The 72,089-nt window shown below is 42.9% G+C and overlaps 6 long non-coding RNA genes across 12 annotated transcripts; all 6 read right to left on the bottom strand.

Annotated features, from left to right (window-relative positions):
• Nucleotides 1-5,768: 5,768 nt before the first annotated feature.
• LOC134416924 (uncharacterized) lies at nucleotides 5,769-22,773 on the bottom strand. 7 transcript variants are annotated; one of them, XR_010027462.1, is made up of 7 exons: nucleotides 9,840-10,115; nucleotides 9,255-9,319; nucleotides 8,570-8,633; nucleotides 7,804-7,879; nucleotides 7,376-7,685; nucleotides 6,918-7,035; nucleotides 5,769-6,234 (listed from the first exon to the last, which is right to left on the bottom strand). It is a non-coding gene; the product is annotated as an uncharacterized LOC134416924 (long non-coding RNA). The 7 variants fall into 7 exon arrangements; XR_010027461.1 differs by lacking the exons at nucleotides 8,570-8,633; nucleotides 9,255-9,319; nucleotides 9,840-10,115 and adding exons at nucleotides 17,609-18,553; nucleotides 19,165-19,229; nucleotides 22,642-22,773 and having other exon boundaries at nucleotides 5,797-6,323; XR_010027465.1 differs by lacking the exons at nucleotides 8,570-8,633; nucleotides 9,255-9,319; nucleotides 9,840-10,115 and adding exons at nucleotides 17,609-18,553; nucleotides 19,165-19,229; nucleotides 22,642-22,773 and having other exon boundaries at nucleotides 5,799-6,234; nucleotides 7,426-7,685.
• On the bottom strand, nucleotides 15,096-17,327 carry LOC134416925 (uncharacterized). Its single transcript, XR_010027467.1, has 3 exons — nucleotides 16,941-17,327; nucleotides 16,483-16,600; nucleotides 15,096-15,329 (listed from the first exon to the last, which is right to left on the bottom strand). It is a non-coding gene; the product is annotated as an uncharacterized LOC134416925 (long non-coding RNA).
• Nucleotides 22,774-29,772: 6,999 nt separating the features above from the next.
• LOC134416927 (uncharacterized) lies at nucleotides 29,773-32,047 on the bottom strand. Its single transcript, XR_010027469.1, has 3 exons — nucleotides 31,667-32,047; nucleotides 31,209-31,326; nucleotides 29,773-30,055 (listed from the first exon to the last, which is right to left on the bottom strand). It is a non-coding gene; the product is annotated as an uncharacterized LOC134416927 (long non-coding RNA).
• A 63-nt stretch (nucleotides 32,048-32,110) lies between these two features.
• On the bottom strand, nucleotides 32,111-37,508 carry LOC134416926 (uncharacterized). Its single transcript, XR_010027468.1, has 3 exons — nucleotides 37,373-37,508; nucleotides 33,892-33,956; nucleotides 32,111-33,280 (listed from the first exon to the last, which is right to left on the bottom strand). It is a non-coding gene; the product is annotated as an uncharacterized LOC134416926 (long non-coding RNA).
• Nucleotides 37,509-44,715: 7,207 nt separating this feature from the next.
• LOC134416929 (uncharacterized) lies at nucleotides 44,716-46,943 on the bottom strand. Its single transcript, XR_010027471.1, has 3 exons — nucleotides 46,563-46,943; nucleotides 46,105-46,222; nucleotides 44,716-44,951 (listed from the first exon to the last, which is right to left on the bottom strand). It is a non-coding gene; the product is annotated as an uncharacterized LOC134416929 (long non-coding RNA).
• A 62-nt stretch (nucleotides 46,944-47,005) lies between these two features.
• LOC134416928 (uncharacterized) lies at nucleotides 47,006-52,394 on the bottom strand. The gene is made up of 3 exons (XR_010027470.1): nucleotides 52,263-52,394; nucleotides 48,788-48,852; nucleotides 47,006-48,176 (listed from the first exon to the last, which is right to left on the bottom strand). It is a non-coding gene; the product is annotated as an uncharacterized LOC134416928 (long non-coding RNA).
• Between the last annotated feature and the right edge of the window lie 19,695 nt (nucleotides 52,395-72,089).

Consider the following 72,089-nt stretch of genomic DNA (forward strand, 5'->3'; position numbering starts at 1 on the left):
GGACTTCTCCTATTGCACCAGGCTGTGCGGCAGGGCAGAGCAGCCCCGGCACAACTGTGTGCTGACACCCGTGACACACGACAGGCAGGACAGGACAGGACAGACAACGGGGACACAACAGGAACAGAAATCTCTTGGCAAGGAAAATGGCTGCAAGGACTGAGAGAATGCAAAAGGAGATGACCGAGCTGAGACCTATGGTGAGCTGATGAGGCTCAGAGAACCCTGGAGGAAGAAGATGCTAACTGAAGGATTTATTCCAAGAACAGCAAAGATCGATGCCTAGGAATCCTATGGTCAGAATCCTCTGCCTGCCCTCACATTTTTACAAGTCCTAATCCACCATAATGGATCCAGGTGGGGCATAGCTGTCCCTACAGCTCAGAACAAGACCTGACCAGACACCTGACTGGATGCTTCCAAAGACAGAAGAGAGTTGGATGCCTGTCTGAGCTCCCCAGGCAAAAGTTCTGTGGCCAGGCTGCCAGGCCAAGGAATGCAGAGATCACAGATGCTAACTAGGATGCCAAGGTTTCTGACAGGCCCCCCTAAGGTAAAAGACATGGGATACACAAACAACACATAATGGACAACAGACAAAGGACACGAGACACACCGGGACTGCTCTGCCCTGCACACCTCAGCACTGGGATCAAAAGTGAGACTTTGTCTTTATGAGGCCAAAGGGGCCACTTCATGAACACCCCCCACCTCCAAATTGGACTCAAAAACCCCTCCCAGTAATTCCCAAACAAGCACCATGCCTTCACCCCCACTGTGGGTCACAGCCCTCTACTTATCTCTCAGACATCTGGGGATGCTGGTCCCTGTCAGGTGCAAAGAAAGGCCACCTCGTCACCTGGGAAGGTCCTGCTGGCACCGGGCTGGGGTCTCTCAGACAGCTAGATTAAAGAGAACCAAACATCAGTGCCTGACCTTGGCACCGCATCGGCCAAAACCCCACCACTCTGCTACGCACCGCGCTCCTAAGAAGGCCCGGCACCTCCTAACCCTGACCCTCTGCCACACAGGGAATGCATCTGCACCTGAAAGAAAGTTACAACATATGTCAAACACCACCAGGGTAACTCACAAGCTGCAAACACCTTATGCCAACCTAGGAATAGCATCCAGAGCCCAAGTACACCCCACATTACAAATTTCAACGCCCCAAGGCTTGTCCTACTGCAGCAGGCCATGGGCAGGGCAGAACAGCTCCGGCACAAATGTGTCCACACACCCGTGAAACGGAACGTGACAAACAGGGGGGACAAGAAACACGACACATCATGCTTGTGGTGAGGGCCTCGAGGGGAGAAGGCAAAAGGGACCCCAAAGACACACCAGGGAACACGGCACACGAGACAACACCAGACAGACCAGAGCTGTTCTGCACTGCCCGCCTGACATCTGCCATCAAAAGTAGAGCCTCTCCCTTTACCTGTCCTAAGAGGCCCTTGAAGAAGATTGCTTTTCGCATGGCCAATTTTTAAATCTGGCGCAAGAACTCCCAACCTGATACTCTCCCATCTCCAGGCCGTGGCCCCCGACTTATCTTTTGGATGATCGGTGATGGGAATCCACGCTGCACCTGAAATGAGTCTGCCTCGGAGGGCTCTGTGATGGCCTGTGAGCCTCTCGGTCAGCTGCAATAAAGAAAATCAAAACCAAAGTGTGAGTCCAGAGTTATGTGGGCCAAATCCCTGCAAGTCAGCTACTTGCCCTTTCCTGAGCGTGCCTGGCTCCCTCAGGCTCCAGCTTCATCCTGATTCCAAGGCTGTGGCCTTCATTAGGAGTTGAACCTGGGTTAGAGAAAGGCAAAGTTAAATGGCATTCCTGTGAGTGCAGTGGAGGACCTTGTGTGCTGCAAGACATGGGAATGCCTCTGCTAGGCTTCTGAACAGCCTTGTGGGGGGAGCCCTCAAATAAACAAACAAACACCCTTTCTCACCCTTCTGCCTGCAAACCCCCTCCCAAGAACTCCTAACTGGATGCCTGAACACCCTCCCTCTCCCAGTCACCCTCCTCAACTCACCTGAAGCCTCAATCTCAAACATCATCTTGGACACTGGGCAGATCCCTCTTGTGACATGATCAATCTGCTGAAAAAAATGTTGTGCTTGACACAGCTTGGCATTTCAGGGAGTTGCACTCCTCAATTAAAAAACAAAAACAAAAAAAAGAAACAAACAAAACCCCACAAAAACAATAAAACCCAAAACACCTAACTCCCCACAGAAACAAAAAAAAACACAGAAAACATCAAAAAACCCAAAAAACCCACGAAAACCAACCAAAACTCACCCCAAAAAAAACCCCAAAAAAACAAACATTCCACCAAAAGTAATCTAACCAAAAAAAAAACCAGAGCAAACCTAAAAATTATAAAACCACCTTACCACCCCTAAACACAAAACCCAAAATCACAAATCTAAATACTCCCTGTATTCCATGCTATTTTCTTCACAGAATCTTCCAAGCCTCTGTGCTTTAGATGCCCAGAAACACCTGCTGAAAACAAGCTGAGACGAGCTGAAAGAGCCTCTTCCCTGAAATGAGAGGAGAGCTCTTACCCCAGCACATCCCCGAGAGGGAATGAAGCCCCTCAGCCACGGCTGGGGTTAATATACCCCTGATGGTGCCCGCCTCTCGTTCCCATGGCACCCAGGAAAAGGGAGGGGGCGAATCCCACCAAGCCCTCAGAGCAGCTGCAGCTGTTTAGCTCTGACTCAGATTCAAGGGCAGTAAAGGGCTTGTTATAGAAGAAAACTCTTCAGAAAAATAGCAGTACTTTCTTTTTTGCAACAACTACTTGGAGCAGAAGAACAGAAAACTGGCAAGATATAAAACTTTGTGGTAAGGTTACATAGCTGGATAAATTGGGTGATTGGGTAATTTGCTGTTACCTTACATAATTATTCTGTGTTTAACAAAAGCCATCTAATAAATTCACACCCAAAACTCCAGCAGCCCAGCTGGCCCTACCAAATCTCTATGTTTATGCATACAGTAAACAAAACCAAAATCCCAGTAATACCTATGAGAACTCTGTGAAAGAAACCTATTGAAATTGATCCTACCTCAAATACAAAACAACCCATCCAAAGTTAGCTTCACTCAAAAAACAATTTACACAGAGTTAATAATACCAAGAAATAAAACAACACACCATATATCACCAATGAATATAACAGTGAAGAAAAAAAAACACTTTTTTTTTGTTTTGTTTTTTAAACTAACTTCTTTTATTAGCTAGAACAAAAGATTTTGCCAGGACTGTAACAACAACAACTTCTCCTTCTGAAATGTCCCTTCTTCTTCCCAAATTCCTTACAACTTCTGAATTTACATCCAAGCAAAAAGCAAAATTCGTGCACTTGTGCATTCGATGCTCCTGTCAGATTCTCTGTTTCCCTCCACATCTTCTTACACTTTCAGTCTTCACGCTGTCCTGCCGTGATGAGTTTGACGGAAGAATTGGTAAACGTTAAGAGAGGATTTCCCTGCCTCCCTCCCCAAAGCTGGTTTCCTTAGCGCATTTCACTCAATCCCAAGCCGGCAATGATGCACGCTCACCTCAAGGCTCACAGCTGCTCGGCTAAACTCGGCTGTAGTCGGCTAAACTCGGCCATTGTCATCTGCATTCGGCTGGACTCGACCCTTCGGCACGGCTCGGCTCCCTTCGGCCGAACTCGGAGCTGTTCTGTGCGCTCGGGGCGCCTCGGCTCGCTTCGGCCGAACTCGGAGCCGATCAGTGCGCTCAGCGCGGCTCGGCTCGCTTCGGCCGAACTCGGAGCCGATCAGTGCGCTCGGGGCGCCTCGGCTCGCTTCGGCCGAACTCGGAGCCGCTCTGTGCGCTCGGTGCGGCGCGGCTCGCCTCGCTTCGGCCGAACTCGGAGCCGCTCTCTGCGCTCGGGGCGGCTCGGCTCACTTCGGCAGAACTCGGAGCCGCTCTGTGCGCTCGGCGCGGCTCGCCTCGCTTCGGCCAAACTCGGAGCCGCTCTGTACGATCGGCGCGGCTCGGCTCGCCTCGCTTCGGCCGAACTCGGAGCCGCTCTCTGCGCTCGGTGCGGCTCGGCTCGCCTCGCTTCGGCAGAACTCGGAGCCGCTCTGTGCGCTCGGCTCGGCTCGGCTCGCTTCGGCCGAACTCGGAGCCGCTCTGTGCGCTCGGTGCGGCTCGGCTCGCCTCGCTTCGGCCGAACTCGGAGCCGCTCAGTGCGCGCGGCTCGGCTCGCCTCGCTTCGGCCGAACTCGGAGCCGCTCTGTACGTTCGGCGCGGCTCGGCTCGCCTCGCTTCGGCCGAACTCGGAGCCGCTCAGTGCGCTCGACGCGACTCCGCTCGGCTCCCTGAGGGCGGGCAAGCGGCGGCGCCTCACGTTAAACTCGCCCGGCTCGGGGCTCTCCTGCTGCCGCGTCCCGCGGGCGGCCCGGCCATCGCACGGACACGATCGGGAGCGCGGCGTGGCACAGGAGCTCATTGGGCTGTGACCGCACTCGCGCTAATTAGCGCGCACGAGAGCAGCGGGCTCGGTTCGGCTGAGCTCGGCTCGGTTCAGGCAGCCTCGCAAGCCTGGCCTCGGTTCGCTCGAGGCCGTCAGGTTCGGCCGGTCTCGCCTTGGTTCGGCTGAGCTCGTTCCATTCGGCCGAAGGAGGCGTCGTTCGCTCGTGTTTTTACAAATATCTTTCTATATTGACTGTATATTTCTATCTTTAGTTTTGTACTTCTATAATACTTCCATTATTCCAAATAAAAACCCCGTCCCTAACCAAATAAATAAAAAAAGCCCCTTCTTTTAAAGGAAATTGAAATATTTTTTATTTAGACTTTGTATAATTATACATTCATATTTTAATTTATCGTTTCTTTGGATGTATTACATTAATAATGATATATATTATATATATAAAATTTTAAAATAGATTTAAATTATTATTTAAATTATGTATAATATCTACTGCTACAATTAATTTTTTCTTATATTTTTAATTTTTATATTTATCTGTATGTATTTATTATATATTTCTAAACTTAGATTTCTACCTTTATATTATTTGTATTTATAATTCTTACAATCAAAACCCTGCCTATGGACCAATAAAGAAAACCCGCTTTATTTAAGTATTTTAAAAATATTTTCATGCTTATAATTGTCATATTTATATTTATAATTTGTTCAATATTAGATGAGAACACACCTGCTCCTGCACCCCAGTGGGGCTCCTTCTCCTGGGGACCTTGGGGCGCCCCAACGGCATCAGTGCCCCGAGTCTTCACCCCCTTCTCCTCTATTTAGAAACTACACTGGAACTTTTTTCTGGAAACAAAGACATTACCTAAATCCTCTCCCCGTGTCCCAGACAGATAGATATTCAGTTATTAGTTGGCTGGGCAGCAGTTTCTTAAATAGAATGATAAACAAGATGTGAACATTTCAGCTACAAGCAAATAGGCAAATCTGAACAAGGTACTGATGGCCAGCCACTGAAGTTATTTTGAAGCAATTTTTTAAACAACAAAATACTGATACCACAAAAATAAAGCAAAAAGCTAACTACTGGCTAAGAAAAAATTAACTTTTGACAGCAACAACATTCCAACCACACAGGCTTTTTCCCGATGTCATACCTTATAACTACCTCTCTTGGGAATTCTCATCATGTATCCCAAAAGGAAGAAATACCTCAGAGCGTCCTAAAGCAAAAAGTAGCACACATGAGCTCCTCACACTCCCGGGAGGCCGGCACAGCGTGCACTGAGTCTGCAATGAATTCTGCTCAGTGAGGGTCTGCAAACAAAGGTTCAACTCATGAACTGAACTGATTTTAAAGGGAGGTTTTCTAAGCACTGAAGCACAACAAAGAACAAGCAACAACAATTCTTAAAAAAATCTGCAAGTTTTATTTAGCATATATGCGACTGATTTCCACGCTGTGGCTTCTCACTTTGATTCGTCTGTAGGTTCAGGAAGATGACAATACACACTCTGCCTTCCCTGAGCCCCCCACAGCAACTGAGCGCTGCTCCGTGTGCTCAGATCATCAGGAACTGCATTACACGTGCCCGGATGGACTGGAACTGCTCTGCTGCAGATTCAGGAGACGATGGCAGAGAGGGGCTGGCCGAGGCGTCGTCCCAATTCCATTGCTGTGTGACGAGAAGCGGTTTGTTCCCAACAGCTGCAACAATCCCCAGCTCCCTTCCACGGTGAGTACCGATGGCACACAAATGGCAGCCTGAGGAAATCGTGTTCTGGGCTCTAAGTGCTTGGGACAGGGTCTGATTTTTTGTTTTGCACTTGTATGATGATTAATACAACAGGGCTCTGATGGATGACATGGCAACACAGAATTAAAAACTCCTCAATAGGATTACATCGACTTCTAGGAAAAGACAAAAGCTTAGGACCCTTCTGAAATCTACTTTTAATCCAAAGCACGGGGCTTGTCAGCATGCTGCACCTTCCAGCTTTTCAAAGCAGCTTACCTCTGAAGACCAGGAAACATTGATTTCTACAGAAACAATGGGCAACCCCCAGGCTAATCTCAGCACTACTGTTTAATAGGGGACCTGCCAGCGTGCCAGTCCAGCTTCAAGTGTGCTTTACTTCAGTCTAACATCCCCACACAATTCTTCTCACATCTCCCAACCCTGACATCTTATTTTCCCCTAAAGCTTCTCTTCATTAGCAATTTCCAAGTAACATGGTATTTTTACAACATTCAAAAATGTCATGCTGGACTGTGCTAGAGAGTAATCTGCAAATATAAGCTTAGCAAAGTTTGAATTGACTTGAACAGAGAAAAAAACTACAAGTGAACACCTACACGTGCCTACAAAGAGCCAACAAGCCCCTGGCAGCTGCCAGCATCAAAGCATAGCGGATGTTTCTAATACAGGGTAAGGATAACAATATCACCTTCTGTTCTCTCCAGCTTCTTTTCCCTGCAGTCATATTTTGCTTCTTATGATTTTTTTAGTCTCTGTATCTTCTTGGACAGCACCGAGCCCGACGACAAGGATACGAGAGTCTTTCCCTGCCGTGAGGAGAGAACCAGGAAAACAGTTAAAATAAGAACAGGGCAGTTTGAAATTCATACTTGCAACGAGAAGCAGCGCCTAACCAACAGAACAAAAGCAAACAAAGCGTGACACCTCCCTGGGGACAGAAGACTCACAAACTCTCCAGGATTTACAATTCTAGCCACCAACCCCTTCAGGACAGCAGCCAAGTGTCCCATGGGGTGGTGCTGCACCAAAGAACCATCTGAGAGGTTCCAAAGAGTGAAATGCACAATATTTTGCAAAGACAAAAAATCCTGCAAAATAACAAAAATACAATAGATGTAAACTACAGGGCAAGAGTACAAGTGTTACCTTTGGGAGCTGGAACCATCCAGGTGAGCACCTGATAACTGGATCCTCACCAGAGTTTGAACCCTTCAGGACACAGAAGGGTTTTCCCCAGGAATTTCACAGACTGAGTTTTGATAGAAGCACGCTCGCCGGATCCTCAGAAACGTCGCCCATTCTCCAGGTGTCTGGAGAGAACTGCAAATGGCTCTCACGTAGTTGGAGCTGGTTCTGTAAGGTCTCAGGGTGAATTTCACCAGATGCAACCAAACTGGGCAACTCCCCGTGGGACAGAAGGAACCCAAAGCTTGGGTAAGCAGAGCTGCAGCAAATACTGAGGAAACAAACATAACAGCGTAAAAAATAATAAACCATCCTTTTTTTTCTCTTGCTTTTGTTTTTTTTTCTTATTCAGATCAGCATAGCAATTAAAGAGAAGGTGAGAAACTCACCATTACTGAACATTTCATCACCTGTAAGCTGAGCATCCTTAGCATAGGGGACTCCAAAGTTAAAATTCACCGATCCCTGGGAAATGAAACCAAATATCGTATGGTAAACAATCAAACAGCAGACATAAAAATTTGTTTCCTCTAAGGACTTTCAGGTACGTATGTATCTTTGCATTACACATTAGAACATACACTTTATACCATCACCTAATACATAATAATTTACCTTTAAATTTTGATAGTATAGCATGAATTTTTAACTTAAACTGGTGATCTATTATTATTCAGTTGGTGCCTAAAGTTATTTCTGCTGTCACGTTCAGAAAAACATGATTTTTTTTTACTGGAATGAGCAATTGATTTCAAAGTCATCACAAGCCCACCAAAACACAAAGCTGGGTTCACTGGACGGGTCTGTGAGCTAGAAGTAGTTAGGCTTGTACTTCCCTCTTGTTCTTCCAGAACCAATAAATGCTGTCAACAAAACCAGGATCTTTAGCCCGCTGCTGTGAAAGATTCTACAAGGATGATGGTTTGATTTGTGTTTAGAAGTTTTGATTTGAAATGGCCAGTCCAATGGATAAAGACAGTTTAAGTAGTATTTCATTACTATTGTTATTATTTCTATTATGATTTTTACTAGTACTACTACTATTATTATCACCTGCTACTGGAAGAAACAAACCAGTAGTACCTATACTTAATTACTTTTATTTCCAGAAAATAATAAAGAAAAAGAACCAAACCAAAAAAAGTCACTTCCTACCTTTTATATCAAGGGATGAAAAATTTCTCTTGGGCTCTTCTCCAACTGATCAAGACTCATAGCACTGAAAGGCAAACAAAACAGTGCTTTACAGAAGGCCAAGTGCACGTTTCAAGGCTGAACCACCAACTGACTGCAGTGACAGCACTTACAACATGAATCGTTCCCAGAGCCTCTGTTCAATGGAATGTTCTGTGGAACTGCCATTTCTTTCCCAAAACACTAACTTCCAACACTTCCTAAACTTATCTTGTATTTTAAAACCACAGAAGTTAGTGAGACTCTGTGCGGAGGTCAGCTTTAAATTTATTTCCTTCTAAAGCACAGAGCTCTGTTCCATCACTCTTCCCTTCGGCTCTACACTGGATCATGGTGAGCATTTGAGGAGTGCTCAAGAACCAATTCGATTTCTCTCTTTTTCTAGTTCTCTCTATTCTTAAATAATGCAAGACAAGTCAAATGAAAAATGACAAGTTCAGCATCAAAGTCACACTTTTTCCCTTTGTCTGCTCAAGAACAGGCTCTAAATCCACTTATTGCTGCCTTCAACGATTAAGACTTGCAAAACCATTTTGACATGTTTTACAGCTTTATCATAAAACCCACAGAACGCAAGCTCTGAATTACAGGAAAAGGTCATTCACAGGCAAATATCTAAAGAGACCACTTACTTGTAAATACATACCTTGATGGAGATCGCACTGAGAACGTTTCTGTGGGACACTAAGGGAGACATATTTTCTGAGTATCCTGTAAACAAGAAAAGCTACGATATATTACAAGACATCCCCACTTTTTCTACATATTCAAATAGGATTTTTAATAAAAACAATTCAGTTAAAAAAGAAGGAAGAAAATCAAGGTAATTTTACTCAGCTATATTTACTCCCGATTTAGAGGGAAAAAAAAGTCACGGGTGCTGCAAAGAAAAAAAAAGTGAACCATAAACACTTACAGTAGAATTTTAAAACAAGTGCTTGCATAAAAGAATCTTATGGAATGTGAAGTAGAAAAAAAAAGTGAAACCACTATCAGACCTGCCTGTTTTCTCACCATTGTACAAGAAAATCCTAAAAGCATTATAAAGTCGCTGCCTGAAACCGGTCATGGGATGTAACCAAGAACAATTTAGGCATTTAGGCTAATCTAGACAGAAACCTTTTCTGGATGCAAGTGTCAAATCACAAGTTTTGTCTCTCAGAAGCTCGACAATGCTGGAAAACATTTTCCCTGGGGCTCGGGAGGGCGGGGGTGATATTGCAGCTCGCACCTGTGCCATCCGAAGCATACAGCCCGCCCGCTCCCTGCGCTGGGCATTCTCCCGGCCATCTCTGGCTTTACCGCCCAGCGCCGCTCCATCCGCTGTCACGGCACAAAGAGCCACGAGCACTAACGCAGGCAGCAGCCCCGTCATGCCGGCGATACCGCAGCGCTCCCTGCTCGCAGCGCCCAACACGCGGCGGAGCCGCCTCCGCCCGCAGCACCGGCAGCAGCCCGAGGGAGACGGCTGCAGCTCGGGGGCTCCTCCGGCGCCTCCGCCAGCCCGAGGGCAGCCGCCCCACTGGGACCGCGGCAGCGCCCGGCGCCGCTCGCCCGGGGCGGCTCCCGCAGCTCCCGGCCCGCGGCAGCAAAGCACCGCCTCGCTCTCCGCCATCGGCGGGCGGCAGCACCCCCGCCCCCGGCACCGCTGAGGGAGGCCGAGGAACCGAGCGGACGCTCCTTCCGCGCTGCTCAGCTCCGTGCGGGCGGCCAGACGGAGGCTGCGCCCCTCCAGCGTCGCTGTCCCGCGCGGGAGAGGCGCCGGCAGCTGCCCGCGCACAGCCCCGCGCGGCCGCCTGGCACGCCAGCCACTCATGTGCCGCGTCAGCCGTTGCGTCACACCCCGCGCCGGCAGCACGGCCTGCCGGGAGTTGTAGTCTCGGGCTGACAGCCACGGCTCCGTCCCCCGCCACCGGGAGCGGCAGTCCCTCCTGGGCATCAAACGGGTCCTTCGCCCCAGGGCGGAGAAGGACCTGAGGCAGCACCGCTCCTCCCCAATGCCCTCTCTTTTTCCCTCCAACTCTTTTTACTTTTTTCACTCTGTTTTTCACCACTTCCCTTCCCTTTTCCTTTTCCCTTTCCTTTCCTTTCCTTTCCCTTCCTTTCCTTTCCCTTCCCTTCCCCTTTCTTGTATTTCTGATCTTGGTTTACCTTTCCACCTTTAGATTAAAAAAGCAGCAGTAGAAACTTTCAGGCTACCCGAGAGTAAAAAAAAAAACTCCAAAACGAAAATGATTTAAATAAAACTATTTATGGGAGCCTGAAATTTTCTACTGCTGCACGTGACATAGAGCTTTTATTCCTTCTTATAGATAGTTGATATTTTATATATATTTATCGTTTATATTGATGTACAATATTAATAACTATATATAATATGCACCTTATTCAAAAAATATACGGGAAATATTTTTTAAATTATTTACCACATCTACTGCTACAACTTATTTTTCCTTATATTTCTAATTTTTATATAAATCTTTAATGTGTTTATGATATATTTCTATACTTATATTTCTACCTTTATATTATTTGTATTTGTAATTTTTACACGAAAACCCCTGCTTTGGCAAAGAAGAAACAAAACCATCCATTATTTTAAACTACCTAAATTTTTTTTATATTTATATTTATCATAATATACAACAAATGATAGATATAAATAGATAGGTAAATCACATCCGTATTTATATCTATTTTATATCCATTTCCTCTAATATTTTTCATAAAATATATGCAGTATTACGAGTATTATATATTGTATCAATTTATGTTATTTTACATTTACAATTTATTATTAATTTTTTATAGATCTCCATATAGTTGCAATACATTTATAAATTTGTATTTCTTTGGGTTGTATTTACATTTATATTCTCTATTCATATATCTATAAACATACACAATACTCTATTAAAATTAGAGTAACTTATCGTAACATATAATGACTTATGTTACATGTTAAATTTTAAAAATTGACCGAATATATAAAAATAAAATTGGCCCATTCCCATTGCTACACATCTATTTCTTTCGTTTCAATATAGTTAGAGTCATAATTGCATACTTAAAATCCAATTCCTAAATGAAATGACAGAACAAACAGCATCAAATTCCCACCAATATCTTCCAAAAACATCAAGAGACCTCCAACAGCCAAACAAGTGTCAGCGAAAAAACAAAGAACACTCTTTTCAATAACAATTCTCATCACGACAGAAAAATGGAACCAAAATAAAAGAAAATCCTATAGAAACACACACAACAAATTACAAAAAGTACTAAAAAAATGTCAAACCAATCTACTCAACTTAAGCCAGTGCCACTCACCCTCAACAACGTTACTAAAAAAAAAAAAAAAACAAAATTCTACCTCTACACTAACTCAAAGAATAAACAATCCTCTGTAAAAATAACTTTAAAACCAGAACTAATTAACAAAATGGAAAAACATCTCAACCAGAAAAAACTAAGAAATTAACTACCCAAATAAATAAATACTTTAAAAACCCACCATATAAATACCCATGTTCCCAAAAAAAACCCCTGATAAATAATATTCAAATACATTAAAAGACAACAACAACAATAACAAAAAAAACTTCTGCCTCTAGCCTAATAGGATAAAAGACAAAACAAAACAAAACACAACACAAAAAAAAAAAAAAAAAAAACCAAAGAAAAAAAACCCAACAATTTCTTTAAAAAAATATTTAAATATTTTTAAAATATTTTTTCATATTGATATTCACATTTCTATTTACAATGTATATTGATGTACACTGTCCATTTACACATTTCTTTTTATAAATACATTTCTATTCCATATTGCATATATCCCTACAACTTAAATTTATTTGTATATTTTTATAAATATTTTTACATAGTAAGTATATATTTCTGTTACGATTTTTACTTCTGTAACACTTGGATTATTTAAAATAAAACCTTTGCCTCCATCCACATTAAAGCCAAAAAGAACCCCTTTCTTCAAAACTGTATTTAAATATTTTTTTAAATTCTATTTATCAGGTTCATATTCACATTTACATTTAAAATGTATACTTATGTATACTGTTATTTGTATTCTTCATTACATCTCTTCCTATTATTTGTATTTATTTATATTTTGTGTTTATATATATATTTATATCTTGATTGTATACATCAATATTTAGAAATATATAACAATAATATCTACATTCATATTATTTAAAATAAAAACCCTGCCTCTAACACAAGAAGAATAAAAAAAAACCCAACCCTTTGTTTTAAACAATATTTAAATAGATTTTATCCTCATGTTCAATTTTTATATTCATATTTGTATTTATAATGTATATTAATGTCGAATGCTTACTTATACATTTATCTTTACCAATGTCAATTTATTAATAAATTTATATTCTATATTACATCCGATGCGAGTAGGTATTTATATTTTTTATATATTTTTATTCATATTTTTTATATTGATTAAATATTTCTGCGTCAAGATTTTTACTTCTGGAACACTTATAATATTCAAAATAAAAACCCTGCCTCTACTTAAATAAAAGCCAAAACATTCCCTTTCTCTTAAACTATATTTACATATTTTTATATTTATATTCCCATTTATAATTTATATTGCCATATAATGTTATTTATATTCTATACTACAACTCTTCATATTACTTACATATATTTATATTTAAATTTATAGTCATAGTTTAGCAATTTCTCTTTATATATTTACTATATATTTCTATCTTAAGATCCACATTTCTATATTACTTATATTATTTAAAATAAAACTCCTGCCTCTAACCAAATAAAAACCAAGGATACCCCATTATTTGAACCAGATTTAAAATTTAGGAAGTAAATTTATTTTTCAAAATTATAATGATATTTATATGGATATTTTTATTTATTTTATTCATAGATATTATATATATTAGAGAGAATACCTTCTAATATAATCATAGATATATATTTTCCGTATTATATATATATTTTTACTTATATTTATTTAAATTAAATATGTATAGATATTTGTATTTCTATATATATTTGTATATCTGAATTTATATTTTATTTCTATCATTTATTTAAAATTCCCAGCCTATAACCTAAAAAAAAAACCCAATTTACTTTAACTCTATTTAAATATTTTTATATCTACAATCTATATTTATTTATCTTTGTGTATATATATTTATATAAAATAGACTATCATTTATCTATATGATAATATGTTACAATTATATACTATGTATTTTAGTTTTATGTATGTATCTGTTATCTATATTTATGTTTACCACTCTAATGTTATATTTATTTTTAAATGTATATTTATTTCTGTTTTCATCTCTATATTAAACCATGTCAGTTCATTAACCCGACACACCAGAGCCACAACAATACTGTACCTTTGTCAGCACCGGCACGCAGCACACGCCCATCCCATCGCAGCACAGCAAAACAAAACCTATTTCTATTACTAACGGAACAAACATCCCACAACGTCATTGAACCCTAATAAAAACTCAAATAAACCTAACTGTAAATAAATTTTAAATCCCACTATAAAGTGGCCCAAAACCTCCGCACATGCTCATCATAAACTTCCTCCTAAAATGATATCTCAAAAACCCCAAAAAACTCAAACACACCTTGAAAATGACACAACTGCTAATAAAAACTAACACCCAATAAAAATTAAATCAAACCAACTCACTAGACTCAAAACTGCACAACTGACCCTAAACATTACTAAAAAAAGTCCCCAAAGCTCTACCTTTATGCTAATGCACAAATAATAACCTATGATCTATCAAATTTATTTGAAAAAATTAAAAAAAATAATTAAAACCATGAAAATAAAAAACCTAAACTATTAAAATACTAAAAAATATCACTACCTAAATTAAAAAACATATTGCCTATAAAAACCCACCATATAAATGCTCCTGTCCCAAAAAATAAAAATAAAAAAAACTATCCAACCAGAAAGAAATCAGAACTTAGGAACACCAAAACCATAATGTCCAAAAGGTCACACCACATCCCTTATCATACACCAACTACAAACAAGATAAAACAATACAATGAATTCTTAAAAACCACCTTAAAACCACTACACTGAAAAACATTTCAAAAATTAAAAACTGCATTTAACAAAAGCCATCTAATAAATTCACACCCAAAACTCCAGCAGCCCAGCTGGCCCTACCAAAGCTCTAGGTTTATACATACAGTAAACAAAACCAAAATCCCAGTAATACCCATCAGAAATCTATGAAAGAACCCTACTGAAATTAATCCTGCCTCAAATACAAACCAACCCATCCAGAAAGTCAGCTTCACTCAAAAAACAATTTACACAGAGTTAATAATACCAAGAAATAAAACAACACACCATATACCACCAATGCATATCATAGTGAAGGAAAAAAAAAAACACTACATTTTTTCCTTTTTGTTTTTTAAACTAACTTCTTTTATTAGCTAGAACAAAAGCTTTTTGCCAGGACTGTAGCAACAACAACAACTTCTTTTTCTTCTTCTCCTTCTGAAATGTCCCTTCTCACTCCCAAATTCCTTTCAACTCCTGAGTTTACATCCAAGCAAAAAGCAAAATTCGTGCACTCGTGCGTTCGCTGCTCCTGTCAGATTCTCTGTTTCCCTCCACATCTTCTTACACTTTCAGTCCTCACGCTGTCCCGCCGTGATGAGTCTGACAGAAGAATTGGCACATGTTAACAGAGCATTTCCCTCCCTCCCTCCCTCCCTCTGCTTTCCTCAGCGCATTTCAATCCATCCCAGGCCTGTAGTGATGCACGCTCACCCCAAAGCTCACAGCAAGCATGCAGCAGCTCAGGCTCACTCGGCTCCAGGGCCCAGAGCCTGCAGGCCCTGCAGCTGCCACACGGATGCACCTGGTTCCCTCCCCGGGTGCCCAGAGGGAAACCTGAGGGCAGGCGTCCACCCCGAGGGTGCACCCGCAGCCCGGGGCAGGCATGGAGTCACCGGCTGCTCTCTGGGGACGAGACCCTCCCTGCAGGCCACACTGCCTCGTCCTCTCCCTCCCTGTGGGACAGGCACCTCCAGGGTCTGTGACCAGCCCCCTTCCGTCAGCATCCAGGGGCTCTGTCAGAGCCAGAGGGCTCAATTCGTGGTGAGTACCGATGGCACACAAATGGCAGCCCGAGGAAATCGTGTTCTGGTCTCTAAGTGCTTGGGACAGGGTCTGATTTTTTGTTTTGTACTTGTATGATGATTAGTACAACAGGGCTCTGATGGATGACATGGCAACACAGAACTAAAAACTCCTCGATAGGATTACATCGACTTCTAGGAAAAGACAAAAGCTTAGGACCCTTCTGAAATCTACTTTTAATCCAAAGCACGGGGATTGTCAGCATGCTGCACCTTCCAGCTTTTCAAAGCAGCTTCCCTCTGAAGACCAGGAAACATTGATTTCTACAGAAACAATGGGCAACCCCCAGGCTAATCTCAGCACTACTGTTTAATAGGGGACCTGCCAGCGTGCCAGTCCAGCTTCAAGTGTGCTTTACTTCAGTCTAACATCCCCACACAATTCTTCTCACATCTCCCAACCCTGACATCTTATTTTCCCCTAAAGCTTCTCTTCATTAGCAATTTCCAAGTAACATGGTATTTTTACAACATTCAAAAATGTCATGCTGGACTGTGCTAGAGAGTAATCTGCAAATATAAGCTTAGCAAAGTTTGAATTGACTTGAACAGAGAAAAAAACTACAAGTGAACACCTACACCTGCCTACAAAGAGCTAACAAGCCCCTGGCAGCTGCCAGCATCAAAGCACAGCGGATGTCTCTAATACAGGGTAAGGATAACAATATCACCTTCTGTTCTCTCCAGCTTCTTTTCCCTGCAGTCATATTTTGCTTCTTATGATTTTTTTAGTTTCTGTATCTTCTTGGACAGCACCGAGCCCGACGACAAGGATACGAGAGTCTTTCCCTGCCGGGCGGAGAGAACCAGGAAAACAGTTAAAAAAAGAACAGGGCAGTTTGAAATTCGTACTTGCAACGAGAAGCAGCGCCTAACCAACAGAACAAAAGTAAACCAAGCATGATACCTCCCTGGGGACAGAAGACTTATAAACTCTCCAGGATTCACAATTCTAGCGACCAAACCCTTCAGGACAGCAGCCAAGTGTCCCCTGGGGTGGTGCTGCACCAAAGAACCATCTGAGAGGTTCCAAAGAGTGAAATGCACAATATTTTGCAAAGACAAAAAATCCTGCAAAATAACAAAAATACAATAGATGTAAACTACAGGGCAAGAGTACAAGTGTCACCTTTGGCAGCTGGAACCATCCAGGTGAGCACCTGATAACTGGATCCTCGCCAGAGTTTGAACCCTTCAGGACACAGAAGGGTTTTCCCCAGAAATTTCACAGACTGAGTTTTGATAGAAGCACGCTCGCCGGATCCTCAGAAACGTCGCCCATTCTCCAGGTGTCTGGAGAGAACTGCAAATGGCTCGCATGTAGTTGGAGCTAGTTCTGTAAGGTCTCAGGGTGAATTTCACCAGATGCAACTGAATTGGGCAACTCCCAGTGAGACAGAGGGAACCCAAAGCTTGTTTTACCCAAACCTTGGGTAAGCAGAGCTGCAGCAAATACTGAGGAAACAGACATAACAGGGTAAAAATAATAAAACTATTGCTTTTTCTTTAATCTTGCCTTTTTTTTTTTTATTCAGATGAGCAAAACAATGAAGGAGAAGGTGAAAAACTCACCATTACTGAATATTTCATCATCTGTAAGCTGAGCATCCTTAGCATAGAGGACTCCAGAGTTAAAATTCACTGATCCCTGGGAAATAAAACCAAATATATGACAAACAGTCAAACAGAAGGCGTAAAAATTTGTTTCCTCTACGGACTTTCAAGTACGTATCTTTGTATATATCCTACACATTACAACATACACTTTACACCATCTCCTAATATATAATAATTTACCTTTAAACTTTGATAGTATAGTGTGGAGAAATGGCTCCATGACAGAGGTCACGCAGACATTCGCTCGTTAGCCGACCAGGAGCTGGGAAAGTACCGAACACAGGTATTTTTGAGTTTTGCACCTGCAAGATAGCGTGTGCCTGGGCCTAGCTGGGTAGGATAACAAGTAGACAGAGAGACGTGGGAAATAGGGAATGTAGGCCCAAAGGAATGAGGAAGAGTTGATGGTATAGTTTAACCAATAGATCGCTTGGCTTACAGAATATTCATAAGCTTATTATGTGCTGTATAAGTGTCTGATACTCTCTGCAATAAACATAGCTTGCTGATCTCATATTGAGTGTCCGAGTCTTCCCTCACCCAAGAGTATAGCATAAAATTATTAACTAAAATTGGTGATCTATTATTATTAAGTTGTGCTTAAAGTTATTTTTGCTGTCATGTTCAAAACAATTTTTTTTTTTTTTTACTGTAATGAATGAGCAATTGATCTCAAAGTCATCACAAGCCCATCAAAAAAACAAAGCTCTATTCACCGGGCAGGTCTGTGAGCTAGAGGGTAGTTAGGCTTGTACTTACCTCTTGCTCTTCATGAACCAATAAATCCTGTCAACAAAACCAGGATCTTTAGCCCACTCCTATTAAAGATTCTACAAGGATGATGGTTTGATTTGTGTTTAGAAGTTTAGATTTAAAATGGCCAGTCCAATGGATAAATAAAGACAGTTGAAGTAGTATTACTTTACTCTTATTATTATTATTATTGGTATTAGTATTATCAGCTACTGGAAGAAACAAACCAGTAGTATCTATACTTAATTACTTCTATTTCCAGAAAACAATAAAGAAAAAGAACCAAACCAAAAAAAGTCACTTCCTACCTTTTGTATCTCAGGATGATGAATTTCTCTTGGGCACTTCTCCAATTTATCAAGACTCATAGCACTGAAAGGCAAACAAAACAGTGCTTTATAGAAGGCCAAGTGCACGTTTCAAGGCTGAACCACCAACTGATTGCAGTGACAGCAGTTACAACATGAATCAGTCCAAGGGCCTCTCTTAAATGGAATGGAATGTTTTGTGGAACTGCCATTTCTTTCCCAAAATACTAACTTCCAACACTTCCTAAACTTATTTTGCATTTTAAAAACAGAAATTAGTAAGACTCTGTGTGGACATCAGGTTTATTTCCTTCTAATGCACAGAGCTCTGTTCCATCATCCTTCACTTTGGCTCTACACAGAATCATGGTGAGCTTTTTAGGACTGCTCAATAATCAATTCTATTTCTTTTCCTAGTTCTCTCTCTTCTTCAATAATTAAAGGCAAGTCAAATGAAAAATGACAAGTTCAGCATCAGAGTCACACTTTTCCCCTTTGTCTGCTCAAGAACAGGCTTTAAATCCACTTATTGCTGCCTTCAACGATTCAGACTTGCAAAACCATTCTTACATGTTTTACAGGTTTATCATAAAACCCACAGAACACAAGCTCTGAATTACAGGAAAAGGTACACAGGCAAATATCTAAACTGATTACTTATTTGAAAACACATACCTTAATTCAGATTTCACCCAGAATGTTTCTGTGGGACACTAAGGGAGACATATTTTGTGAGTACCCTGTAAACGAGAAAAGCTAGCATAGATTACAGGACATACCCACTTTTTCTGCATATTCAAATAGAATTATTAATAAAAACAATTAAGTTTAAAAAGAAGGAAGATAACCAAGGTAATTTTACTCAGCTATATTTACTCCCGATTTAGAGAAAAAAAAAAAAGGCCCGGGTGCTGCAAAGAAAAAAAAAGTGAACCACAAACGCTTACAGTAGAATTTTAAAACAATCGCTTGGATAAAAGAATCTTATGGAACGTGAAGTAGAAAAAAAGTGAAACCACTATCAGACCTGCCTATTTTCTCACCAGTGTACAAGAAAATCCTAAAAGCAGTATGAAGTCACTGCCTAAAACCGGTCATGGGATGTAACCAAGAACAATTTAGGCATTTGCTAATCTAGACAGAAACCTTTTCTGGATGCTAGTGTCAAATCACAAGTTTTGTCTCTCAAACTCGACAATGCTGGAAAGCATTTTCCCCGGGGCTCGGGAGGGCAGGGGCGGAAGGGGGGGTGGCTTTGCAGCTCGCACCTGTGCCATCCGAAGCATACAGCCCGCCCGCTCCCTGCGCTGGGCATTCTCCCGGCCATCTCTGGCTTTACCGCCCAGCGCCGCTCCATCCGCTGTCACGGCACAAAGAGCCACGAGCACTAACGCAGGCAGCAGCCCCGTCATGCCGGCGATATCGCAGCGCTGCCTGCTCGCAGCGCCCAACACGCGGCGGAGCCGCCTCCGCCCGCAGCACCGGCAGCAGCCCGAGGGAGACGGCTGCAGCTCGGGGGCTCCTCCGGCGCCTCCGCCAGCCCGAGGGCGGCCGCCCCACCGGGACCGCGGGAGCGCCCGGCGCCGCTCGCCCGGGGCGGCTCCCGCAGCTCCCGGCCCGCGGCAGCAAAGCACCGCCTCGCCCTCCGCCATCGGCGGGCGGCAGCGCCCCCGCCCCCGGCACCGCTGAGGGAGGCCGAGGAACCGGGCGGACGCTCCTTCCTCCTGCTCAGCTCCGTGCGGGCGGCCAGACGGAGGCTGCGCCCCTCCAGCGTCGCCGTCCCGCGCGGGAGAGGCGCCGGCAGCTGCCCGCGCACAGCCCCGCGCGACCGCCTGGCACGCCAGCCACTCATGTGCCGCGTCGGCCGTTGCGTCACACGCCGCGCCAGCAGCACGGCCTGCCGGGAGTTGGAGTCTCGGGCTGACAGCCACGGCTCCGTCCCCCGCCACAGGCAGCTGCAGTCCCTCCTGGGCATCAAACGGGTCCTTCGCCCCAGGGCGGGGAAGGACCTGAGGTAGCACCGCTCCTCCCCAATGCCCTCTCTTTTTCCCTCCAACTCTTTTTACTTTTTTCACTCTGTTTTTCACCACTTCCCTTCCCTCTTCCTCTCCTGCTTCCATTCCTTTCCTTTCCCTTTCCTTCCCTTCGCCTTTCTTGTATTTCTAATCTTGGTTTACCTTTCCACCTTTAGAATAAAAAAGCAGCAGTAGAAACTTTCAGGCTACCCGGGAGTAAAAAAAAAAAATCCAAAACGAAAATGATTTAAAGAAAACGATTTATTCCCTGGGAGCCTGAAATTTTCTACTGCTGCACGTGACAAAGAGCTTTTATTCCTTCTTATAGATTGTTGATATTTTATATATATTTATAGTTTATATTCATACATTATATTAATAACTATATTTAATATGCACCTTATTCAAAAATATACGGAAATTATTTTTTAAATTATTTACCATATCTACTGCTACAACTTATTTTTCCTTATATTTCTAATTTTTATATAAATCTTTAATGTGTTTATGATATATTTCTATACTTATATTTCTACCTTTATATTATTTGTATTTTTAATTTTTACACGAAAACCCCTGCTTTGGCAAAGAAAAAACAAAACCATCCATTATTTTAAACTACCTAAATATTTTTTATATTTATATTTATCATAATATACAACAAATGATAGATATAGATAGATAGATACATATATCACATCCATATTTATATCTATTTTATATCCTTTTCCTATAATATTTTTAATAAAATATATGCAGTATATTACGTGTATTATATACTTTACAATTCATGTTATTTTACATTTACAATTTATTATTAATTTTTTATATATCTGCATATAGTTGCAATACATTTATATATTTGTATTTTTGCTTGGGTTGTATTTACATTTATATTCTCTATTCATATATCTATAAACATACACAATACTCTATTAAAATTAGAGTAACTTATTGTAACATATAATGACTTATGTTACATGCTAAATTTTAAAAATTGACCGAATATATAAAAATAAAATTGGCTCATTCCCATTGCTACACATCTATTTCTTTTGTTTCAATATAGTTAGAGTCATAATTGCATATTTAAAATCCAATTCCTAAATGAAATGACAGAACAAACAGCATCAAATTCCCACCAATATCTTCCAAAAACATCAAGATACCTCCAACACCCAAACAAGTGTCAGCGAAAAAACAAAGAACACTCTTCTCAATAACAATTCTCATCACGACAGAAAAATGGAACCAAAATAAAAGAAAATCCTATAGAAACACACACAGCAAATTACAAAAAGTACTAAAAAAAAGTCAAACCAATCTACTCAACTCAAGCCAGTGCCACTCACCCTGAACGACGTTAACAAAAAAAAAAAAAAAAAACAACAAAATTCTACCTCTACACTAACTCAAAGAATAAACAATCCTCTGTAAAGATAACTTTAAAACCTGAACTAATTAACAAAATGGAAAAACATCTCAACCAGAAAAAACTAAGAAATTAACTACCCAAATAAATAAATACTTTAGAAACCCACCATATAAATACCCATGTTCCCAAAAAAACCCCTGATAAACAATACTCAAATACATTAAAAGACAACAACAACAACAAAAAAAAAAAAAAAAAAAAAGAAAATAAAGAAACCAACAAAAAGAATAATACCAAAAAAACAGATAAACTGAAATCTACAACAAAAAATTATTCCCAACTGAATAAACCCATAGTGCCTCAAGCTATCAAAAATAAAAATACCACCTAGAAACAAACACAAACACTAAAGACAAAGGTAACCATAAACAATGTCCCCAAATTACCCGTAACCATAAAACATACACTACAATCAAACAAACCAAACAAATAAAAGCCCTGGAAGACGATAAACACACATGCAATTATAAAGATTAAAAACCCGCTGCTATGAACGACACGACGCTACCCCAAGCCGCCCAAAACAAACACTACACACTCACGCTAATAAAAGCCACCGCAACAGAATTAAAATGCGAACCGCTGCTTCACGCTACGACCCGTAAAAAACATTGCGCGCCCTTCTAAACATAATACCCCGGCAAAAAAAAAAAAAAAAAAAAAAAAAAAAAATCCGACTACAAAACCCAATCCGAAACGAACCTTTATCATCCCTACCGGCACCGAGAACCGTGCCGCTCAGGAAGAACACCGTATCCCTTAGCGGACAGCCGCTGCAAACCGAACCCAGCGATGCCATCAACGCCTCCAAAGCGCCTCCGAGCCACGGCACCGCCGAACGTGGAGCGGCCGAACCCCGCGCTCGCTGCCGGCCCCGGACGGAGCGCGGCTCCCGGCAGGAAAGCGGCTCCTGCGGCGGCCGCTCCGGCACGCGGGGCCGGCGCCGTCCCGGGGAGCCCCGCCCGCTGCCCCTGCCCGGCGGGGCCGGCACCGGGCCCGGGGCTACCGGCGGCGCCCGAGCCCCGCGCCCGGAGCGGACGGAGCGGCCGGCACCGCCCGGGCCGGCGCAGCAGCGCCCGCGCCGCCTCTGCCGCCCTTGGCCGGCCCGGCCCGGCCCGGCTCCGCTCGGCTCCGCACGGCTCGCACCGGCGCGGCTCCGCCCCTGCCGCGCCGAATCCCCCGTGCGCCCCGGCAGCTGCCCGGGCCGTGCCAGCAGCGCTCCCGAGCGGGAACGTTCCGGGCCGGGCCGCGGGCACGGGGAGCGCCCTCCAATGCAGCGGCACAGCCCCATTGCAGCCCTGCAAACGCTGCCGGAGCTGCGGCTTCCCGCAAGCCAGCCCCGAAACCGCAGACGGGGCGCACCTCACTTCAACAAGGGCAAAGAAATGTGTTCTCCCCTCCAATTTCACCCCCTAGGAGAGCAGAAAAGAAGGGGCGCTCCCCAAATGAAAGCCTTCGACTGATGGGAAAGGGCGATTTCGACCTCCATTCAAACCCTTGAAAAGGAGGGACACCAGGGCTGCCCCCTCCATTTAAACCCGAGGGTGGTGCAAATGGGGTGGCTGCCTTCAAATCAAACCCATAATACCACAAGAATACTTTTCCCATTCCCCTTAGAATAGAACGCAGGGATTCCCTGTCACCCCCGGGATACCCCTAACAGCCTGCAAAAGGCAGCTTTTCCTGCAATCAACACCCTTAAAACCACAAGTCAAGAGGGATCCCCTCAGGTCAAACGCAGACAATAAAAGAAGAGGAGCTGCTTCCTTCTCCTTAATCCCTTTTGTCCTCACAAGCTCCACTTTTGTTCCTGGGGATCCGGGGAGGGACTGGCAAGACGAAATTGCAAAGGGGAAGGAGAAAATTCCCCGCTCCAAACCCACACGGGCTCACCTGTTCGGCTGCTGCTCCCGGGCACAAGGATTCGTCCCTCGGCGCCTCCTTTAAGCGATGCTCCACGTACCCAAGCGCGGATCCAGGTGTTGCCCCCGACCCTGTGGGAAGCTCCCGCAGTCCTTCCATGAGACAGCGCCGGGAGCGCCCCATAAACCCCTCCACTCAGCAGCTCCATGCAAAAGGGAGCTGAGGCAAAGCCTCCCCCTAAAACAGCCTCGCCCCGGCAGGAGCCGGCCCCTCATCATCCTCACACTCACACCTGGGCTGCTCCAAGCCCCCATCATCCTCACACTCACACCTGGGCTGCTCCGAGCCCCCATCATCCTCACACTCACCCCTGGGCTGCTCCGAGCCCCCATCACCGTCACACTCACACCTGGGGTGCTCCGAGCCCCCATCATATATTTTTCATATTTATAGTCGCATGTATATTTAGAATTTATATTACTGTATAATAAAAATTATATTATATATTGCATCTCTTCATGTTACTTACATAGGTTTCTATTTCTATTCATCGTTTGGTATTATATCTTTATATCTCTGTATATTTATTATATATTTCTGTATGTCGATTTACATTTCTATAGTACTTATATTATTTAAAATAAAACCCCTGCCTCTAACGAAATAAAAAGCAAAGACAACCCTTTCTTTAAAACACATTTAAAATTTTAAAAATAATTTTGTTTGTCATAATTTTATTCACATCTATATTTGTAATTTCCATTTGTTATATTTATAGATATTATATATATTGGAGAGAATACCTTTTTATATAATAATAGATATATTCTTTTGACACAATAGATTTCTTTTACTTATATTTATATGTATTAAATATTTATTGATATCGACATATATATATGATATATTTGGATTTCTAGTTTTATATTTTTTATGAAATCTCCAGCCCATACCCCAATAAAAGCCAAACAATCCCCAATTTATTTAAACAATATTTAAACATAAATCCTGTCACAGCTGCATTGCACAGCAGTGCCCCAAGCTAATCTGACACTTGTTCATCTCCTGGACCTGAATCTGAACCCGCTCACCTTGATCGCACCTGGCAGAACCAGTTTCGTACCTTTTTCTGGCATGTCTTGTTTTTGGTTTTTTTTGTCTTGAGTTTTTGTGGCCTTTATTGCCTCTCTTTCTTGCCTTGTTTTTTGGGGCTTTTACTCCCTTTTTCCTTGATTTTTTTCTGGCACTTCTTGGGGTTTTTTCTTCGTTTCTTCTTGCCCATCTTGTTGGGTTTTTTTGGTTTTTCCTTGCCCCCCTTGGGGTTTTTTTTTCAGGTGTTTTGTTTTTTTTTTTTTTTTTCCTTGGATTTTCTTGGCCTTCTTTTTTTTTCCTTTTCTGGATTTTTTCTTCCCCATCTTGGTTTTTAGTTCTGATTTTATTTCTTGCCCATTTTGGGGTTTTTCTCTGGTCTGTTTTCAGGGATTTTTCTTGCCCATCTTGGGTACTTTTCTGTTTTGTGTTTTTTTTTTTTTTTTTTTTTTTCTCTGCCTTTCTTACGGTTTTTTCTGGTTTATTTTTTTTTCTGGGATTTTTCTCGCCCATCTTGGGGGTTTATTCTGGGCTTTTTCATGCCCATCTTGGGGTTTTCTTCTGCGTTTTTTTCTTGCCCATCTTGTTCTTGTTTTTCGGGGTTTTTTTTCTTTTTTTTTTTTTTTTTTTTTTTTTTTTTGTCTTTATTTTGTTTTATTCCTGTTTTTATTTCTGTGGTATTTCTGGGATTTTTCTTGCTCATCTTGGATTTTTCGGGGAGGGGGGTTTCTCACCCATCCCGAGGTTTTTTTTTTATGTGGGTTTGTTTGTTTTGTTTTTTTTGTTTGTTTGTTTGTTTTTTTTTCCGTAGGTTTCTCCTTGCCCTCCTGGTTTTTGGGTTTTTTTGTCTGTCTTCCTTCCTTCCTTCCTGTCCTTCCTTCTTTCTTCCTTTCATTTCCTTTCCTTATTTTCTTTTTTTCTTTTTCTTTCTTTCTTTCCCTGCATTTCTAATCTTGGTTTTCCTTTCTAGCTTTAGAATAAAAAAGCAGCAGTAGTAACTTTCAGGCTACCTGGGAGTAAAAAAAACTCCAAAACGAAAATGATTTAAAGAAAACGATTTATTCCCTGGGAGCCTGAAATTTTCTACTGCTGCACATGACATAGAGCTTTTATTCCCTCTTATAGATAGTTGATATTTTATACTTTATACAGCGCCCCCTGCCGTCTGCACAGGCGCACTGCATAAAGAGCGCTGCGGCGTCGTTCTGTTCTGTTTAATGAAACTCGGCTGAATTCGGCTTGCTTCGGCTCTTGGTCTAAACTCGTTTCAGTTCGGCTCTTCGGCTAAACTCGGTCGTATTCGGCACGTTGTCTAAATGCGGCTCAAGTCGGCTACACTCGGCTATCGGTTGCAGTCGGCTATCATCGGCTCTTGGTGTAAACTCGGCTGTTTTCGGCCGCACTGGGCTCTTCGGGGAAACTCGTCTGTTTTCGGCCGCAGTCGGCTCTCCGGGGAAACTCGGCTCTTTCCGGCCACACTCGGCTCTTCGGGGAAACTCGGCTGTTTTCGCCCACACTCGGCTCTTCGGAACTATTCGGCCCGGCTCGGCTCCCTCAGGGCGGGAAAGCCGACGTGACAGGACCCCGGCACAGCGAGGCGTTTACCCAGATGCCTCTCACAAACCCGCCGAAATACGCCCGCCCACGGCGCCCCTGAGCCCACAGCATGTCTCGAGTACACATGAAACGCCACAGAAAAATCCCTCGGGGCCGCCATGACGTCGGTATTCCGTGCAGGCAGTGCAGTTAAACACCCACACGGTCCTCCACTTCCCCGCCCTTTTCGCCGCCATGCTGAGAAGGTCAACCAAAACTCCGCGACATCGGCCACGCGCCACTCCCAAGGTGGCGGCCTCTCGCTGCACGGCTGCAGTACCGCGCTCTGCCCACAAGGCGGCAGCACTGCCGCCCGCCCCAGCCGGGGGCGCAGCGCGCCTCGGGGCTGCGGGCAGCGAAGGCGGCAAAAAAGAACAGGGGCGATCCCCGCCGAAAACTGCTCTGAAATAAATGCCCCAAAACCGGGAAGAGGGGAAAAAAACTTCTGCCTCTAATCTAATAGGATAAAAGACAAAACAAAACCAAACAAAACACAACACAAAAAAAAAAAAAAAAAAAAAAAAAAAAACCAAAGAAAAAAAAACCCCAACAATTTCTTTAAAAAAATATTTAAATATTTTTAAAATATTTTTTCATATTGATATTCACATTTCTATTTACAATGTATATTGATGTACACTGTCCATTTACACATTTCTTTTTATAAATACATTTCTATTCCATATTGCATATATCCCTACAACTTAAATTTATTTGTATATTTTTATAAATATTTTTACATAGTAAGTATATATTTCTGTTACGATTTTTACTTCTGTAACACTTGGATTATTTAAAATAAAACCTTTGCCTCCATCCACATTAAAGCCAAAAAGAACCCCTTTCTTCAAAACTGTATTTAAATATTTTTTTAAATTCTATTTATCAGGTTCATATTCACATTTACATTTAAAATGTATACTTATGTATACTGTTATTTGTATTCTTCATTACATCTCTTCCTATTATTTGTATTTATTTATATTTTGTGTTTATATATATATTTATATCTTGATTGTATATCTCAATATTTAGAAATATATAACAATAATATCTACATTCATATTATTTAAAATAAAAACCCTGCCTCTAACACAAGAATAAAAAAAAACCCAACCCTTTGTTTTAAACAATATTTAAATAGATTTTATCCTCATGTTCAATTTTTATATTCATATTTGTATTTATAATGTATATTAATGTCGAATGCTTACTTATACATTTATCTTTACCAATGTCAATTTATTAATAAATTTATATTCTATATTACATCCGATGCGAGTAGGTATTTATATTTTTTATATATTTTTATTCATATTTTTTATATTGATTAAATATTTCTGCGTCAAGATTTTTACTTCTGGAACACTTATAATATTCAAAATAAAAACCCTGCCTCTACTTAAATAAAAGCCAAAACATTCCCTTTCTCTTAAACTATATTTACATATTTTTATATTTATATTCCCATTTATAATTTATATTGCCATATAATGTTATTTATATTCTATACTACAACTCTTCATATTACTTACATATATTTATATTTAAATTTATAGTCATAGTTTAGCAATTTCTCTTTATATATTTACTATATATTTCTATCTTAAGATCCACATTTCTATATTACTTATATTATTTAAAATAAAACTCCTGCCTCTAACCAAATAAAAACCAAGGATACCCCATTATTTGAACCAGATTTAAAATTTAGGAAGTAAATTTATTTTTCAAAATTATAATGATATTTATATGGATATTTTTATTTATTTTATTCATAGATATTATATATATTAGAGAGAATACCTTCTAATATAATCATAGATATATATTTTCCGTATTATATATATATTTTTACTTATATTTATTTAAATATGTATAGATATTTGTATTTCTATATATATTTGTATATCTGAATTTATATTTTATTTCTATCATTTATTTAAAATTCCCAGCCTATAACCTAAAAAAAAAAACCAATTTACTTTAACTCTATTTAAATATTTTTATATCTACAATCTATATTTATTTATCTTTGTGTATATATATTTATATAAAATAGACTATCATTTATCTATATGATAATATGTTACAATTATATACTATGTATTTTAGTTTTATGTATGTATCTGTTATCTATATTTATGTTTACCACTCTAATGTTATATTTATTTTTAAATGTATATTTATTTCTGTTTTCATCTCTATATTAAACCATGTCAGTTCATTAACCCGACACACCAGAGCCACAACAATACTGTACCTTTGTCAGCACCGGCACGCAGCACACGCCCATCCCATCGCAGCACAGCAAAACAAAACCTATTTCTATTACTAACGGAACAAACATCCCACAACGTCATTGAACCCTAATAAAAACTCAAATAAACCTAACTGTAAATAAATTTTAAATCCCACTATAAAGTGGCCCAAAACCTCCGCACATGCTCATCATAAACTTCCTCCTAAAATGATATCTCAAAAACCCCAAAAAACTCAAACACACCTTGAAAATGACACAACTGCTAATAAAAACTAACACCCAATAAAAATTAAATCAAACCAACTCACTAGACTCAAAACTGCACAACTGACCCTAAACATTACTAAAAAAAGTCCCCAAAGCTCTACCTTTATGCTAATGCACAAATAATAACCTATGATCTATCAAAGTTATTTGAAAAAATTAAAAAAAATAATTAAAACCATGAAAATAAAAAACCTAAACTATTAAAATACTAAAAAATATCACTACCTAAATTAAAAACATATTGCCTATAAAAACCCACCATATAAATGCTCCTGTCCCAAAAAATAAAAATAAAAAAAACTATCCAACCAGAAAGAAATCAGAACTTAGGAACACCAAAACCATAATGTCCAAAAGGTCACACCACATCCCTTATCATACACCAACTACAAACAAGATAAAACAATACAATGAATTCTTAAAAACCACCTTAAAACCACTACACTGAAAAACATTTCAAAAATTAAAAACTGCATTTAACAAAAGTCATCTAATAAATTCACACCCAAAACTCCAGCAGCCCAGCTGGCCCTACCAAAGCTCTAGGTTTATACATACAGTAAACAAAACCAAAATCCCAGTAATACCCATCAGAAATCTATGAAAGAACCCTACTGAAATTAATCCTGCCTCAAATACAAACCAACCCATCCAGAAAGTCAGCTTCACTCAAAAAACAATTTACACAGAGTTAATAATACCAAGAAATAAAACAACACACCATATACCACCAATGCATATCATAGTGAAGGAAAAAAAAAAACACTACATTTTTTCCTTTTTGTTTTTTAAACTAACTTCTTTTATTAGCTAGAACAAAAGCTTTTGCCAGGACTGTAGCAACAACAACAACTTCTTTTTCTTCTTCTCCTTCTGAAATGTCCCTTCTCACTCCCAAATTCCTTTCAACTCCTGAGTTTACATCCAAGCAAAAAGCAAAATTCGTGCACTCGTGCGTTCGCTGCTCCTGTCAGATTCTCTGTTTCCCTCCACATCTTCTTACACTTTCAGTCCTCACGCTGTCCCGCCGTGATGAGTCTGACAGAAGAATTGGCACATGTTAACAGAGCATTTCCCTCCCTCCCTCCCTCCCTCTGCTTTCCTCAGCGCATTTCAATCCATCCCAGGCCTGTAGTGATGCACGCTCACCCCAAAGCTCACAGCAAGCATGCAGCAGCTCAGGCTCACTCGGCTCCAGGGCCCAGAGCCTGCAGGCCCTGCAGCTGCCACACGGATGCACCTGGTTCCCTCCCCGGGTGCCCAGAGGGAAACCTGAGGGCAGGCGTCCACCCCGAGGGTGCACCCGCAGCCCGGGGCAGGCATGGAGTCACCGGCTGCTCTCTGGGGACGAGACCCTCCCTGCAGGCCACACTGCCTCGTCCTCTCCCTCCCTGTGGGACAGGCACCTCCAGGGTCTGTGACCAGCCCCCTTCCGTCAGCATCCAGGGGCTCTGTCAGAGCCAGAGGGCTCAATTCGTGGTGAGTACCGATGGCACACAAATGGCAGCCCGAGGAAATCGTGTTCTGGTCTCTAAGTGCTTGGGACAGGGTCTGATTTTTTGTTTTGTACTTGTATGATGATTAGTACAACAGGGCTCTGATGGATGACATGGCAACACAGAACTAAAAACTCCTCGATAGGATTACATCGACTTCTAGGAAAAGACAAAAGCTTAGGACCCTTCTGAAATCTACTTTTAATCCAAAGCACGGGGATTGTCAGCATGCTGCACCTTCCAGCTTTTCAAAGCAGCTTCCCTCTGAAGACCAGGAAACATTGATTTCTACAGAAACAATGGGCAACCCCCAGGCTAATCTCAGCACTACTGTTTAATAGGGGACCTGCCAGCGTGCCAGTCCAGCTTCAAGTGTGCTTTACTTCAGTCTAACATCCCCACACAATTCTTCTCACATCTCCCAACCCTGACATCTTATTTTCCCCTAAAGCTTCTCTTCATTAGCAATTTCCAAGTAACATGGTATTTTTACAACATTCAAAAATGTCATGCTGGACTGTGCTAGAGAGTAATCTGCAAATATAAGCTTAGCAAAGTTTGAATTGACTTGAACAGAGAAAAAAACTACAAGTGAACACCTACACCTGCCTACAAAGAGCTAACAAGCCCCTGGCAGCTGCCAGCATCAAAGCACAGCGGATGTCTCTAATACAGGGTAAGGATAACAATATCACCTTCTGTTCTCTCCAGCTTCTTTTCCCTGCAGTCATATTTTGCTTCTTATGATTTTTTTAGTTTCTGTATCTTCTTGGACAGCACCGAGCCCGACGACAAGGATACGAGAGTCTTTCCCTGCCGGGCGGAGAGAACCAGGAAAACAGTTAAAAAAAGAACAGGGCAGTTTGAAATTCGTACTTGCAACGAGAAGCAGCGCCTAACCAACAGAACAAAAGTAAACCAAGCATGATACCTCCCTGGGGACAGAAGACTTATAAACTCTCCAGGATTCACAATTCTAGCGACCAAACCCTTCAGGACAGCAGCCAAGTGTCCCCTGGGGTGGTGCTGCACCAAAGAACCATCTGAGAGGTTCCAAAGAGTGAAATGCACAATATTTTGCAAAGACAAAAAATCCTGCAAAATAACAAAAATACAATAGATGTAAACTACAGGGCAAGAGTACAAGTGTCACCTTTGGCAGCTGGAACCATCCAGGTGAGCACCTGATAACTGGATCCTCGCCAGAGTTTGAACCCTTCAGGACACAGAAGGGTTTTCCCCAGAAATTTCACAGACTGAGTTTTGATAGAAGCACGCTCGCCGGATCCTCAGAAACGTCGCCCATTCTCCAGGTGTCTGGAGAGAACTGCAAATGGCTCGCATGTAGTTGGAGCTAGTTCTGTAAGGTCTCAGGGTGAATTTCACCAGATGCAACTGAATTGGGCAACTCCCAGTGAGACAGAGGGAACCCAAAGCTTGTTTTACCCAAACCTTGGGTAAGCAGAGCTGCAGCAAATACTGAGGAAACAGACATAACAGGGTAAAAATAATAAAACTATTGCTTTTTCTTTAATCTTGCCTTTTTTTTTTTTTAATTCAGATGAGCAAAACAATGAAGGAGAAGGTGAAAAACTCACCATTACTGAATATTTCATCATCTGTAAGCTGAGCATCCTTAGCATAGAGGACTCCAGAGTTAAAATTCACTGATCCCTGGGAAATAAAACCAAATATATGACAAACAGTCAAACAGAAGGCGTAAAAATTTGTTTCCTCTACGGACTTTCAAGTACGTATCTTTGTATATATCCTACACATTACAACATACACTTTACACCATCTCCTAATATATAATAATTTACCTTTAAACTTTGATAGTATAGTGTGGAGAAATGGCTCCATGACAGAGGTCACGCAGACATTCGCTCGTTAGCCGACCAGGAGCTGGGAAAGTACCGAACACAGGTATTTTTGAGTTTTGCACCTGCAAGATAGCGTGTGCCTGGGCCTAGCTGGGTAGGATAACAAGTAGACAGAGAGACGTGGGAAATAGGGAATGTAGGCCCAAAGGAATGAGGAAGAGTTGATGGTATAGTTTAACCAATAGATCGCTTGGCTTACAGAATATTCATAAGCTTATTATGTGCTGTATAAGTGTCTGATACTCTCTGCAATAAACATAGCTTGCTGATCTCATATTGAGTGTCCGAGTCTTCCCTCACCCAAGAGTATAGCATAAAATTATTAACTAAAATTGGTGATCTATTATTATTAAGTTGTGCTTAAAGTTATTTTTGCTGTCATGTTCAAAACAATTTTTTTTTTTTTTACTGTAATGAATGAGCAATTGATCTCAAAGTCATCACAAGCCCATCAAAAAAACAAAGCTCTATTCACCGGGCAGGTCTGTGAGCTAGAGGGTAGTTAGGCTTGTACTTACCTCTTGCTGTTCATGAACCAATAAATCCTGTCAACAAAACCAGGATCTTTAGCCCACTCCTATTAAAGATTCTACAAGGATGATGGTTTGATTTGTGTTTAGAAGTTTAGATTTAAAATGGCCAGTCCAATGGATAAATAAAGACAGTTGAAGTAGTATTACTTTACTCTTATTATTATTATTATTGGTCTTAGTATTATCAGCTACTGGAAGAAACAAACCAGTAGTATCTATACTTAATTACTTCTATTTCCAGAAAACAATAAAGAAAAAGAACCAAACCAAAAAAAGTCACTTCCTACCTTTTGTATCTCAGGATGATGAATTTCTCTTGGGCACTTCTCCAATTTATCAAGACTCATAGCACTGAAAGGCAAACAAAACAGTGCTTTATAGAAGGCCAAGTGCACGTTTCAAGGCTGAACCACCAACTGATTGCAGTGACAGCAGTTACAACATGAATCAGTCCAAGGGCCTCTCTTAAATGGAATGGAATGTTTTGTGGAACTGCCATTTCTTTCCCAAAATACTAACTTCCAACACTTCCTAAACTTATTTTGCATTTTAAAAACAGAAATTAGTAAGACTCTGTGTGGACATCAGGTTTATTTCCTTCTAATGCACAGAGCTCTGTTCCATCATCCTTCACTTTGGCTCTACACAGAATCATGGTGAGCTTTTTAGGACTGCTCAATAATCAATTCTATTTCTTTTCCTAGTTCTCTCTCTTCTTCAATAATTAAAGGCAAGTCAAATGAAAAATGACAAGTTCAGCATCAGAGTCACACTTTTCCCCTTTGTCTGCTCAAGAACAGGCTTTAAATCCACTTATTGCTGCCTTCAACGATTCAGACTTGCAAAACCATTCTTACATGTTTTACAGGTTTATCATAAAACCCACAGAACACAAGCTCTGAATTACAGGAAAAGGTACACAGGCAAATATCTAAACTGATTACTTATTTGAAAACACATACCTTAATTCAGATTTCACCCAGAATGTTTCTGTGGGACACTAAGGGAGACATATTTTGTGAGTACCCTGTAAACGAGAAAAGCTAGCATAGATTACAGGACATACCCACTTTTTCTGCATATTCAAATAGAATTATTAATAAAAACAATTAAGTTTAAAAAGAAGGAAGATAACCAAGGTAATTTTACTCAGCTATATTTACTCCCGATTTAGAGAAAAAAAAAAAAGGCCCGGGTGCTGCAAAGAAAAAAAAAGTGAACCACAAACGCTTACAGTAGAATTTTAAAACAATCGCTTGGATAAAAGAATCTTATGGAACGTGAAGTAGAAAAAAAGTGAAACCACTATCAGACCTGCCTATTTTCTCACCAGTGTACAAGAAAATCCTAAAAGCAGTATGAAGTCACTGCCTAAAACCGGTCATGGAATGTAACCAAGAACAATTTAGGCATTTGCTAATCTAGACAGAAACCTTTTCTGGATGCTAGTGTCAAATCACAAGTTTTGTCTCTCAGAAGCTCGACAATGCTGGAAAGCATTTTCCCCGGGGCTCGGGAGGGCAGGGGCGGAAGGGGGGGTGGCTTTGCAGCTCGCACCTGTGCCATCCGAAGCATACAGCCCGCCCGCTCCCTGCGCTGGGCATTCTCCCGGCCATCTCTGGCTTTACCGCCCAGCGCCGCTCCATCCGCTGTCACGGCACAAAGAGCCACGGGCACTAACGCAGGCAGCAGCCCCGTCACGCCGGCGATATCGCAGCGCTCCCTGCTCGCAGCGCCCAACACGCGGCGGAGCCGCCTCCGCCCGCAGCACCGGCAGCAGCCCGAGGGAGACGGCTGCAGCTCGGGGGCTCCTCCGGCGCCTCCGCCAGCCCGAGGGCGGCCGCCCCACCGGGACCGCGGGAGCGCCCGGCACCGCTCGCCCAGGGCGGCTCCCGCAGCTCCCGGCCCGCGGCAGCAAAGCACCGCCTCGCCCTCCGCCATCGGCGGGCGGCAGCGCCCCCGCCCCCGGCACCGCTGAGGGAGGCCGAGGAACCGGGCGGACGCTCCTTCCTCCTGCTCAGCTCCGTGCGGGCGGCCAGACGGAGGCTGCGCCCCTCCAGCGTCGCTGTCCCGCGCGGGAGAGGCGCCGGCAGCTGCCCGCGCACAGCCCCGCGCGACCGCCTGGCACGCCAGCCACTCATGTGCCGCGTCGGCCGTTGCGTCACACGCCGCGCCAGCAGCACGGCCTGCCGGGAGTTGGAGTCTCGGGCTGACAGCCACGGCTCCGTCCCCCGCCACAGGCAGCTGCAGTCCCTCCTGGGCATCAAACGGGTCCTTCGCCCCACGGCGGGGAAGCACCTGAGGCAGCACCGCTCCTCCCGAATGCCCTCTCTTTTTCCCTCCAACTCTTTTTACTTTTTTCACTCTGTTTTTCACCACTTCCCTTCCCTCTTCCTCTCCTGCTTCCATTCCTTTCCTTTCCCTTTCCTTCCCTTCGCCTTTCTTGTATTTCTAATCTTGGTTTACCTTTCCACCTTTAGAATAAAAAAGCAGCAGTAGAAACTTTCAGGCTACCCGGGAGTAAAAAAAAAAAATCCAAAACGAAAATGATTTAAAGGAAACGATTTATTCCCTGGGAGCCTGAAATTTTCTACTGCTGCACGTGACAAAGAGCTTTTATTCCTTCTTATAGATTGTTGATATTTTATATATATTTATAGTTTATATTGATACATTATATTAATAACTATATTTAATATGCACCTTATTCAAAAATATACGGAAATTATTTTTTAAATTATTTACCATATCTACTGCTACAACTTATTTTTCCTTATATTTCTAATTTTTATATAAATCTTTAATGTGTTTATGATATATTTCTATACTTATATTTCTACCTTTATATTATTTGTATTTTTAATTTTTACACGAAAACCCCTGCTTTGGCAAAGAAAAAACAAAACCATCCATTATTTTAAACTACCTAAATATTTTTTATATTTATATTTATCATAATATACAACAAATGATAGATATAGATAGATAGATAGATACATATATCACATCCATATTTATATCTATTTTATATCCTTTTCCTATAATATTTTTAATAAAATATATGCAGTATATTACGTGTATTATATACTTTACAATTCATGTTATTTTACATTTACAATTTATTATTAATTTTTTATATATCTGCATATAGTTGCAATACATTTATATATTTGTATTTTTGCTTGGGTTGTATTTACATTTATATTCTCTATTCATATATCTATAAACATACACAATACTCTATTAAAATTAGAGTAACTTATTGTAACATATAATGACTTATGTTACATGTTAAATTTTAAAAATTGACCGAATATATAAAAATAAAATTGGCTCATTCCCATTGCTACACATCTATTTCTTTTGTTTCAATATAGTTAGAGTCATAATTGCATATTTAAAATCCAATTCCTAAATGAAATGACAGAACAAACAGCATCAAATTCCCACCAATATCTTCCAAAAACATCAAGATACCTCCAACACCCAAACAAGTGTCAGCGAAAAAACAAAGAACACTCTTCTCAATAACAATTCTCATCACGACAGAAAAATGGAACCAAAATAAAAGAAAATCCTATAGAAACACACACAGCAAATTACAAAAAGTACTAAAAAAAAGTCAAACCAATCTACTCAACTCAAGCCAGTGCCACTCACCCTGAACGACGTTAACAAAAAAAAAAAAAAAACAACAAAATTCTACCTCTACACTAACTCAAAGAATAAACAATCCTCTGTAAAGATAACTTTAAAACCTGAACTAATTAACAAAATGGAAAAACATCTCAACCAGAAAAAACTAAGAAATTAACTACCCAAATAAATAAATACTTTAGAAACCCACCATATAAATACCCATGTTCCCAAAAAAACCCCTGATAAACAATACTCAAATACATTAAAAGACAACAACAAAAAAAAAAAAAAAAAAAAAAGAAACAAAATAAAGAAACCAACAACAAGAATAATACCAAAAAAACAGATAAACTGAAATCTGCAACAAAAAAATTATTCCCAACTGAATAAACCCATAGTGCCTCAAGCTATCAAAATAAAAATACCACCTAGAAACAAACACAAAGAGTAAAGACAAAGGTAACCATAAACAATGTCCCCAAATTACCCGTAACCATAAAACATACACTACAATCAAACAAACCAAACAAATAAAAGCCCTGGAAGACGATAAACACACATGCAATTATAAAGATTAAAAACCCGCTGCTATGAACGACACGACGCTACCCCAAGCCGCCCAAAACAAACACTACACACTCACGCTAATAAAAGCCACCGCAACAGAATTAAAATGCGAACCGCTGCTTCACGCTACGACCCGTAAAAAACATTGCGCGCCCTTCTAAACATAATACCCCGGCAAAAAAAAAAAAAAAAAAAAAAAAAAAAAAATCCGACTACAAAACCCAATCCGAAACGAACCTTTATCATCCCTACCGGCACCGAGAACCGTGCCGCTCAGGAAGAACACCGTATCCCTTAGCGGACAGCCGCTGCAAACCGAACCCAGCGATGCCATCAACGCCTCCAAAGCGCCTCCGAGCCACGGCACCGCCGAACGTGGAGCGGCCGAACCCCGCGCTCGCTGCCGGCCCCGGACGGAGCGCGGCTCCCGGCAGGAAAGCGGCTCCTGCGGCGGCCGCTCCGGCACGCGGGGCCGGCGCCGTCCCGGGGAGCCCCGCCCGCTGCCCCTGCCCGGCGGGGCCGGCACCGGGCCCGGGGCTACCGGCGGCGCCCGAGCCCCGCGCCCGGAGCGGACGGAGCGGCCGGCACCGCCCGGGCCGGCGCAGCAGCGCCCGCGCCGCCTCTGCCGCCCTTGGCCGGCCCGGCCCGGCCCGGCTCCGCTCGGCTCCGCACGGCTCGCACCGGCGCGGCTCCGCCCCTGCCGCCCTTGGCCGGCCCGGCCGCGCCGAATCCCCCGTGCGCCCCGGCAGCTGCCCGGGCCGTGCCAGCAGCGCTCCCGAGCGGGAACGTTCCGGGCCGGGCCGCGGGCACGGGCAGCGCCCTCCAATGCAGCGGCACAGCCCCATTGCAGCCCTCCAAACGCTGCCGGAGCTGCGGCTTCCCGCAAGCCAGCCCCGAAACCGCAGACGGGGCGCACCTCACTTCAACAAGGGCAAAGGAATGTGTTCTCCCCTCCAATTTCACCCCCTAGGAGAGCAGAAAAGAAGGGGTGCTCCCCAAATGAAAGCCTTCGACTGATGGGAAAGGGCGATTTCGACCTCCATTCAAACCCTTGAAAAGGAGGGACACCAGGGCTGCCCCCTCCATTTAAACCCGAGGGTGGTGCAAATGGGGTGGCTGCCTTCAAATCAAACCCATAATACCACAAGAATACTTTTCCCATTCCCCTTAGAATAGAACGCAGGGATTCCCTGTCACCCCCGGGATACCCCTAACAGCCTGCAAAAGGCAGCTTTTCCTGCAATCAACACCCTTAAAACCACAAGTCAAGAGGGATCCCCTCAGGTCAAACGCAGACAATAAAAGAAGAGGAGCTGCTTCCTTCTCCTTAATCCCTTTTGTCCTCACAAGCTCCACTTTTGTTCCTGGGGATCCGGGGAGGGACTGGCAAGACGAAATTGCAAAGGGGAAGGAGAAAATTCCCCGCTCCAAACCCACACGGGCTCACCTGTTCGGCTGCTGCTCCCGGGCACAAGGATTCGTCCCTCGGCGCCTCCTTTAAGCGATGCTCCACGTACCCAAGCGCGGATCCAGGTGTTGCCCCCGACCCTGTGGGAAGCTCCCGCAGTCCTTCCATGAGACAGCGCCGGGAGCCGCCCATAAACCCCTCCACTCAGCAGCTCCATGCAAAAGGGAGCTGAGGCAAAGCCTCCCCCTAAAACAGCCTCGCCCCGGCAGGAGCCGGCCCCTCATCATCCTCACACTCACACCTGGGCTGCTCCGAGCCCCCATCATCCTCACACTCACACCTGGGCTGCTCCGAGCCCCCATCATCCTCACACTCGCACCTGGGCTGCTCCGAGCCCCCATCATCCTCACACTCACACCTGGTGCTGATCTGAGCCCCCATCATCCTCACATTCACACCTGGGCTGCTCCGGGCCCCCATCATCCTCACACTCACCCCTGGGCTGCTCCGAGCCCCCATCACCGTCACACTCACACCTGGGGTGCTCCGAGCCCCCATCATATATTTTTCATATTTATAGTCGCATGTATATTTAGAATTTATATTACTGTATAATATAAATTATATTATATATTGCATCTCTTCATGTTACTTACATAGGTTTCTATTTCTATTCATCGTTTGGTATTATATCTTTATATCTCTGTATATTTATTATATATTTCTGTATGTCGATTTACATTTCTATAGTACTTATATTATTTAAAATAAAACCCCTGCCTCTAACGAAATAAAAAGCAAAGACAACCCTTTCTTTAAAACACATTTAAAATTTTAAAAATAATTTTGTTTGTCATAATTTTATTCACATCTATATTTGTAATTTCCATTTGTTATATTTATAGATATTATATATATTGGAGAGAATACCTTTTTATATAATAATAGATATATTCTTTTGACACAATAGATTTCTTTTACTTATATTTATATGTATTAAATATTTATTGATATCGACATATATATATGATATATTTGGATTTCTAGTTTTATATTTTTTATGAAATCTCCAGCCCATACCCCAATAAAAGCCAAACAATCCCCAATTTATTTAAACAATATTTAAACATAAATCCTGTCACAGCTGCATTGCACAGCAGTGCCCCAAGCTAATCTGACACTTGTTCATCTCCTGGACCTGAATCTGAACCCGCTCACCTTGATCGCACCTGGCAGAACCATTTTCGTACCTTTTTCTGGCATGTCTTGTTTTTGGTTTTTTTTGTCTTGAGTTTTTGTGGCCTTTATTGCCTCTCTTTCTTGCCTTGTTTTTTGGGGCTTTTACTCCCTTTTTCCTTGATTTTTTTCTGGCACTTCTTGGGGTTTTTTCTTCGTTTCTTCTTGCCCATCTTGTTGGGTTTTTTTGGTTTTTCCTTGCCCCCCTTGGGGTTTTTTTTTCAGGTGTTTTGTTTTTTTTTTTTTTTCCTTGGATTTTCTTGGCCTTCTTTTTTTTTCCTTTTCTGGATTTTTTCTTCCCCATCTTGGTTTTTAGTTCTGATTTTATTTCTTGCCCATTTTGGGGTTTTTCTCTGGTCTGTTTTCAGGGATTTTTCTTGCCCATCTTGGGTACTTTTCTGTTTTGTGTTTTTTTTTTTTTTTTTCTCTGCCTTTCTTACGGTTTTCTCTGGTTTATTTTTTTTTTTCTGGGATTTTTCTCGCCCATCTTGGGGGTTTATTCTGGGCTTTTTCATGCCCATCTTGGGGTTTTCTTCTGCGTTTTTTTCTTGCCCATCTTGTTCTTGTTTTTCGGGGTTTTTTTTCTTTTTTTTTTTTTTTTTTTTTTTTTTTTTGTCTTTATTTTGTTTTATTCCTGTTTTTATTTCTGTGGTATTTCTGGGATTTTTCTTGCTCATCTTGGATTTTTCGGGGAGGGGGGTTTCTCACCCATCCCGAGGTTTTTTTTTTTTTTTTATGTGGGTTTGTTTTTGTGTTTTTTTGGTTTTTTTTTTTTGTTTGTTTGTTTGGTTTTTTTTATTTTCCGTAGGTTTCTCCTTGCCCTCCTGGTTTTTGGGTTTTTTTGTCTGTCTTCCTTCCTTCCTTCCTGTCCTTCCTTCTTTCTTCCTTTCATTTCCTTTCCTTATTTTCTTTTTTTCTTTTTCTTTCTTTCTTTCCCTGCATTTCTAATCTTGGTTTTCCTTTCTAGCTTTAGAATAAAAAAGCAGCAGTAGTAACTTTCAGGCTACCTGGGAGTAAAAAAAACTCCAAAACGAAAATGATTTAAAGAAAACGATTTATTCCCTGGGAGCCTGAAATTTTCTACTGCTGCACATGACATAGAGCTTTTATTCCCTCTTATAGATAGTTGATATTTTATACTTTATACAGCGCCCCCTGCCGTCTGCACAGGCGCACTGCATAAAGAGCGCTGCGGCGTCGTTCTGTTCTGTTTAATGAAACTCGGCTGAATTCGGCTTGCTTCGGCTCTTGGTCTAAACTCGTTTCAGTTCGGCTCTTCGGCTAAACTCGGTCGTATTCGGCACGTTGTCTAAATGCGGCTCAAGTCGGCTACACTCGGCTATCGGTTGCAGTCGGCTATCATCGGCTCTTGGTGTAAACTCGGCTGTTTTCGGCCGCACTGGGCTCTTCGGGGAAACTCGTCTGTTTTCGGCCGCAGTCGGCTCTCCGGGGAAACTCGGCTCTTTCCGGCCACACTCGGCTCTTCGGGGAAACTCGGCTGTTTTCGCCCACACTCGGCTCTTCGGAACTATTCGGCCCGGCTCGGCTCCCTCAGGGCGGGAAAGCCGACGTGACAGGACCCCGGCACAGCGAGGCGTTTACCCAGATGCCTCTCACAAACCCGCCGAAATACGCCCGCCCACGGCGCCCCTGAGCCCACAGCATGTCTCGAGTACACATGAAACGCCACAGAAAAATCCCTCGGGGCCGCCATGACGTCGGTATTCCGTGCAGGCAGTGCAGTTAAACACCCACACGGTCCTCCACTTCCCCGCCCTTTTCGCCGCCATGCTGAGAAGGTCAACCAAAACTCCGCGACATCGGCCACGCGCCACTCCCAAGGTGGCGGCCTCTCGCTGCACGGCTGCAGTACCGCGCTCTGCCCACAAGGCGGCAGCACTGCCGCCCGCCCCAGCCGGGGGCGCAGCGCGCCTCGGGGCTGCGGGCAGCGAAGGCGGCAAAAAAGAACAGGGGCGATCCCCGCCGAAAACTGCTCTGAAATAAATGCCCCAAAACCGGGAAGAGGGGAAAAAAACTTCTGCCTCTAATCTAATAGGATAAAAGACAAAACAAAACCAAACAAAACACAACACAAAAAAAAAAAAAAAAAAAAAAAAAAAAAACCAAAGAAAAAAAAACCCCAACAATTTCTTTAAAAAAATATTTAAATATTTTTAAAATATTTTTTCATATTGATATTCACATTTCTATTTACAATGTATATTGATGTACACTGTCCATTTACACATTTCTTTTTATAAATACATTTCTATTCCATATTGCATATATCCCTACAACTTAAATTTATTTGTATATTTTTATAAATATTTTTACATAGTAAGTATATATTTCTGTTACGATTTTTACTTCTGTAACACTTGGATTATTTAAAATAAAACCTTTGCCTCCATCCACATTAAAGCCAAAAAGAACCCCTTTCTTCAAAACTGTATTTAAATATTTTTTTAAATTCTATTTTTCAGGTTCATATTCACATTTACATTTAAAATGTATACTTATGTATACTGTTATTTGTATTCTTCATTACATCTCTTCCTATTATTTGTATTTATTTATATTTTGTGTTTATATATATATTTATATCTTGATTGTATATCTCAATATTTAGAAATATATAACAATAATATCTACATTCATATTATTTAAAATAAAAACCCTGCCTCTAACACAAGAAGAATAAAAAAAAACCCAACCCTTTGTTTTAAACAATATTTAAATAGATTTTATCCTCATGTTCAATTTTTATATTCATATTTGTATTTATAATGTATATTAATGTCGAATGCTTACTTATACATTTATCTTTACCAATGTCAATTTATTAATAAATTTATATTCTATATTACATCCGATGCGAGTAGGTATTTATATTTTTTATATATTTTTATTCATATTTTTTATATTGATTAAATATTTCTGCGTCAAGATTTTTACTTCTGGAACACTTATAATATTCAAAATAAAAACCCTGCCTCTACTTAAATAAAAGCCAAAACATTCCCTTTCTCTTAAACTATATTTACATATTTTTATATTTATATTCCCATTTATAATTTATATTGCCATATAATGTTATTTATATTCTATACTACAACTCTTCATATTACTTACATATATTTATATTTAAATTTATAGTCATAGTTTAGCAATTTCTCTTTATATATTTACTATATATTTCTATCTTAAGATCCACATTTCTATATTACTTATATTATTTAAAATAAAACTCCTGCCTCTAACCAAATAAAAACCAAGGATACCCCATTATTTGAACCAGATTTAAAATTTAGGAAGTAAATTTATTTTTCAAAATTATAATGATATTTATATGGATATTTTTATTTATTTTATTCATAGATATTATATATATTAGAGAGAATACCTTCTAATATAATCATAGATATATATTTTCCGTATTATATATATATTTTTACTTATATTTATTTAAATTAAATATGTATAGATATTTGTATTTCTATATATATTTGTATATCTGAATTTATATTTTATTTCTATCATTTATTTAAAATTCCCAGCCTATAACCTAAAAAAAAACCCCAATTTACTTTAACTCTATTTAAATATTTTTATATCTACAATCTATATTTATTTATCTTTGTGTATATATATTTATATAAAATAGACTATCATTTATCTATATGATAATATGTTACAATTATATACTATGTATTTTAGTTTTATGTATGTATCTGTTATCTATATTTATGTTTACCACTCTAATGTTATATTTATTTTTAAATGTATATTTATTTCTGTTTTCATCTCTATATTAAACCATGTCAGTTCATTAACCCGACACACCAGAGCCACAACAATACTGTACCTTTGTCAGCACCGGCACGCAGCACACGCCCATCCCATCGCAGCACAGCAAAACAAAACCTATTTCTATTACTAACGGAACAAACATCCCACAACGTCATTGAACCCTAATAAAAACTCAAATAAACCTAACTGTAAATAAATTTTAAATCCCACTATAAAGTGGCCCAAAACCTCCGCACATGCTCATCATAAACTTCCTCCTAAAATGATATCTCAAAAACCCCAAAAAACTCAAACACACCTTGAAAATGACACAACTGCTAATAAAAACTAACACCCAATAAAAATTAAATCAAACCAACTCACTAGACTCAAAACTGCACAACTGACCCTAAACATTACTAAAAAAAGTCCCCAAAGCTCTACCTTTATGCTAATGCACAAATAATAACCTATGATCTATCAAAGTTATTTGAAAAAATTAAAAAAAATAATTAAAACCATGAAAATAAAAAACCTAAACTATTAAAATACTAAAAAATATCACTACCTAAATTAAAAACATATTGCCTATAAAAACCCACCATATAAATGCTCCTGTCCCAAAAAATAAAAATAAAAAAAACTATCCAACCAGAAAGAAATCAGAACTTAGGAACACCAAAACCATAATGTCCAAAAGGTCACACCACATCCCTTATCATACACCAACTACAAACAAGATAAAACAATACAATGAATTCTTAAAAACCACCTTAAAACCACTACACTGAAAAACATTTCAAAAATTAAAAACTGCATTTAACAAAAGCCATCTAATAAATTCACACCCAAAACTCCAGCAGCCCAGCTGGCCCTACCAAAGCTCTAGGTTTATACATACAGTAAACAAAACCAAAATCCCAGTAATACCCATCAGAAATCTATGAAAGAACCCTACTGAAATTAATCCTGCCTCAAATACAAACCAACCCATCCAGAAAGTCAGCTTCACTCAAAAAACAATTTACACAGAGTTAATAATACCAAGAAATAAAACAACACACCATATACCACCAATGCATATCATAGTGAAGGAAAAAAAAAAAACACTACATTTTTTCCTTTTTGTTTTTTAAACTAACTTCTTTTATTAGCTAGAACAAAAGCTTTTTGCCAGGACTGTAGCAACAACAACAACTTCTTTTTCTTCTTCTCCTTCTGAAATGTCCCTTCTCACTCCCAAATTCCTTTCAACTCCTGAGTTTACATCCAAGCAAAAAGCAAAATTCGTGCACTCGTGCGTTCGCTGCTCCTGTCAGATTCTCTGTTTCCCTCCACATCTTCTTACACTTTCAGTCCTCACGCTGTCCCGCCGTGATGAGTCTGACAGAAGAATTGGCACATGTTAACAGAGCATTTCCCTCCCTCCCTCCCTCCCTCTGCTTTCCTCAGCGCATTTCAATCCATCCCAGGCCTGTAGTGATGCACGCTCACCCCAAAGCTCACAGCAAGCATGCAGCAGCTCAGGCTCACTCGGCTCCAGGGCCCAGAGCCTGCAGGCCCTGCAGCTGCCACACGGATGCACCTGGTTCCCTCCCCGGGTGCCCAGAGGGAAACCTGAGGGCAGGCGTCCACCCCGAGGGTGCACCCGCAGCCCGGGGCAGGCATGGAGTCGCCGGCTGCTCTCTGGGGACGAGACCCTCCCTGCAGGCCACACTGCCTCGGCCTCTCCCTCCCTGTGGGACAGGCACCTCCAGGGTCTGTGACCAGCCCCCTTCCGTCAGCATCCAGGGGCTCTGTCAGAGCCAGAGGGCTCAATTCGTGGTGAGTACCGATGGCACACAAATGGCAGCCCGAGGAAATCGTGTTCTGGTCTCTAAGTGCTTGGGACAGGGTCTGATTTTTTGTTTTGTACTTGTATGATGATTAGTACAACAGGGCTCTGATGGATGACATGGCAACACAGAACTAAAAACTCCTCGATAGGATTACATCGACTTCTAGGAAAAGACAAAAGCCTAGGACCCTTCTGAAATCTACTTTTAATCCAAAGCACGGGGATTGTCAGCATGCTGCACCTTCCAGCTTTTCAAAGCAGCTTCCCTCTGAAGACCAGGAAACATTGATTTCTACAGAAACAATGGGCAACCCCCAGGCTAATCTCAGCACTACTGTTTAATAGGGGACCTGCCAGCGTGCCAGTCCAGCTTCAAGTGTGCTTTACTTCAGTCTAACATCCCCACACAATTCTTCTCACATCTCCCAACCCTGACATCTTATTTTCCCCTAAAGCTTCTCTTCATTAGCAATTTCCAAGTAACATGGTATTTTTACAACATTCAAAAATGTCATGCTGGACTGTGCTAGAGAGTAATCTGCAAATATAAGCTTAGCAAAGTTTGAATTGACTTGAACAGAGAAAAAAACTACAAGTGAACACCTACACCTGCCTACAAAGAGCTAACAAGCCCCTGGCAGCTGCCAGCATCAAAGCACAGCGGATGTCTCTAATACAGGGTAAGGATAACAATATCACCTTCTGTTCTCTCCAGCTTCTTTTCCCTGCAGTCATATTTTGCTTCTTATGATTTTTTTAGTTTCTGTATCTTCTTGGACAGCACCGAGCCCGACGACAAGGATACGAGAGTCTTTCCCTGCCGGGCGGAGAGAACCAGGAAAACAGTTAAAAAAAGAACAGGGCAGTTTGAAATTCGTACTTGCAACGAGAAGCAGCGCCTAACCAACAGAACAAAAGTAAACCAAGCATGATACCTCCCTGGGGACAGAAGACTTATAAACTCTCCAGGATTTACAATTCTAGCCACCAACCCCTTCAGGACAGCAGCCAAGTGTCCCCTGGGGTGGTGCTGCACCAAAGAACCATCTGAGAGGTTCCAAAGAGTGAAATGCACAATATTTTGCAAAGACAAAAAATCCTGCAAAATAACAAAAATACAATAGATGTAAACTACAGGGCAAGAGTACAAGTGTCACCTTTGGCAGCTGGAACCATCCAGGTGAGCACCTGATAACTGGATCCTCGCCAGAGTTTGAACCCTTCAGGACACAGAAGGGTTTTCCCCAGAAATTTCACAGACTGAGTTTTGATAGAAGCACGCTCGCCGGATCCTCAGAAACGTCGCCCATTCTCCAGGTGTCTGGAGAGAACTGCAAATGGCTCGCATGTAGTTGGAGCTAGTTCTGTAAGGTCTCAGGGTGAATTTCACCAGATGCAACTGAATTGGGCAACTCCCAGTGAGACAGAGGGAACCCAAAGCTTGTTTTACCCAAACCTTGGGTAAGCAGAGCTGCAGCAAATACTGAGGAAACAGACATAACAGGGTAAAAATAATAAAACTATTGCTTTTTCTTTAATCTTGCCTTTTTTTTTTTTTAATTCAGATGAGCAAAACAATGAAGGAGAAGGTGAAAAACTCACCATTACTGAATATTTCATCATCTGTAAGCTGAGCATCCTTAGCATAGAGGACTCCAGAGTTAAAATTCACTGATCCCTGGGAAATAAAACCAAATATATGACAAACAGTCAAACAGAAGGCGTAAAAATTTGTTTCCTCTACGGACTTTCAAGTACGTATCTTTGTATATATCCTACACATTACAACATACACTTTACACCATCTCCTAATATATAATAATTTACCTTTAAACTTTGATAGTATAGTGTGGAGAAATGGCTCCATGACAGAGGTCACGCAGACATTCGCTCGTTAGCCGACCAGGAGCTGGGAAAGTACCGAACACAGGTATTTTTGAGTTTTGCACCTGCAAGATAGCGTGTGCCTGGGCCTAGCTGGGTAGGATAACAAGTAGACAGAGAGACGTGGGAAATAGGGAATGTAGGCCCAAAGGAATGAGGAAGAGTTGATGGTATAGTTTAACCAATAGATCGCTTGGCTTACAGAATATTCATAAGCTTATTATGTGCTGTATAAGTGTCTGATACTCTCTGCAATAAACATAGCTTGCTGATCTCATATTGAGTGTCCGAGTCTTCCCTCACCCAAGAGTATAGCATAAAATTATTAACTAAAATTGGTGATCTATTATTATTAAGTTGTGCTTAAAGTTATTTTTGCTGTCATGTTCAAAACAATTTTTTTTTTTTTTACTGTAATGAATGAGCAATTGATCTCAAAGTCATCACAAGCCCATCAAAAAAACAAAGCTCTATTCACCGGGCAGGTCTGTGAGCTAGAGGGTAGTTAGGCTTGTACTTACCTCTTGCTGTTCATGAACCAATAAATCCTGTCAACAAAACCAGGATCTTTAGCCCACTCCTATTAAAGATTCTACAAGGATGATGGTTTGATTTGTGTTTAGAAGTTTAGATTTAAAATGGCCAGTCCAATGGATAAATAAAGACAGTTGAAGTAGTATTACTTTACTCTTATTATTATTATTATTGGTCTTAGTATTATCAGCTACTGGAAGAAACAAACCAGTAGTATCTATACTTAATTACTTCTATTTCCAGAAAACAATAAAGAAAAAGAACCAAACCAAAAAAAGTCACTTCCTACCTTTTGTATCTCAGGATGATGAATTTCTCTTGGGCACTTCTCCAATTTATCAAGACTCATAGCACTGAAAGGCAAACAAAACAGTGCTTTATAGAAGGCCAAGTGCACGTTTCAAGGCTGAACCACCAACTGATTGCAGTGACAGCAGTTACAACATGAATCAGTCCAAGGGCCTCTCTTAAATGGAATGGAATGTTTTGTGGAACTGCCATTTCTTTCCCAAAATACTAACTTCCAACACTTCCTAAACTTATTTTGCATTTTAAAAACAGAAATTAGTAAGACTCTGTGTGGACATCAGGTTTATTTCCTTCTAATGCACAGAGCTCTGTTCCATCATCCTTCACTTTGGCTCTACACAGAATCATGGTGAGCTTTTTAGGACTGCTCAATAATCAATTCTATTTCTTTTCCTAGTTCTCTCTCTTCTTCAATAATTAAAGGCAAGTCAAATGAAAAATGACAAGTTCAGCATCAGAGTCACACTTTTCCCCTTTGTCTGCTCAAGAACAGGCTTTAAATCCACTTATTGCTGCCTTCAACGATTCAGACTTGCAAAACCATTCTTACATGTTTTACAGGTTTATCATAAAACCCACAGAACACAAGCTCTGAATTACAGGAAAAGGTACACAGGCAAATATCTAAACTGATTACTTATTTGAAAACACATACCTTAATTCAGATTTCACCCAGAATGTTTCTGTGGGACACTAAGGGAGACATATTTTGTGAGTACCCTGTAAACGAGAAAAGCTAGCATAGATTACAGGACATACCCACTTTTTCTGCATATTCAAATAGAATTATTAATAAAAACAATTAAGTTTAAAAAGAAGGAAGATAACCAAGGTAATTTTACTCAGCTATATTTACTCCCGATTTAGAGAAAAAAAAAAAAGGCCCGGGTGCTGCAAAGAAAAAAAAAGTGAACCACAAACGCTTACAGTAGAATTTTAAAACAATCGCTTGGATAAAAGAATCTTATGGAACGTGAAGTAGAAAAAAAGTGAAACCACTATCAGACCTGCCTATTTTCTCACCAGTGTACAAGAAAATCCTAAAAGCAGTATGAAGTCACTGCCTAAAACCGGTCATGGGATGTAACCAAGAACAATTTAGGCATTTGCTAATCTAGACAGAAACCTTTTCTGGATGCTAGTGTCAAATCACAAGTTTTGTCTCTCAAACTCGACAATGCTGGAAAGCATTTTCCCCGGGGCTCGGGAGGGCAGGGGCGGAAGGGGGGGTGGCTTTGCAGCTCGTACCTGTGCCATCCGAAGCATACAGCCCGCCCGCTCCCTGCGCTGGGCATTCTCCCGGCCATCTCTGGCTTTACCGCCCAGCGCCGCTCCATCCGCTGTCACGGCACAAAGAGCCACGAGCACTAACGCAGGCAGCAGCCCCGTCATGCCGGCGATACCGCAGCGCTGCCTGCTCGCAGCGCCCAACACGCGGCGGAGCCGCCTCCGCCCGCAGCACCGGCAGCAGCCCGAGGGAGACGGCTGCAGCTCGGGGGCTCCTCCGGCGCCTCCGCCAGCCCGAGGGCGGCCGCCCCACCGGGACCGCGGGAGCGCCCGGCGCCGCTCGCCCGGGGCGGCTCCCGCAGCTCCCGGCCCGCGGCAGCAAAGCACCGCCTCGCCCTCCGCCATCGGCGGGCGGCAGCGCCCCCGCCCCCGGCACCGCTGAGGGAGGCCGAGGAACCGGGCGGACGCTCCTTCCTCCTGCTCAGCTCCGTGCGGGCGGCCAGACGGAGGCTGCGCCCCTCCAGCGTCGCCGTCCCGCGCGGGAGAGGCGCCGGCAGCTGCCCGCGCACAGCCCCGCGCGACCGCCTGGCACGCCAGCCACTCATGTGCTGCGTCGGCCGTTGCGTCACACGCCGCGCCAGCAGCACGGCCTGCCGGGAGTTGGAGTCTCGGGCTGACAGCCACGGCTCCGTCCCCCGCCACAGGCAGCTGCAGTCCCTCCTGGGCATCAAACGGGTCCTTCGCCCCACGGCGGGGAAGCACCTGAGGCAGCACCGCTCCTCCCGAATGCCCTCTCTTTTTCCCTCCAACTCTTTTTACTTTTTTCACTCTGTTTTTCACCACTTCCCTTCCCTCTTCCTCTCCTGCTTCCATTCCTTTCCTTTCCCTTTCCTTCCCTTCGCCTTTCTTGTATTTCTAATCTTGGTTTACCTTTCCACCTTTAGAATAAAAAAGCAGCAGTAGAAACTTTCAGGCTACCCGGGAGTAAAAAAAAAAAATCCAAAACGAAAATGATTTAAAGAAAACGATTTATTCCCTGGGAGCCTGAAATTTTCTACTGCTGCACGTGACAAAGAGCTTTTATTCCTTCTTATAGATTGTTGATATTTTATATATATTTATAGTTTATATTGATGCATTATATTAATAACTATATTTAATATGCACCTTATTCAAAAATATACGGAAATTATTTTTTAAATTATTTACCATATCTACTGCTACAACTTATTTTTCCTTATATTTCTAATTTTTATATAAATCTTTAATGTGTTTATGATATATTTCTATACTTATATTTCTACCTTTATATTATTTGTATTTTTAATTTTTACACGAAAACCCCTGCTTTGGCAAAGAAAAAACAAAACCATCCATTATTTTAAACTACCTAAATATTTTTTATATTTATATTTATCATAATATACAACAAATGATAGATATAGATAGATAGATACATATATCACATCCATATTTATATCTATTTTATATCCTTTTCCTATAATATTTTTAATAAAATATATGCAGTATATTACGTGTATTATATACTTTACAATTCATGTTATTTTACATTTACAATTTATTATTAATTTTTTATATATCTGCATATAGTTGCAATACATTTATATATTTGTATTTTTGCTTGGGTTGTATTTACATTTATATTCTCTATTCATATATCTATAAACATACACAATACTCTATTAAAATTAGAGTAACTTATTGTAACATATAATGACTTATGTTACATGCTAAATTTTAAAAATTGACCGAATATATAAAAATAAAATTGGCTCATTCCCATTGCTACACATCTATTTCTTTTGTTTCAATATAGTTAGAGTCATAATTGCATATTTAAAATCCAATTCCTAAATGAAATGACAGAACAAACAGCATCAAATTCCCACCAATATCTTCCAAAAACATCAAGATACCTCCAACACCCAAACAAGTGTCAGCGAAAAAACAAAGAACACTCTTCTCAATAACAATTCTCATCACGACAGAAAAATGGAACCAAAATAAAAGAAAATCCTATAGAAACACACACAGCAAATTACAAAAAGTACTAAAAAAAAGTCAAACCAATCTACTCAACTCAAGCCAGTGCCACTCACCCTGAACGACGTTAACAAAAAAAAAAAAAAAAAACCAACAAAATTCTACCTCTACACTAACTCAAAGAATAAACAATCCTCTGTAAAGATAACTTTAAAACCTGAACTAATTAACAAAATGGAAAAACATCTCAACCAGAAAAAACTAAGAAATTAACTACCCAAATAAATAAATACTTTAGAAACCCACCATATAAATACCCATGTTCCCAAAAAAACCCCTGATAAACAATACTCAAATACATTAAAAGACAACAACAACAAAAAAAAAAAAAAAAAGAAACAAAATAAAGAAACCAACAACAAGAATAATACCAAAAAAACAGATAAACTGAAATCTACAACAAAAAATTATTCCCAACTGAATAAACCCATAGTGCCTCAAGCTATCAAAATAAAAATACCACCTAGAAACAAACACAAACACTAAAGACAAAGGTAACCATAAACAATGTCCCCAAATTACCCGTAACCATAAAACATACACTACAATCAAACAAACCAAACAAATAAAAGCCCTGGAAGACGATAAACACACATGCAATTATAAAGATTAAAAACCCGCTGCTATGAACGACACGACGCTACCCCAAGCCGCCCAAAACAAACACTACACACTCACGCTAATAAAAGCCACCGCAACAGAATTAAAATGCGAACCGCTGCTTCACGCTACGACCCGTAAAAAACATTGCGCGCCCTTCTAAACATAATACCCCGGCAAAAAAAAAAAAAAAAAAAAAAAAAAAAAAATCCGACTACAAAACCCAATCCGAAACGAACCTTTATCATCCCTACCGGCACCGAGAACCGTGCCGCTCAGGAAGAACACCGTATCCCTTAGCGGACAGCCGCTGCAAACCGAACCCAGCGATGCCATCAACGCCTCCAAAGCGCCTCCGAGCCACGGCACCGCCGAACGTGGAGCGGCCGAACCCCGCGCTCGCTGCCGGCCCCGGACGGAGCGCGGCTCCCGGCAGGAAAGCGGCTCCTGCGGCGGCCGCTCCGGCACGCGGGGCCGGCGCCGTCCCGGGGAGCCCCGCCCGCTGCCCCTGCCCGGCGGGGCCGGCACCGGGCCCGGGGCTACCGGCGGCGCCCGAGCCCCGCGCCCGGAGCGGACGGAGCGGCCGGCACCGCCCGGGCCGGCGCAGCAGCGCCCGCGCCACCTCTGCCGCCCTTGGCCGGCCCGGCCCGGCTCCGCTCGGCTCCGCACGGCTCGCACCGGCGCGGCTCCGCCCCTGCCGCGCCGAATCCCCCGTGCGCCCCGGCAGCTGCCCGGGCCGTGCCAGCAGCGCTCCCGAGCGGGAACGTTCCGGGCCGGGCCGCGGGCACGGGGAGCGCCCTCCAATGCAGCGGCACAGCCCCATTGCAGCCCTGCAAACGCTGCCGGAGCTGCGGCTTCCCGCAAGCCAGCCCCGAAACCGCAGACGGGGCGCACCTCACTTCAACAAGGGCAAAGAAATGTGTTCTCCCCTCCAATTTCACCCCCTAGGAGAGCAGAAAAGAAGGGGCGCTCCCCAAATGAAAGCCTTCGACTGATGGGAAAGGGCGATTTCGACCTCCATTCAAACCCTTGAAAAGGAGGGACACCAGGGCTGCCCCCTCCATTTAAACCCGAGGGTGGTGCAAATGGGGTGGCTGCCTTCAAATCAAACCCATAATACCACAAGAATACTTTTCCCATTCCCCTTAGAATAGAACGCAGGGATTCCCTGTCACCCCCGGGATACCCCTAACAGCCTGCAAAAGGCAGCTTTTCCTGCAATCAACACCCTTAAAACCACAAGTCAAGAGGGATCCCCTCAGGTCAAACGCAGACAATAAAAGAAGAGGAGCTGCTTCCTTCTCCTTAATCCCTTTTGTCCTCACAAGCTCCACTTTTGTTCCTGGGGATCCGGGGAGGGACTGGCAAGACGAAATTGCAAAGGGGAAGGAGAAAATTCCCCGCTCCAAACCCACACGGGCTCACCTGTTCGGCTGCTGCTCCCGGGCACAAGGATTCGTCCCTCGGCGCCTCCTTTAAGCGATGCTCCACGTACCCAAGCGCGGATCCAGGTGTTGCCCCCGACCCTGTGGGAAGCTCCCGCAGTCCTTCCATGAGACAGCGCCGGGAGCGCCCCATAAACCCCTCCACTCAGCAGCTCCATGCAAAAGGGAGCTGAGGCAAAGCCTCCCCCTAAAACAGCCTCGCCCCGGCAGGAGCCGGCCCCTCATCATCCTCACACTCACACCTGGGCTGCTCCAAGCCCCCATCATCCTCACACTCACCCCTGGGCTGCTCCGGGCCCCCATCATCCTCACACTCACCCCTGGGCTGCTCCGAGCCCCCATCACCGTCACACTCACACCTGGGGTGCTCCGAGCCCCCATCATATATTTTTCATATTTATAGTCGCATGTATATTTAGAATTTATATTACTGTATAATATAAATTATATTATATATTGCATCTCTTCATGTTACTTACATAGGTTTCTATTTCTATTCATCGTTTGGTATTATATCTTTATATCTCTGTATATTTATTATATATTTCTGTATGTCGATTTACATTTCTATAGTACTTATATTATTTAAAATAAAACCCCTGCCTCTAACGAAATAAAAAGCAAAGACAACCCTTTCTTTAAAACACATTTAAAATTTTAAAAATAATTTTGTTTGTCATAATTTTATTCACATCTATATTTGTAATTTCCATTTGTTATATTTATAGATATTATATATATTGGAGAGAATACCTTTTTATATAATAATAGATATATTCTTTTGACACAATAGATTTCTTTTACTTATATTTATATGTATTAAATATTTATTGATATCGACATATATATATGATATATTTGGATTTCTAGTTTTATATTTTTTATGAAATCTCCAGCCCATACCCCAATAAAAGCCAAACAATCCCCAATTTATTTAAACAATATTTAAACATAAATCCTGTCACAGCTGCATTGCACAGCAGTGCCCCAAGCTAATCTGACACTTGTTCATCTCCTGGACCTGAATCTGAACCCGCTCACCTTGATCGCACCTGGCAGAACCATTTTCGTACCTTTTTCTGGCATGTCTTGTTTTTGGTTTTTTTTGTCTTGAGTTTTTGTGGCCTTTATTGCCTCTCTTTCTTGCCTTGTTTTTTGGGGCTTTTACTCCCTTTTTCCTTGATTTTTTTCTGGCACTTCTTGGGGTTTTTTCTTCGTTTCTTCTTGCCCATCTTGTTGGGTTTTTTTGGTTTTTCCTTGCCCCCCTTGGGGTTTTTTTTTCAGGTGTTTTGTTTTTTTTTTTTTTTCCTTGGATTTTCTTGGCCTTCTTTTTTTTTCCTTTTCTGGATTTTTTCTTCCCCATCTTGGTTTTTAGTTCTGATTTTATTTCTTGCCCATTTTTTGGTTTTTCTCTGGTCTGTTTTCAGGGATTTTTCTTGCCCATCTTGGGTACTTTTCTGTTTTGTGTTTTTTTTTTTTTTTTTTCTCTGCCTTTCTTACGGTTTTCTCTGGTTTATTTTTTTTTTCTGGGATTTTTCTCGCCCATCTTGGGGGTTTATTCTGGGCTTTTTCATGCCCATCTTGGGGTTTTCTTCTGCGTTTTTTTCTTGCCCATCTTGTTCTTGTTTTTCGGGGTTTTTTTTCTTTTTTTTTTTTTTTTTTTTTTTTTTTTGTCTTTATTTTGTTTTATTCCTGTTTTTATTTCTGTGGTATTTCTGGGATTTTTCTTGCTCATCTTGGATTTTTCGGGGAGGGGGGTTTCTCACCCATCCCGAGGTTTTTTTTTTTTTTTTATGTGGGTTTGTTTTTGTGTTTTTTTGGTTTTTTTTTTTTGTTTGTTTGTTTGGTTTTTTTTATTTTCCGTAGGTTTCTCCTTGCCCTCCTGGTTTTTGGGTTTTTTTGTCTGTCTTCCTTCCTTCCTTCCTGTCCTTCCTTCTTTCTTCCTTTCATTTCCTTTCCTTATTTTCTTTTTTTCTTTTTCTTTCTTTCTTTCCCTGCATTTCTAATCTTGGTTTTCCTTTCTAGCTTTAGAATAAAAAAGCAGCAGTAGTAACTTTCAGGCTACCTGGGAGTAAAAAAACCTCCAAAACGAAAATGATTTAAAGAAAACGATTTATTCCCTGGGAGCCTGAAATTTTCTACTGCTGCACATGACATAGAGCTTTTATTCCCTCTTATAGATAGTTGATATTTTATACTTTATACAGCGCCCCCTGCCGTCTGCACAGGCGCACTGCATAAAGAGCGCTGCGGCGTCGTTCTGTTCTGTTTAATGAAACTCGGCTGAATTCGGCTTGCTTCGGCTCTTGGTCTAAACTCGTTTCAGTTCGGCTCTTCGGCTAAACTCGGTCGTATTCGGCACGTTGTCTAAATGCGGCTCAAGTCGGCTACACTCGGCTATTGGTTGCAGTCGGCTATCATCGGCTCTTGGTGTAAACTCGGCTGTTTTCGGCCGCACTGGGCTCTTCGGGGAAACTCGTCTGTTTTCGGCCGCAGTCGGCTCTCCGGGGAAACTCGGCTCTTTCCGGCCACACTCGGCTCTTCGGGGAAACTCGGCTGTTTTCGCCCACACTCGGCTCTTCGGAACTATTCGGCCCGGCTCGGCTCCCTCAGGGCGGGAAAGCCGACGTGACAGGACCCCGGCACAGCGAGGCGTTTACCCAGATGCCTCTCACAAACCCGCCGAAATACGCCCGCCCACGGCGCCCCTGAGCCCACAGCATGTCTCGAGTACACATGAAACGCCACAGAAAAATCCCTCGGGGCCGCCATGACGTCGGTATTCCGTGCAGGCAGTGCAGTTAAACACCCACACGGTCCTCCACTTCCCCGCCCTTTTCGCCGCCATGCTGAGAAGGTCAACCAAAACTCCGCGACATCGGCCACGCGCCACTCCCAAGGTGGCGGCCTCTCGCTGCACGGCTGCAGTACCGCGCTCTGCCCACAAGGCGGCAGCACTGCCGCCCGCCCCAGCCGGGGGCGCAGCGCGCCTCGGGGCTGCGGGCAGCGAAGGCGGCAAAAAAGAACAGGGGCGATCCCCGCCGAAAACTGCTCTGAAATAAATGCCCCAAAACCGGGAAGAGGGGAAAAAAACTTCTGCCTCTAATCTAATAGGATAAAAGACAAAACAAAACCAAACAAAACACAACACAAAAAAAAAAAAAAAAAAAAAAAAAAAAAACCAAAGAAAAAAAAACCCCAACAATTTCTTTAAAAAAATATTTAAATATTTTTAAAATATTTTTTCATATTGATATTCACATTTCTATTTACAATGTATATTGATGTACACTGTCCATTTACACATTTCTTTTTATAAATACATTTCTATTCCATATTGCATATATCCCTACAACTTAAATTTATTTGTATATTTTTATAAATATTTTTACATAGTAAGTATATATTTCTGTTACGATTTTTACTTCTGTAACACTTGGATTATTTAAAATAAAACCTTTGCCTCCATCCACATTAAAGCCAAAAAGAACCCCTTTCTTCAAAACTGTATTTAAATATTTTTTTAAATTCTATTTTTCAGGTTCATATTCACATTTACATTTAAAATGTATACTTATGTATACTGTTATTTGTATTCTTCATTACATCTCTTCCTATTATTTGTATTTATTTATATTTTGTGTTTATATATATATTTATATCTTGATTGTATATCTCAATATTTAGAAATATATAACAATAATATCTACATTCATATTATTTAAAATAAAAACCCTGCCTCTAACACAAGAAGAATAAAAAAAAACCCAACCCTTTGTTTTAAACAATATTTAAATAGATTTTATCCTCATGTTCAATTTTTATATTCATATTTGTATTTATAATGTATATTAATGTCGAATGCTTACTTATACATTTATCTTTACCAATGTCAATTTATTAATAAATTTATATTCTATATTACATCCGATGCGAGTAGGTATTTATATTTTTTATATATTTTTATTCATATTTTTTATATTGATTAAATATTTCTGCGTCAAGATTTTTACTTCTGGAACACTTATAATATTCAAAATAAAAACCCTGCCTCTACTTAAATAAAAGCCAAAACATTCCCTTTCTCTTAAACTATATTTACATATTTTTATATTTATATTCCCATTTATAATTTATATTGCCATATAATGTTATTTATATTCTATACTACAACTCTTCATATTACTTACATATATTTATATTTAAATTTATAGTCATAGTTTAGCAATTTCTCTTTATATATTTACTATATATTTCTATCTTAAGATCCACATTTCTATATTACTTATATTATTTAAAATAAAACTCCTGCCTCTAACCAAATAAAAACCAAGGACACCCCTTTATTTGAACCAGATTTCAAATTTAGGAAGTAAATTTATTTTTCAAAATTATAATGATATTTATATGGATATTTTTATTTATTCTATTCATAGATATTATATAGAGAGAATACCTTCTAATATAATCATAGATATATATTTTCTGTATTATATATATTTTTTTTACTTATATTTATTTAAATTAAATATGTATAGATATTTGTATTTCTATAGATATTTGTATATCTGAATTTATATTTTATTTCTATCATTTAAAAACCCCAGCCTATAACCTAATAAAACCTCCCAATTTACTTTAACTCTATTTAAATATTTTTATATTTACAATCTATATTTATATATCTTTGTGTATATATATATATAAAATAGACTATCATTTATCTATATGATAATATGTTACAATTATATACCATGTATTACAGTTTTATGTATGTATCTGTTATCTATATTTATGTTTACCACTCTAATGTTATATTTATTTTTAAATGTATATTTATTTCTATTTTCATCTCTACATTAACCCATGTAAGTTCATTAACCCGACGCACCAGAGCCACAACAATACTGTACCTTTGTCAGCACCGGCACGCAGCACACGCCCATCCCATCGCAGCACAGCAAAACAAAACCTATTTCTATTACTAACGGAACAAACATCCCACAACGTCACTGAACCCTAATAAAAACTCAAATAAACCTAACTGTAAATAAATTTTAAATCCCACTATAAAGTAGCCCAAAACCTCCGCACATGCTCATCATAAACTTCCTCCTAAACCAGTATCTCAAAAACCCCAAAAAACTCAAATACACCTTGAAAATGACACAACTGCTAATAAAAACACCCAATAAAAATTAAATCAAACCAACTCACTAGACTCAAAACTGTACAACTGACCCTAAACATTACTAAAAAAAGTCCCCAAAGCTCTACCTTTATGTTAATGCACAAATAATAACCTATAATCTATAAAAGTTCTTTGAAAAAATTAAAAAAAAAAAAAACATGAAAATAAAAAACCTAAACCATTAAAATACTAAAAGACATCACTACCTAAATTAAAAAACGTATTGCCTATAAAAACCCACCATATAAATGCCCCTGTCCCAAAAAATAAAAATAAAAAAAACTATCGAACCAGAAAGAAATCAGAACTTAGGAACACCAAAACCATAGCGTTCAAGAAGTCACACCACATCCCTTATCATACACCAACTACAAACAAGATTAAGCAATACAATGAACTCTAAACCCACACGGGCTCACCTGTTCGGCCGCTGCTCCCCGGCACAAAGATTCGTCCCTCGGCACCTCCTTTAAGCGATGCTCCACGTATCCAAGCACGGCTCCAAGTGTCCCCCCGACCCTGTGAGAAGCTCTTGCAGTCCTTCCATGAGACAGCGCCGGGAGCACCCCATAAACCCCTCCACTCAGCAGCTCCATGCAAAAGGGAGCTGAGGCAAAGCCTTCCCCTAAAACAGCCTCGCCCCGGCAGGAGCCGGCCCCTCATCATCCTCACACTCACACCTGGGCTGCTCCGAGCCCCCATCATCCTCACACTCACACCTGGTGCTGATCTGAGCCCCCATCATCCTCACAGCTCACACCTGGGCTGCTCCGAGCCTCCATCATCCTCACACTCACACCTGGGCTGCTCCGAGCCCCCATCATCCTCACACTCACACCTGGGCTGCTCCGAGCCCCCATCATATATTTTTCATATTTATATTCGCATTTATATTTAGAATTTACATTACTGTATAACAAAAATTATATTATATATTGCATCTCTTCATGTTACTTATATAGATTTCTATTTCTATTTCTATTCATAGTTTGGTATTATATCTTTATATCTCTATATATTTATTATATATTTCTGTTTGTCGATTTACATTTCTATAGTACTTATATTATTTAAAATAAAGCCCCTGCCTCTAATGAAATAAAAAGCAAAGACACCCCTTTCTTTAAAACACATTTAAAATTTAAAAAATAATTTTGTTTGTCATAATTCTATTCACATCTATATTTGTAATTTTCATTTGTTATAATTATAGATACTATATATATTGGAGAGAATACCTTTTTATATAATAATAGATACATTCTTTTGACACAATATATTTCTTTTACTTATATTTATTTATATTAAATATTTATTGATATCGACATATATATGATATATTTGCATTTCTAGTTTTATATTTTTTATGAAATCTCCAGCCTATACCCCAATAAAAGCCAAACAATCCCCAATTTATTTAAACAATATTTAAACATAAATCCTGTCACAGCTGCATTGCACAGCAGTGCCCCAAGCTAATCTGACACTTGTTCATCTCCTGGACCTGAATCTGAACCCGCTCACCTTGATCGCACCTGGCAGAACCATTTTCGTACCTTTTTCTGGCATTTCTTGTTTTTGTTTTTTTTTGTCTTGAGTTTTTGTGGCCTTTATTGCCTCTCTTTCTTGCCGTGTTTCTTGGGGCTTTTACTCCCTTTTTCCTTGATTTTTTTCTGGCATTTCTTGGGGTTTTTTCTTCGTTTCTTCTTGCCCATTTTGGTTTTTTTTTTCTGGTTTTTCCTTGCCCCCTTGGGATTTTTTTTTCTGGTTTTTTTTTTTTTTTTTTTTTCTGGGTTTTTCTTCCCCATCTTGGTTTTTTGTTCTGATTTAATTTCTTGCCCATCTTGGGGTTTTCCCCTGGTCTGTTTTCAGGGATTTTTCTTGCCCATCTTGGGTTCTTTTCTGTTTTTTTTTTTTCTCGGTTTTTCTTAGGGTTTTTTTCCGTTTTTTTTTTTTTTCTGGGATTTTTCTCGCCCATCTTGGGGTTCTATTCTGGGCTTTTTCTTGCCCATCTTGGGGTTTTCTTCTGCATTTTTTCCTGCCGATCTTGTTGTTGTTGTTTGGGTTTTTTTGTTTGTTTGGTTTTGGTTTTTTTTTTTTTCCTTTTTTTTTATTTTTTTTCTGTGGTATTTCTGGGATTTTTCTTACCCATCTTGCGGGTTTTTTTTGGGGGGGGCGGTTTTCTCGCCCATCTCGAGGTTTTTTTCTGTGGGTTTGTTTTTTGTTGGGTTTTTTTCTTTTCTTTTTCTTTTTTTTCCCCCTAGGTTTCTCCTTGCCCTCCTGATTTTTGTGTTTTTTTGTCAGTCTTCCTTCTTTCTTCCTTTCAGTTCCTTTCCTTATTTTTTTTTTCTTTTTCTTCCTTTCTTTCTTTCTTTCTTTCCCTGTATTTCTAATCTTGGTTTTCCTTTCTAGCTTTAGAATAAAAAAGCAGCAGTAGTAATCTTTAGGCTACCTGGGAGTAACAAAAAACTCCAAAACGAAAATGATTTAAAGAAAACTATTTATTCCCTGGGAGCCTGAAATTTTCTACTGCTGCACGTGACACAGAGCTTTTATTCCTTCTTATAGATAGTTGATATTTTATACTTACTTTATACAGCGCTCCCTGCCGTCTGCACCGGCGCACTGCAGGCACAGCGCCCCCTGCCGTCTGCACAGGTGCACTGCAGGCACAGGGCTGCGGTGTCGTTCAGTTCTGTTTTATGAAACTTGGCTTGGTTCGGCTTGGTTCAGCTCTTGGTCTAAACTCATTTAAGTTCGGCTCCTCGGCTGAACTCGGCACGGTTCAGCTAAACTCGGTCATATTCGGCACATTGTCTAAATGCGGATCAAGTCGGCTACACTCGGCTATCGGTTCCAGTTGGCTATCATCGGCTCTTGGTGTAAACTCGGCTATTTCCAGCCACACTCGGCTCTTCGCTGAAACTCGGCTGTTTTCAGCCACACTCGGCTCTTCGGAACAATTTGGACAGTGGCGCTTTAAGGCACCATTTACGACAGTCGCGCTTTACGGCACCTTTTACGACAGTCGCGCTTTACGGCACCTTTTACGACAGTCGCGCTTTACGACACCTTTTACGACAGTCGCGCTTTACGGCCGTATTTACGACAGTCGCGCTTTAAGACACTTTTTACGACAGTCGCGCTTTACGGCACCTTTTACGACAGTCACGCTTTACGGCCGTATTTACGGCAGTCGCGCTTTATGGCACCTTTTACGGCAGTCGCGCTTTACGACACCTTTTACGACAGTCGCGCTTTACGGCCGTATTTACGACAGTCGCGCTTTACGGCCGTATTTACGACAGTCGCGCTTTACGGCCGTATTAACGACAGTCGCGCTTTACGGCCTTATTTACGACAGTCGCGCTTTACGGTACCTTTTACGACAGTCGCGCTTTACGGCAGTCTTTACGACAGTCGCGCTTTACGGCCGTATTTACGACAGTCGCGCTTTACGACACCTTTCACGACAGTCGCGCTTCACGGCCGTAATTACGACAGTCGCGCTTTACGGCACCTTTTACGACAGTCGCGCTTTACGGCACCTTTTACGACAGTCCCGCTTTACGGCACCTTTTACGACAGTCGCGCTTTACGGCAGTCTTTACCACAGTCGCGATTTACGACACCTTTTACGACAGTCGCGCTTTACGGCAGTCTTTACGACAGTCGCGCTTTACGACACCTTTCACGACAGTCGCGCTTCACGGCCGTAATTACGACAGTCGCGCTTTACGGCACCTTTTACGACAGTCCCGCATTACGGCACCTTTTACGACAGTCGCGCTTTACGGCAGTCTTTACGACAGTCGCGATTTACGACACCTTTTACGACAGTCGCGCTTTACGGCAGTCTTTACGACAGTCGCGCTTTACGACACCTTTCACGACAGTCGCGCTTTACGGCCTTATTTACGACAGTCGCGCTTTACGGCACCTTTTACGACAGTCGCGCTTTACGGCCGTATTTACGACAGTCGCGCTTTACGGCACCTTTTACGACAGTCGCGCTTTACGGCACCTTTTACGACAGTCGCGCTTTACGGCCGTATTTACGACAGTCGCGCTTTACGGCACGTTTTACGACAGTCGCGCTTTACGGCCGTATTTACGGCAGTCGCGCTTTACGGCCGTATTTACGACAGTCGCGCTTTACGGCCGTATTTACGACAGTCGCGCTTTACGGCCGTATTTACGACAGTCACGCTTTACGGCACCTTTTACGACAGTCGCGCTTTACGGCCGTATTTACGACAGTCGCGCTTTACGGCACCTTTTACGACAGTCGCGCTTTACGGCCGCCTTTACGACAGTCGCGCTTTACGACACCTTTTACGACAGTCGCGCTTTACGGCACCTTTTACGACAGTCGCGCTTTACGGCCGTATTTACGACAGTCGCGCTTTACGGCCGTATTTACGACAGTCGCGCTTTACGGCCTTATTTACGACAGTCGCGCTTTACGGCACCTTTTACGACAGTCGCGCTTTACGGCACCTTTTACGACAGTCGCGCTTTACGGCCGTATTTACGACAGTTGCGCTTTACGGCCGTATTTACGACAGTCGCGCTTTACGGCACCTTTTACGACAGTCGCGCTTTACGGCCGTATTTACGACAGTCGCGCTTTACGGCCGTATTTACGACAGTCGCGCTTTACGGCCGTATTTACGACAGTCGCGCTTTACGGCCGTATTTACGACAGTCGCGCTTTACGACACCTTTTACGACAGTCGCGCTTTACGGCACCTTTTACGACAGTCGCGCTTTACGGCCGCATTTACGACAGTCGCGCTTTACGGCACCTTTTACGACAGTCGCGCTTTACGGCCGTATTTACGACAGTCGTGCTTTACGGCACCTTTTACGACAGTCGCGCTTTACGGCATCTTTTACGACAGTCGCGCTTTACGGCCGTATTTACGACAGTCGCGCTTTACGGCCGTATTTACGACAGTCGCGCTTTACGGCACCTTTTACGACAGTCGCGCTTTACGGCCGTATTTACGACAGTCGCGCTTTACGGCCGTATTTACGACAGTCGCGCTTTACGGCACCTTTTACGACAGTCGCGCTTTACGGCCGTATTTACGACAGTCGCGCTTTACGGCCGTATTTACGACAGTCGCGCTTTACGGCACCTTTTACGACAGTCGCGCTTTACGGCCGTATTTACGACAGTCGCGCTTTACGGCACGTTTTGCGACAGTCGCGCTTTACGGCACCTTTTACGACAGTCGCGCTTTACGGCCGTATTTACGACAGTCGCCCTTTACGGCCATATTTACGACAGTCGCGCTTTACGGCCGTATTTACGACAGTCGCGCTTTACGGCCGTATTTACGACAGTCGCGCTTTACGGCCGTATTTACGACAGTCGCGCTTTACGGCACCTTTTACGACAGTCGCGCTTTACGGCACCTTTTACGACAGTCGCGCTTTACGGCCGTATTTACGACAGTCGCGCTTTACGGCCGTATTTACGACAGTCGCGCTTTACGGCACCTTTTACGACAGTCGCGCTTTACGGCCGTATTTACGACAGTCGCGCTTTACGGCACCTTTTACGACAGTCGCGCTTTACGGCACCTTTTACGACAGTCGCGCTTTACGGCCGTATTTACGACAGTCGCGCTTTACGGCCGTATTTACGACAGTCGCGCTTTACGGTCGTATTTACGACAGTCGCGCTTTACGGCCGTATTTACGACAGTCGCGCTTTACGGCACCTTTTACGACAGTCACGCTTTACGGCCGTATTTACGACAGTTGCGCTTTACGGCACCTTTTACGACAGTCGCGCTTTACGGCCGTATTTACGACAGTCGCGCTTTACGGCATCTTTTACGACAGTCGCGCTTTACGGCCGTATTTACGACAGTCGCGCTTTACGGCACCTTTTACGACAGTCGCGCTTTACGGCCGTATTTACGACAGTCGCGCTTTACGGCCGTATTTACGACAGTCGCGCTTTACGGTCGTATTTACGACAGTCGCGCTTTACGGCCGTATTTACGACAGTCGCGCTTTACGGCACCTTTTACGACAGTCGCGCTTTACGGCAGTCTTTACGACAGTCGCGCTTTACGGCCGTATTTACGACAGTCGCGCTTTACGGCCGTATTTACGACAGTCGCGCTTTACGGCCGTATTTACGACAGTCGCGCTTCACGGCCGTATTTACGACAGTCGCGCTTTACGGCACCTTTTACGACAGTCGCGCTTTACGGCCGTATTTACGACAGTCGCGCTTTACGGCCGTATTTACGACAGTCGCGCTTTACGGCCGTATTTACGACAGTCGCGCTTTACGGCACCTTTTACGACAGTCGCGCTTTACGGCCGTATTTACGACAGTCGCGCTTTACGGCCGTATTTACGACAGTCGCGCTTTACGGCACCTTTTACGACAGTCGCGCTTTACGGCCGTATTTACGACAGTCGCGCTTTACGGCACCTTTTACGACAGTCGCGCTTTACGGCCGTATTTACGACAGTCGCGCTTTACGGCACCTTTTACGACAGTCGCGCTTTACGGCACCTTTTACGACAGTCGCGCTTTACGGCCGTATTTACGACAGTCGCGCTTTACGGCACCTTTTACGACAGTCGCGCTTTACGGCCGTATTTACGACAGTCGCGCTTTTACGGCCGTATTTACGACAGTCGCGCTTTACGGCCGTATTTACGACAGTCGCGCTTTACGGCCGTATTTACGACAGTCGCGCTTTACGGCACCTTTTACGACAGTCGCGCTTTACGGCCGTATTTACGACAGTCGCGCTTTACGGCCGTATTTACGACAGTCGCGCTTTACGGCACCTTTTAGGACAGTCGCGCTTTACGGCACCTTTTACGACAGTCGCGCTTTACGGCCGTATTTACGACAGTCGCGCTTTACGGCCGTATTTACGACAGTCGCGCTTTACGGCACCTTTTACGACAGTCGCGCTTTACGGCCGTATTTACGACAGTCGCGCTTTACGGCCGTATTTACGACAGTCGCGCTTTACGGTCGTATTTACGACAGTCGCGCTTTACGGCCGTATTTACGACAGTCGCGCTTTACGGCACCTTTTACGACAGTCGCGCTTTACGGCCGTATTTACGACAGTCGCGCTTTACGACCGTATTTACGACAGTCGCGCTTTACGGCATCTTTTACAACAGTCGCGCTTTACGGCCGTATTTACGACAGTCGCGCTTTACGGTCGTATTTACGACAGTCGCGCTTTACGGCCGTATTTACGACAGTCGCGCTTTACGGCACCTTTTACGACAGTCGCGCTTTACGGCCGTATTTACGACAGTCGCGCTTTACGGCCGTATTTACGACAGTCGCGCTTTACGGCACCTTTTACGACAGTCGCGCTTTACGGCCGTATTTACGACAGTCGCGCTTTACGGCCGTATTTACGACAGTCGCGCTTTACGGCACCTTTTACGACAGTCGCGCTTCACGGCCGTATTTACGACAGTCGCGCTTTACGGCCGTATTTACGACAGTCGCGCTTTACGGTCGTATTTACGACAGTCGCGCTTTACGGCCGTATTTACGACAGTCGCGCTTTACGGCCGTATTTACGACAGTCGCGCTTTACAGCCGTATTTACGACAGTCGCGCTTTACGGCACCTTTTACGACAGTCGCGCTTTACGGCCGTATTTACGACAGTCGCGCTTTACGGCCGTATTTACGACAGTCGCGCTTTACGACACCTTTTACGACAGTCGCGCTTTACGGCACCTTTTACGACAGTCGCGCTTTACGGCCGTATTTACGACAGTCGCGCTTTACGACACCTTTTACGACAGTCGCGCTTTACGGCCTTATTTACGACAGTCGCGCTTTACGGCACCTTTTACGACAGTCGCGCTTTACGGCCGTATTTACGACAGTCGCGCTTTACGGCACCTTTTACGACAGTCGCGCTTTACGGCCGTATTTACGACAGTCGCGCTTTACGGCCGTATTTACGACAGTCGCGCTTTACGGCACCTTTTACGACAGTCGCGCTTTACGGCACCTTTTACGACAGTCGCGCTTTACGGCCGTATTTACGACAGTCGCGCTTTACGGCCGTATTTACGACAGTCGCGCTTTACGGCCGTATTTACGACAGTCGCGCTTTACGGCACCTTTTACGACAGTCGCGCTTTACGGCACCTTTTACGACAGTCGCGCTTTACGGCCGTATTTACGACAGTCGCGCTTTACGGCACCTTTTACGACAGTCGCGCTTTACGGCACCTTTTACGACAGTCGCGCTTTACGGCACCTTTTACGACAGTCGCGCTTTACGGCCGTATTTACGACAGTCGCGCTTTACGGCCGTATTTACGACAGTCGCGCTTTACGGCCGTATTTACGACAGTCGCGCTTTACGGCCGTATTTACGACAGTCGCGCTTTACGGCCGTATTTACGACAGTCGCGCTTTACGGCCGTATTTACGACAGTCGCGCTTTACGGCCGTATTTACGACAGTGGCGCTTTACGGCACCTTTTACGACAGTCGCGCTTTACGGCCGTATTTACGACAGTCGCGCTTTACGGCCGTATTTACGACAGTCGCGCTTTACGGCCGTATTTACGACAGTCGCGCTTTACGGCCGTATTTACGACAGTCGCGCTTTACGGCACCTTTTACGACAGTCGCGCTTTACGGCCGTATTTACGACAGTCGCGCTTTACGGCCGTATTTACGACAGTCGCGCTTTACGGCCGTATTTACGACAGTCGCGCTTTACGGTCGTATTTACGACAGTCGCGCTTTACGGCCGTATTTACGACAGTCGCGCTTTACGGCCGTATTTACGACAGTCGCGCTTTACGGCCGTATTTACGACAGTCGCGCTTTACGGCATCTTTTACAACAGTCGCGCTTTACGGCCGTATTTACGACAGTCGCGCTTTACGGCACCTTTTACGACAGTCGCGCTTTACGGCCGTATTTACGACAGTCGCGCTTTACGGCCGTATTTACGACAGTCGCGCTTTACGGCCGTATTTACGACAGTCGCGCTTTACGGCCGTATTTACGACAGTCGCGCTTTATGGCCGTATTTACGACAGTCGCGCTTTACGGCCGTATTTACGACAGTCGCGCTTTACGGCACCTTTTACGACAGTCGCGCTTTACGGCCGTATTTACGACAGTCGCGCTTTACGGCCGTATTTACGACAGTCGCGCTTTACGGCCGTATTTACGACAGTCGCGCTTTACGGCCGTATTTACGACAGTCGCGCTTTACGGCACCTTTTACGACAGTCGCGCTTTACGGTCGTATTTACGACAGTCGCGCTTTACGGCCGTATTTACGACAGTCGCGCTTTACGGCCGTATTTACGACAGTCGCGCTTTACGGCACCTTTTACGACAGTCGCGCTTTACGGCCGTATTTACGACAGTCGCGCTTTACGGCCGTATTTACGACAGTCGCGCTTTACGGCCGTATTTACGACAGTCGCGCTTTACGGCACCTTTTACGACAGTCGCGCTTTACGGCCGTATTTACGACAGTCGCGCTTTACGGCACCTTTTACGACAGTCGCGCTTTACGGCCGTATTTACGACAGTCGCGCTTTACGGCCGTATTTACGACAGTCGCGCTTTACGGCCGTATTTACGACAGTCGCGCTTTACGGCACCTTTTACGACAGTCGCGCTTTACGGCACCTTTTACGACAGTCGCGCTTTACGGCCGTATTTACGACAGTCGCGCTTTACGGCCGTATTTACGACAGTCGCGCTTTACGGCCGTATTTACGACAGTCGCGCTTTACGGCACCTTTTACGACAGTCGCGCTTTACGGCCGTATTTACGACAGTCGCGCTTTACGGCCGTATTTACGACAGTCGCGCTTTACGGCACCTTTTACGACAGTCGCGCTTTACGGCCGTATTTACGACAGTCGCGCTTTACGGCCGTATTTACGACAGTCGCGCTTTACGGCCGTATTTACGACAGTCGCGCTTTACGGCCGTATTTACGACAGTCGCGCTTTACGGCCGTATTTACGACAGTCGCGCTTTACGGCACCTTTTACGACAGTTGCGCTTTACGGCACCTTTTACGACAGTCGCGCTTTACGGCCGTATTTACGACAGTCGCGCTTTACGGCCGTATTTACGACAGTCGCGCTTTACGGCCGTATTTACGACAGTCGCGCTTTACGGCACCTTTTACGACAGTCGCGCTTTACGGCCGTATTTACGACAGTCGCGCTTTACGGCACCTTTTACGACAGTCGCGCTTTACGGCCGTATTTACGACAGTCGCGCTTTACGGCACCTTTTACGACAGTCGCGCTTTACGGCCGTATTTACGACAGTCGCGCTTTACGGCACCTTTTACGACAGTCGCGCTTTACGGCACCTTTTACGACAGTCGCGCTTTACGGCCGTATTTACGACAGTCGCGCTTTACGGCACCTTTTACGACAGTCGCGCTTTACGGCCGTATTTACGACAGTCGCGCTTTACGGCCGTATTTACGACAGTCGCGCTTTACGGCCGTATTTACGACAGTCGCGCTTTACGGCCGTATTTACGACAGTCGCGCTTTACGGCACCTTTTACGACAGTCGCGCTTTACGGCCGTATTTACGACAGTCGCGCTTTACGGCCGTATTTACGACAGTCGCGCTTTACGGCCGTATTTACGACAGTCGCGCTTTACGGCCGTATTTACGACAGTCGCGCTTTACGGCACCTTTTACGACAGTCGCGCTTTACGGCCGTATTTACGACAGTCGCGCTTTACGGCACCTTTTACGACAGTCGCGCTTTACGGCCGTATTTACGACAGTCGCGCTTTACGGCCGTATTTACGACAGTCGCGCTTTACGGCCGTATTTACGACAGTCGCGCTTTACGGCCGTATTTACGACAGTCGCGCTTTACGGCACCTTTTACGACAGTCGCGCTTTACGGCCGTATTTACGACAGTCGCGCTTTACGGCACCTTTTACGACAGTCGCGCTTTACGGCCGTATTTACGACAGTCGCGCTTTACGGCCGTATTTACGACAGTCGCGCTTTACGGCCGTATTTACGACAGTCGCGCTTTACGGCCGTATTTACGACAGTCGCGCTTTACGGCACCTTTTACGACAGTCGCGCTTTACGGCCGTATTTACGACAGTCGCGCTTTACGGCCGTATTTACGACAGTCGCGCTTTACGGCCGTATTTACGACAGTCGCGCTTTACGGCCGTATTTACGACAGTCGCGCTTTACGGCCGTATTTACGACAGTCGCGCTTTACGGCCGTATTTACGACAGTCGCGCTTTACGGCCGTATTTACGACAGTCGCGCTTTACGGCCGTATTTACGACAGTCGCGCTTTACGGCCGTATTTACGACAGTCGCGCTTTACGGCACCTTTTACGACAGTCGCGCTTTACGGCACCTTTTACGACAGTCGCGCTTTACGGCCGTATTTACGACAGTCGCGCTTTACGGCCGTATTTACGACAGTCGCGCTTTACGGCCGTATTTACGACAGTCGCGCTTTACGGCCGTATTTACGACAGTCGCGCTTTACGGCCGTATTTACGACAGTCGCGCTTTACGGCACCTTTTACGACAGTCGCGCTTTACGGCACCTTTTACGACAGTCGCGCTTTACGGCCGTATTTACGACAGTCGCGCTTTACGGCACCTTTTACGACAGTCGCGCTTTACGGCCGTATTTACGACAGTCGCGCTTTACGGCCGTATTTACGACAGTCGCGCTTTACGGCCGTATTTACGACAGTCGCGCTTTACGGCCGTATTTACGACAGTCGCGCTTTACGGCCGTATTTACGACAGTCGCGCTTTACGGCCGTATTTACGACAGTCGCGCTTTACGGCCGTATTTACGACAGTCGCGCTTTACGGCACCTTTTACGACAGTCGCGCTTTACGGCCGTATTTACGACAGTCGCGCTTTACGGCCGTATTTACGACAGTCGCGCTTTACGGCACCTTTTACGACAGTCGCGCTTTACGGCCGTATTTACGACAGTCGCGCTTTACGGCCGTATTTACGACAGTCGCGCTTTACGGCCGTATTTACGACAGTCGCGCTTTACGGCCGTATTTACGACAGTCGCGCTTTACGGCCGTATTTACGACAGTCGCGCTTTACGGCCGTATTTACGACAGTCGCGCTTTACGGCCGTATTTACGACAGTCGCGCTTTACGGCCGTATTTACGACAGTCGCGCTTTACGGCCGTATTTACGACAGTCGCGCTTTACGGCACCTTTTACGACAGTCGCGCTTTACGGCCGTATTTACGACAGTCGCGCTTTACGGCCGTATTTACGACAGTCGCGCTTTACGGCCGTATTTACGACAGTCGCGCTTTACGGCCGTATTTACGACAGTCGCGCTTTACGGCCGTATTTACGACAGTCGCGCTTTACGGCCGTATTTACGACAGTCGCGCTTTACGGCACCTTTTACGACAGTCGCGCTTTACGGCACCTTTTACGACAGTCGCGCTTTACGGCCGTATTTACGACAGTCGCGCTTTACGGCACCTTTTACGACAGTCGCGCTTTACGGCCGTATTTACGACAGTCGCGCTTTACGGCCGTATTTACGACAGTCGCGCTTTACGGCACCTTTTACGACAGTCGCGCTTTACGGCCGTATTTACGACAGTCGCGCTTTACGGCCGTATTTACGACAGTCGCGCTTTACGGCCGTATTTACGACAGTCGCGCTTTACGGCACCTTTTACGACAGTCGCGCTTTACGGCCGTATTTACGACAGTCGCGCTTTACGGCCGTATTTACGACAGTCGCGCTTTACGGCACCTTTTACGACAGTCGCGCTTTACGGCCGTATTTACGACAGTCGCGCTTTACGGCACCTTTTACGACAGTCGCGCTTTACGGCCGTATTTACGACAGTCGCGCTTTACGGCCGTATTTACGACAGTCGCGCTTTACGGTCGTATTTACGACAGTCGCGCTTTACGGCCGTATTTACGACAGTCACGCTTTACGGCACGTTTTGCGACAGTCGCGCTTTACGGCCGTATTTACGACAGTCGCGCTTTACGGCCGTATTTACGACAGTCGCGCTTTACGGCACCTTTTACGACAGTCGCGCTTTACGGCCGTATTTACGACAGTCGCGCTTTACGGCCGTATTTACGACAGTCGCGCTTTACGGCCGTATTTACGACAGTCGCGCTTTACGGCCGTATTTACGACAGTCGCGCTTTACGGCCGTATTTACGACAGTCGCGCTTTACGGCCGTATTTACGACAGTCGCGCTTTACGGCACCTTTTACGACAGTCGCGCTTTACGGCACCTTTTACGACAGTCGCGCTTTACGGCCGTATTTACGACAGTCGCGCTTTACGGCCGTATTTACGACAGTCGCGCTTTACGGCACCTTTTACGACAGTCGCGCTTTACGG

The sequence above is a fragment of the Melospiza melodia genome, chromosome 4, assembly GCF_035770615.1.
Source record: "Melospiza melodia melodia isolate bMelMel2 chromosome 4, bMelMel2.pri, whole genome shotgun sequence".
Lineage (NCBI taxonomy): Eukaryota > Metazoa > Chordata > Aves > Passeriformes > Passerellidae > Melospiza > Melospiza melodia.